This window comes from Chiloscyllium punctatum, chromosome 8 (genome assembly GCF_047496795.1).
Source record: "Chiloscyllium punctatum isolate Juve2018m chromosome 8, sChiPun1.3, whole genome shotgun sequence".
In the NCBI taxonomy this organism is placed as follows: domain Eukaryota; kingdom Metazoa; phylum Chordata; class Chondrichthyes; order Orectolobiformes; family Hemiscylliidae; genus Chiloscyllium; species Chiloscyllium punctatum.
The window spans coordinates 35,443,987-35,516,075 of NC_092746.1; the positions used below are offsets into that span (position 1 = coordinate 35,443,987).

The 72,089-nt window shown below is 40.9% G+C and overlaps 1 protein-coding gene across 1 annotated transcript; it reads right to left on the reverse strand.

The window, feature by feature from the left end:
• Positions 1-9,462: 9,462 nt before the first annotated feature.
• tspan13a (tetraspanin 13a) lies at positions 9,463-52,904 on the reverse strand. The gene is made up of 6 exons (XM_072575368.1): positions 52,580-52,904; positions 41,245-41,412; positions 21,336-21,416; positions 19,660-19,773; positions 17,045-17,155; positions 9,463-10,960 (listed from the first exon to the last, which is right to left on the reverse strand). Exons 1-6 carry the CDS (start codon positions 52,640-52,642, stop codon positions 10,886-10,888), a joined length of 612 nt encoding a protein of 203 aa, XP_072431469.1. The 5' UTR covers positions 52,643-52,904; the 3' UTR covers positions 9,463-10,885.
• Positions 52,905-72,089: the final 19,185 nt, after the last annotated feature.

Genomic DNA, 72,089 nt, shown 5'->3' on the forward strand with positions numbered 1-72,089 from the left:
AAAGCTGTGTTAACCACTACATCAGTGTTCGCCACTCATAACCAAGCAAGACCATTCAAAAAGGCTATTGATGCAAGTGATGTGGGTGTCAGTGCTGTACTCTTACAACAATATGATGAGAAGATAAAAAGACCCACTGGGTATATTTCCAGAAAGTTGAATATTCATCAGAATAAATATTCCACAATTGAGAAGGAGAACTTGGATTTGATGTTGGCATTGCTAAATTTCAACATTTATATTGTAAGTTTGCTCACTGAGCTGGTAGATTTGTTCTCAGATGTTCAGTCACCATGCTAAATAATAATATCAGTAAACCTCAGTTGAAGCACTGGTATTCTGTCCTGCTTTCTATTTGTGTGTGTTGGTCTAGCGTGTTGGTGATATCACTTCCAGTTCTTTGTTTTTGAGAGGTTGGTAAATGGGGTCCAAATCTATGTGTTTGTTGATGGAGTTCCAGTTTGAATGCCAGGCCTCTAGGAATTCCCATGCGCATCTCTGTTTAGCCTGTCTAAGGATGGATGTATTGTCCCAGGCAGACTGGTGTCCCATGTTGCCTGTGTGTTATTAGTGATAGTTGATCATGGCTCTTGGTGGCTTGTTGGTGTTTGTGTATCCTGGTGACTAGTTTTCTGCCAGTATGTCTGCTGTAATGCTGCAATAGTGTGGTGCTGGAAAAGCACAGTAGGTCAGGCGGCATCCAAGGAGCAGGAAAATCAACATTTTGGGCAAAAGCCCTTCATCAGGAATGAGGCTGAGAGATAAATGGGGGTGGAGAGATAAATGAGAGGGCATGGGGCTGGGGGGGAGGTAGCTGAGAGTACCCAGATCGTACACAACCTCTTCACCACAGGGGATCTCCTACCCACAGCTTCCAACCTCATAGTATGGGAATCCAGCACCGCCGATTCTACCCCCTACCTAAGGTCCACAAACATGAATACCCTGGCCGACATATCATCTCAGTCTGTTCCTGTACCAGCTAATTCATCTCCACATAAATCAATACAGTGGTATCATAACACTGACACTCTTATTCATTTGGTTGAACTGGTCCTCACCCTCAACAATTTATCCTTCGAATCCTCCCACTTCCTCCAGATGAAAGGGGTAGCCACGAGCACCCGTATGGGCCCCAGCTATGCCTGTCTCTTTGTCAGCTACGTGGAACAGTCTATCGTCCTCAGTTACACAAACACCACTCCCCACCTTTTCCTCCGCTACATTGATGACTCCATTGGTGCCACCTCATGCTCCCATATGGAGGGTGAACAGTTCACCAGCTTCACCAACACATTCCACCCTGACTTTAAATTCACCTGGACCATCTCTGACACCTGTCTCCTCTTCCCGTACCTCTCCACCTCCATCAATGGTGACCAACTCAACACTGACATTTTCTATAAACCCATCGAGATCCACAGCTACCTGGATTATACCTCCACCAACCCTGCCTTCTGCAAAAATGCTATCCCTTATTCCCAATTCCTCCACCTTCACCGCATCTGTTCCCAGGAGGACCACTTACACCACAGAACACACCAGATAGACTCCATCTTTAAAGACCGCAATTTCACCTCCCACGTGGTTGATGATGCCCTCCAATGCATCTCATCTACATTCCATACCTCTGTCCTTGAACCTCACCCCTCCAACTGCAACAAGGACAGAACCCCCCGGTCTTCACCTTCCACCCCACAAACCTTCGTATGCATTGCATCATCCTTCGCCATTTCCACCATCTACAAACAGACCCCACCACTAGAGATATATTCCCCCCCCTTGCCCTGACCCTATCCGCTTTCCCTCCACAACTACCTTGTCAGGTCCATGCCCTTAATAACCCACCCTCCCTTGCCACTGCAGGAATTGCAAAACCTGCATCCACACCTGCCCCCCCCCCCCCCCCCTCCACCTCCGTCCAAGGCCCCAAAGGAGCCTTCCATTGCTCCTGATGCAGTCTCCTCTACATTGGGGAGACAGAAGGCCTACTCTCAGACCACTTTAGAAAACATCTCCGGGACACTCGCACCAATCAACCCCACCGCCCCTTGACCAAACACTTTAACTCCCCGTCCCACTCTGCTGAGGACATGCAGGTCCTAGGCCTCCTCCACCACCATTCTCTCACCACCCGATGCCTGGAGGAAGAACACCTCATCTTCTGCCTCGGGATCCTCCAACCCCATGGCATCAATGTGGATTTCACCAGTTTCCTCATTTGCCCTCCGTTCACCTTACCCCCGTTCCAACCTTCCAGCTCAGCACTGTCCTCATGACCTGTCCTACCTGAATATCTCCCTTCCCACTTATCCACTCCACCCTCCCCTCTGACCTATCACCTTTACCCACACCTCCATTCACCTATTGCACTCTCAACTGCCTTCCTCCCAGCCCCACGCCCCTCCAATTTATCTCCACCCCTGAGGCTCCCAGCGACATTCCTGATGAAGGGTTTTTGCCTGAAACATCAATTTTCCTGCTCCTCGGATGCTGCCTGACCTTGCTGTGCTTTTGACTCTAAATCTCCAGCATCTGCAGTACTCACTTTCGCACTGATGTAACGTTTATTGCAGTCATTGCAGGATATTTTGTATCAGACAGACAGTAGCACCAACACTAAGCAGAAAGAAAGAATGGAACATCCTCAATTCAGAGGAAAGGAAAGCCCTGGAAGTACTTAGAAAGGACAGAAATATTGTCATCCTCTTGGCAGATAAAGGGCGCATGACCATCATCCTGAACAGAACACAATACATTGAAAAAGCAAATGCACTTCTTGCACATACTGACACCTACCAACAAATGGCGATGGACCTGACTCCACAGCTAGAAACCTGGATTACAACATACTGAAGAAACTCCACAAGATAGGTGAAATTAACAAGAGAGACCTCAAAAGAATGAAACTTGAAGGATCCAACATACCTCGTTTCAACGGATTACCAAAAGTACACAAGCCAGGGGCCTCCCTCAGACCCTTGGTCTCACTTCCCGGCACACTGACGTACAGACTAGCAAGGAACTGCAACACAAACTGAAACACCTAATAGAAGACTCACGCCAATCCATCAACTTCACCCAGGATTTCCTGAACAACATCCAGGACACCAAGGTAGACGACGCTGAGGTAATGGTTTCCTTCGACGTGAGATCCCTATTCACAACAATAAACATCATCCTGGCCAAAAAAACACTGATCGTACTACTAGACGAATCAAAGACACAAACACTAGACAGCACCAACCCCATCAGCAAGGACGGCATCCTAAAACTAGTAGACTTATTCCTCACAATCCACTTCACCTTCAACGACATGACCTACAAACAAATCAACGGGACACCCAGGGGATCACCAATATCAGGAATCTTGGCAGAAGCAGTAATGCAGAGATTCGAACGAACAACCCTTCCCACAATCCAACTCAAGCTTTGGATCTGCTATGTGGATGACACCTTTGTCATCACAAAATGGAACAAATTAGAAGAAACCCACAAACACAAACAACACCCTTACTGATATAAAGCTCACTAAAGAGGAAGAGAACAACAACAGACTCAACTTCCTCGGCATCACAGTAAAATGAAAAGCCAATGGAGAGTTGCAGACCAGCATCTACAGGAAATCCACATACACTGACCAGATACTCAACTACAAGAGCAATCATCCCTACACCCACATGTGGAACTGCATCAGGACGTTATTTAAATGAGCCACAACACACTGCAGCACCCAGGAACTACAAGTTGCTGAAGCAAAACACCTATACAACATATTCAGGAACAACGGGCATGTGATAAGTACAGTTTGCTGATTCTAACACAACAAACCTAAACAAGAAGACACAACACACACTCAGATCCTAGTCACATTACCATAAATTAAAGACAACCTGGAGATGATGACCAGACTACTCCGGTCCCTTTGCAATATGATAGTCCGCAAACCTACTGATACACTGAAACAGCCCCAATGAATCTAAAAGATCCTTTTGTAGAGTAGAATCCTTACAGTGTGGAAATAGGCCCTTCAGCCCAACAGGTCCACACCAACCCTACGAAGAGCAACCCACCTAGAGCCATTCCACACTCTATACTTACCACTGACCTAGCCTACACATCCCTGAACACTATGGGCAATTTAGCATGGCCAATCCACCTAAATTGCACATCTTTAGATTGTGGGAGGAAATTGGAGCACTCGGAGGAAACCCACACAGACACGGGGAGAATGTGCAAACTCCACACAGATTGTCACCTGAGGCTGGAATAGAACCCGGGTCCCGGACACTATGAGGCAGCAATGCTAACCACTGTGCCACCATGCCGTCCCAGACAACCAGCAGAAAGAACATCATATACAAAATACCTTGCAAGGATTGCAACAAACATTACATCAGATAGACTGGCCACCAAAAGACAAGACCAACTATCACCAGTATCCTTACACACAGATGATGAGGGACACCAGTTTGACTGGAACAATACATCCATCCTGGGACAAGTTAATCCAAGACATGCATGGGAGGCCTGGCATTCAAACCGGAACTCCATCAAACACATTGATTTGGACCCTATGTATCAATCTCTAAGAACTGGAAGTGATATAACCCACCACAAAAGACCAATAAACACAAATAGAAAGTAGGACAGAACACCAGCGCTTCATCTGAGGTTCACTGATGATGTTACCTAACATGGTGATGAAACATCTGAGAACATATCTTCCAGTTCAGCGAGCAAGCGCACAATCTGAACCACAACCTGAGCTATAAATCTTCACAAAAATTGTAATTTCAGCATTTATATTGCCAATAATGTGGCAGAGAGAATTGTACATACTGTTCATTTAACGTGCTTGGAAATAATTTAAAGATAAAAGTATCAGGGTGCTGAGATGGAACTTATTGTTACAGGAATGTAATTTGGAGGTTATACACATGGCAGGAAAAAGGAACGCAATTGTCAATGCATTGCCACAACTGATAAAGGAGGACAAATGTGTTCAGTAGCAGAAGAAACGTATTGAAGTAGTGTAGTGTACTAATAGTTTAAGACTACAGGTTCTTATAAATGAAAGCATCTTTGTATATCGATGGGTTTTGTTTTAAAGACAGGAGCTGTGATGGTACTATGGCTTTATGACGTATACTTTGTCCTGTTTTTGTTTGAAGAGCAGTTTTGAGATGAGGTGCTGGGTTGGCTCCTCCAAGCCAATAAAGTGAACCATTTGTGAGGTCTTGAGATTTTTTAAAATTGAAACAATAGAAGCAGCATGAATAGGTGGAGTCAGGCTCCCACAGAACCAGGGCTTCAGTTCAGCTTTCAGTAATTGGTAAAGTCTGAACTTAGCTGTGGAAGCTATTATATCTTTCTCAGCCACAACTAAAAAGCTTGTGTACGCAGTCTCACATGAGATTGTGGCAGAGAATCTATTTTACTAAATTTGCTCTTGCCAAGCGTGTGTTCAGAGGATGTGAAAATATTGGAACAGTTGTTGTTTAGTGGTTAAATAATCCAATACAGCTAAAGCTACAATTCTTCTTTCTTCTGATTGCATTTTAACTGTAGGTTAAGAATGGCATGCTTTGCTAAAAGCTGAATAGTTTAACCAATTGAATTATACCTGGAATTGAGCACTTTATACTTACCTTAAATGAAATAAAAGTTGGGGACTAGGCTTGGTATATTTAAAGTGAGAGACAGTAAGGTCTGCAGATGTTGGAGATCAGAGTTGAGTGCGTGTTGCTGGAAAAGCACAGCAGGTCAGGCAATATCCGAGGAGCAGAAGAATCAATGTTTCAGGCCAGAGGCCTTCATCAGGAATGAGGCTGGGAGCCTCGGGGGTGGAAAGATAAGTGGGACGGGGTTGGTGGTGGGAGGAAGGTAACTAAGAGCGCAATAGGTGATGAAGGTGGGGGTAAAGGTGATAGGTCAGAGAGGAGGGGGGAAGGAAGATTGACAGGTGGGACAGTTCATGAGGACAGTGCTGAACTGGAAGGTTAGAATTGGGGTAAGTGGAGGGAGGGGAAATGAGGAAACTGGTGAAGTCCACATTGATGCCCTGGGGTTGAAGGGTCCCAAAGCAGAAGATAAGGCGTTCTTCCTCCAGGCGTCGGGTGGTGAGAGAGTGGCGATGGAGGCGGCCCAGGACCTGCATGCCCTCTACAGAGCGAGAGGGGGAGTTGAAATGTTCGGCCATGGGGCAGTGGGGTTGATTGTTGCGGGTGTCCCAGAGATGTTCTCTAAAGTGCTCTGCGAGAAGGCATCCAGTCTACCCTTTGTAGAGGAGACCTCATCGGGAGCAACGGATACAGTAAATAACATTGGTGGATGTGCAGATGAAACTTGGATGGATATGGAACACTCCTTTGGGGCCTTGGATGGGGGTGAGGGGGGAGGGGTGAGCACAGGTTTTGTATATCCTGTGGTGGCAGGGGAATGTGGGCTGTTATAGGGGCATGGACCCGATGAGGGAGTCGCGAAGGGAATGGTATTCACGGAAAGCAGCTAGAGGTGGGGAGGGAAATATATCCCTGGTGGTGGGGTGCCTTTGTAGGTAGCAGAAATCTTGGCCAATGATGTAATTATGCAGAGGTTGGTGGGGTGGAAGGTGAGGACCAGGGGGATTCTGTCCTTGTTGTGGTTGGAGGGGTGGGGTTCGAGGGTGGAGGTATGGGACATGGATGAGATGCATTTGAGGGCACCTCCAACCATGTGGGAGGCGAAATTGCGGTCTTTAGAGGAGGCGGCCATCTGGTATGTTCTGTGGTGGAACTGGCCCTCCTGGGAGCAGATGCGGCAGAGGCGGAGGAATTGGGAATACAGGATAGCATTGTTGCAGGAATTAGGGTTGGAGGACATGTCATCCAGGTAGCTGTGGGAGTTGGTGGGTTTGTAAAAAATGTCAGTGTTGAGTCAGTCCTCATGGATGGAGATGGAGGGGTCTAGGAAGGGGAGGGAGGTTTCAGAGATGGTCCAGGTGAATTTAAGGTCAGGGTGGAATGTGTTGGTGAAGCTGATGAACTGTTCGAACTCCTCGCGGGAGTACAAGGTGGCGCCGATACAGTCATCAATGTAGCGAAGGAAGAGGTGGGGAGTGGTGCCAGTGTAACTCTGGAAGATGGACTGTTCTACACAGCCGACAAAGAGACAGGCATAGCTGGGGCCCATGTGGGTGCCCATGACTACCCCTTTCATCTGGAGGAGTGGGAGGATTGAAAGTAGAAGTTGTTGAGGGTGAGGACCAGTTCAGCCAAAGGAATAAGAGTCATTTTAAAGTGGGTTTTGTCTGGTTCATAACAATGACAAATCTTTTAGATGTCCAAAAGATGGCAGACTTGTCAAAAGCTGTTCTGTGTAAAACAGTTAAAATGCTGAACATAAAATATCCAACATACAATTAGTGGAAAGCAAACCAAGGATCTCTCTCAGTTAGGACTCGGCATATAAACCCAGTCATAAGGAAAGGAGTTCTCAGTTCAAAATCTTATGTATTTCTCCTTCCATAGATGCTGCCAAATCTGATTTTTTTTTCTCTTGGAACTATGATGCTATTACAGATTTTCTAGTTTCTGTAATACTTTGCTTTTATTCAAGGAATGGAACTATGATTACTTGGCTTTCTGTTGTAATGCTACTTCTGAATTTCTCCTTCCTGTTGTTGGAGTTACATCGGTTGAAGTATGCTCAGTTAAATGGTGGGAAAGCATTCACTGATTTTATGACAGTTTGTAATGCTAATGTTTTCATGTACCTGTAAGGCTAAGGGATTTAAAGTGCATGTTTGTCAGTGGTTTAATGACAAACCAGTGTCAATTCCTGGTGAATGGGCACACTTTCCTTTTTACATTTAATTGGTTTCAAGGTGACATGTTCAATCACAATAATTTGAAAATGGTATAACCCAGCTTGAGACTTGAATAGACTCAGTGTCCAGCACAGAAGCAGACCCTGCAATTCAACTTGTCCATACTGACCAGATATTCCAATCTGACCTCGTCCTACTTGCCAGCATTTGGCCCACGACCCTCTGAACTCTTCCTATTCATATTGCCATCAGGTGCCTTTTAAATATTGTGATTGTACCCACCTCCACTACTTCCTCTGGCAGTTCATTCCACTCATGCAAGACCCTCTTCACAAAAAAAGTTACCCCTCACATGCCTTTTAAGTCTTTCTTCTCTCACATTAAACCGATGCCCTCTGGGTGTGTACACTCCCACCTTAGGAAGGAGACTTGGCTATTCATGCATCCATGCCCCTCATGATTTTTCAACCTCTATTAAAAGGTCACCCTTCAGCCTCTGACCACCAGGGAAAAAAGCCCCAGCCTATTCAGCGTCTCCCTATAACTCAAACCCTCTAGTCCCAGCAATGTCCTTGTAAATCTTCTCTGCACCCTCTCAAATTTAACAACATCCTTCTATTAAAGGGGCGACCAGAATTCTACACAGCATTTTGAAAGTGGTCTTAGCAATGTCCCATATGACTTGATTAATGGTGGAATTTGGCTTTGATTCCAACCTACAGCATCTGGGGGAACTAGCCAATTCGATACAAAGTTGGCAAAGAACAAAGTAGTAGTGGAGAGTTGCTTTTCTGACTGGAGACATGCTACCATCTGTGGGCCACTGGGATTGGTGCTGAGTGCGCTGCTTTTTGTCATTTATATGAAATAATTTGGATGTGAATATAGGGAGCATGGTTAGTAATTTTACAGATGACACCAAAATAGGTGGTATTGTGGACAGTGAAGACTATTTCAGAGTGCAATGGGACCCTGATCGTAAGGGTCAATGAGCAGAAGAGTGGTACATGGTGTTTAGTTTAGATAAATGTGACATGCTGCATTTTGGTAAGGCAAACCCAGGGCAGAACTCCTATAACGGTAGGGCCCTGGGGAATGTTACTGAACAAAGAGACTTAGGGGTGCAGATTCATAGTTCTTTGGAAGTGGAATCACAGATGGACAGGGTGGTGATGGCAGCATGTGGCACATTTGCTTTCATTGGGCAGAACATGGAGTATAGGATTTGTGACATCATGTTTAATGCAGTTCCAGCAGGTTTTGACATGGATGAGTGATAGGTTAATATGACTGAATAAGGGCACGTGTATTAGCAGAGGCTGTAATTCCTCCTGCTAAACTCTGGGTAACAATGTAAACGACTGCTAAACCCTTAAATGTAGATGTATGTATAAAAACATAGGAATTAGCAGCAGGCCGTTTAAGCCTGTTCTGCTATTCACTAAGTTCTTGGCTGATCCTATTGTTAAAATGTGGAATTAGCCACATTAAACAGAAAGCAAAAAAATGATCATATCTGTTCATTATTTTGGTGCAAGTTTTTAAAAAAAAATTCATTTATGGGATGTGGGTGTTTCTGGCTTGTCAAACATTCTAACAATGGATAAGAATAAACTACAGTTAAACACAGAAATTAAAAGGAAAGCATTCACTTCATCCACCCACATAAATGAAACTTTAATGGCTGGAGTCCACAACTTATCCATATTCCCAAATTTTACAAATCCCATAAATACAGTAGCAATTTTCTCCACATTAGCATTTTTCCCGTGAGACATGTTAAATCACTGCTGTGTCTCTCCAGTGTTAGGAACAATTAATGGTTTGGCCTACATTCATAAACATACTAAGATACCAAGCTGTCAAATATACACAGGTCTGAACACAGTTATGTCATGAACAAAATTGCACAATAATCAATATCTTAAATATCCAAATAAAAGTAATTCCTCATTGTGTAGAGAAAAACAAACGTGTTGCAAACACAATTTACATGATTTGTTTCTAAATTAGCTATATTTCTAATGAACCACCTTTACTATACGCACTTGAAGCAAAACATATGTTTTTGTTTGAAATCAAAACAAAAACATTCTTTAAACAAGTATTAATAGATTAAAAGTATTACCACAAAAATGCAGAGCAAAAAAAAAATCACAGTGTATTACATTTATCAGTAATCAGGGTAGTGCGGTGCTACAACAAAACTTCACATTAAATCACACAGGCAATTGTAAGCAGTTCCAAATAAGCTAGGGAAATAAATCGGCCACTATTGACTGAACCATCAAGGAAATGAGCTTTCCACAAACATATGCACAAAACTTTGCAAATGCTTTTGAAGTCTGAAGATCATTAAGCAGCAAGAAATGCATTTCTTTCAGCTAGTATTGCTCACAATGGATCATGAGATCTATGCGTAAAACTAAACGTTTTAATTTTCAAAGACAGAAACAGATCTAGAGAAATACCTGAAAACTCAAATGCAACATGAACTTACAAAAACAAACGGCTCCACCAAGCTACTGCACAAAAAGAAAATGCATTTATACTATTTACAATTTCATTTGCTTAACATTAATTCTGATTATCATCCAATCAAACAAAACATCCTTACTATTAGTTAACTATGCACTAATGGAAAATGGAAAAATGAAAAACTAGAATATTACACTACTATATTTTTAAGGGACTGGAATATCAAATAACGTTGTGAGCCTTATTTCCTTTGGTGTTAATTTTCAATCTCATTAGTGTGGCGCTTTTCTAAGAATCGAGTTTTGAAAAGACAGCTTTTCTTGTGCTAACCAAATGCCTGTGACAAAGATTAGGCTCCAGACAACAATAAACAGCAGTGCATTCCTCAACTTTGAATGCTATTAGTGGTCAACAAAGATCAGTTATAAGTTTCATACAACAGAAAGCAATAACTGAATGAAAACGCTTATCCCAGGTGAAATACATGTCTTGCAAGCTGGTGGAGTTCTAGATATTGAAAGCCTCATCAACAAAAAAAAACACAGGAGGCTTCAGTAGTGCAGTGTTCCAGTGGTGTGATGTTTCTGAAGATCTCTCTTACAGGAAAGCACTTGGATTTGCTCGTGGATCTTTCTGGTTCCTATATCTATGTGTTAACCACACACCCAGGATCTGAAACAAACACATTTGTAAATTACCAAAGAGATAATGTGCATGAACAACTTGATTAAAAAGGTTAAAGTTGAAACTACAAGAAAAGTGGTAAACTTTTATATAATTACATGTATGACAGTGAAAATAATTAACAATTGTTGCCAAGTTTAAAACGGATGAAGTAGGGAAGCAACAGTGAAAAATAATTAAATGAAATGAAATAGTCAGGTAAGTCCTCATTAATCCCTTTTCTACTGAGCATAAAATCTGTGTTTACTCTTTGTGCTTCTCAAACGGTTTCCTCACTGTAGCCCCATTGCCATGCTTAATAATCGTTGTGACAGTGAGAACCAAGAGTAGGGGGCTGGCAAGAGCAGGAGCACAGCTGTTATAAACTGGTTAGAGCTCCACAGTGACCATTGCTGCCTCAGAGGTAGGCCTGTCTCCTCTGGTCGAAAAGCACTGACTGAGATTGTGTGTCTAAATTGTACCCATGTGTGCCCATGTTGTAAAATATACACCAACGGAGATTTCTCTTGGGTTTCATATAGCTCCAAAGTGACATGATAGAATTGCAATTCTCAAAGAGTGAAATATAGTCTAAAAGATACATATGAATATACAAACATATGAATTAGGAGCAGAAGCAGGCAACTTGAGCCTGCTCCAGCATTAAGAAAGATCATGGCTAATTCGATTACTCCATATTCCTACCTAGCCACAATAAATTTTCACCCATATACTCAACAAGAATCTACCTGGCACTGGTTTACAAAGAATCAAGGAATTTAAATTGCCTTTCAAAGAAGAGTGTTCCAAAGCCTCTCATTCCTGAGAGAAAACACTTTTCCTTTCCTGTCTTAAATGGGCGAACTTTAATTTTTGAACAGTATAAACTGACTCTAGAATTTCCCACAGGGGAAGCATTCTTTCCACATTCACCTTGTCATGGCATTGTTATGCTTCAATCACATGGCCTTTCATTCGTCTAAACTCCAGCCGATAAAAGCCTATCCTTTCCAACATAAGGCAACCCATCCACTCCAGATATTTGTCTAGTAATCTTTCTCCAAACCATGTCCAATAAATTTACATGCTTCCTTAAACAAGGAGAACAATACTGTACACAATAATCCATGATTTGGAGATGCCGGTGTTGGACTGGGGTGTACAAAGTTAAAAATGACACAACATCAGGTTATAATCCAACAGGTTTAATTGGAAGCACTAGCTTTCATCAGGTGGCTCCTTCATCACAACCACCTGATGAAGGAGCAGCGCTCCAAAAGTTAGTGCTTCCAGTTAAACCTGTTGGATTATAACCTGGTGTTGTGTGATTTTTAATTTTGTAACACAATAACCTAGATATGGTCTCACCAATTAACTGAAGCATCATCTCTCTAGTTTATATTCAATTCCTACATTGCACTCCAGTTGTCAGATCTTTACCTACCCAATTACCCTATCTACATCCCCTTGCAGCTTCCTTATGTCCTTTTCCAAATGTACATTTCTACCTAATCTTGTACCATCAGCAAATTTAACAAGCATACTTTTTATCATTTTATCCATGTCATTTATATACATTGTAAGTTAAATCCAAGCACTAAGTTTTGTGCCACATCACTTATTGTGTGTTGACAAACAGAAAATGACTTGTCTACTTTCTTTACCCATGCCATTCCATCATCCTCGACACCAATAATTTTGGGATGTGGCACTTTAGCAACTGCCTTGTGGAAACCTAAACAGTATATTTGCTGATAATATATGCTTTGGATAAAGAACTATTTCTTGGAAGTTCTCTTTCCCAAAACCATTGACTCTGCCTAATTATCTTCAGCTTCACTTAGGCACCTTGCTATAATATCTTTAATAACAGTTTCTAACATTTTCCCTACAAGAAACATTAAGCTAATTGGTTTACAGTTTCCATCTCCCTCTCTTGTTGAATGGAACAGTTACATTCACTACTTTCCAATCTAGTAGAATCTTTCTTGAATCAAGGCAACTTGGAAAATGAAAACCAATGCATCAACTATCTCACAAGCTAGTTCTTTTAAGACCTTATCAGGAGGTCCAGCAAGACCCGAGGACTAGTTAGCTGTAACAATTTGCTCTCCAACCACTTGCCTTATAACATTTTTGAAGGCTTCCTGCCCATTTCTGGATTTATGGTTATTCCTGGGATGTTAATCAGTTCCCCTGTAGTGAAGACCAATGCAAAATACCTATTCCACATCTCTTTAATTAGCATCTATTAATTCCCCAGATACAATTTCTATAGGGTTAATTGGGGATCATCACCACGGATTTGCAAAAGGAAAAAGAGACAAATTTAATTTTTTGTGAGGAGGTAACCAGGAGTGTTGATGAGAATAATGCAAATGGTGTGGCATTCATGGATTTATGCAAAGCTTCTGATTACGCCCCTCATGGCCCAGGCTAGTCAAAATAAAAGTAACAGCTCATGGCACATTGGATCAAAAACTGGCTGAGAAACAAGAAACAGAAGAGGATAGTAGAGAGATGTCCCTGTGATGAGAATTGTGTTATCTGTGGGGCTCCACAGTGTCCTTACAGCTTGTGGTGCACACGTTTAATTTGGGTATAAATGTTGGGTGTACAATCAAGAAATTTGTGGATTACACAAATAAGTGCAGTGTGGTAAATAATGAGGATGATATCAACCAGCTGATCAGTCAAACAAGGCAGTGGCAAATGGAATTCAATCCTGAAAAGTGATAGATAGTGCACTCTGAGATGACTAACAAGGCAAAGGATTACATGACCCTAAAAGCACTGAAGATCAAAGGGACCTTGATATGCATATCCACAGGTTCTTGATGGTAATAGGTAGATAAGGTGATTAAGAAGGACACTTGCAGAGGCACAGAATATAAGAACAGGGAATTATGGTGGAACTGTATAAAGCTCTAGTTGGCCACAACAGAGGAGAACTGCATAGCATTCCAGACACCACAATATAGGAAGGATGCTATTGCACTAGAGACTGTGCAGAGGAGCTTTTCCACAACCCTGCCTGGGTAGAAGGGTCTGAGTGAGAAGGAAAGGTTGGACAGATTGGAGTGGTTTTCCTTGGAGCAGCGAAGTTGTGAGAGGAATGGAGCTTTAAGGGGAAGGCACGTTTTTCCATTTTTCAGATGCATCAATAACCAGGGCACAGATTTAAGGTGAGAGATCGAGGGCTAAGAGAGGAGTTAAACGTAATACTTTCTCCCAGAAAGTGCTGCAAGATTGGAATTTACTGCCTTAAAGAGTGGTTGAATCAGAAACTTTAGTAATGTTCGAGCATTGCCATAGCGTCCAGGGCTTTGGGCCAAGAGCTGGAAAATATTAGTGTAGTCAGACCCTTGTTGACTGGTATGGAAACAATGGCTCCAATTTATGAGTCTACAAGCAGCTCACTAGGGGACTCCTGGTGCGATAATATAGTTTGTGATGTGAGGGGTTTTCGGAGGGGGAAAAGCAGCATGAAAATGTATCAGCTTGCTTTTGATTTACCAGAATCCCGAAGTGACTTTTGCTTAGGAAAATGCATAGATCGGAAAGCTTTTGTGTCAGTGAAAAGACGACCAATGGATGACCAGTTTCTCCTGGGGAAAGCATTATTTAGGAAATGGATTACCTCGGCGGAAGGGTTTTAGGTTGAAAATTCCAGACCACATGTGCTTATTTTGGAAGCTGGAAGGGGTTATTTGAAACTATGAATGCTTAACCTCAGTTGAGGGAATAATTGTGGAAGAGGGTATCAAACTCCTAAGGCCAGGAATTGAAACAAATTGTTAAGTCAAACCAATAGATGTGATGGAGAACAGAACTCTCTCTGGTATTTGTGTGCTGTGAAGTGAGGGTTTTGGGATAGATGGGGTTTTTCTCTGCCATGAGTATCAAAAATGTGTCAAATTTTGTTCTAATGAAATAGCTTGGTTTGTTCCATTCTATATTCAAATCATTTGGGTAATAAAATTGTTTTATTGTTAAAGACAAACCTGCAGCATTGTGTGTGCTTGTAATTCAGTGTATAAAATATGATCAATGAAGCGAGGTTTCAATCTGAGATCAGACTTGGCCAGTTGTAACACTAGCTTTTATCAGAAATATGACATCAATGAAGTGCAGTTCAGATCAGTAGCACAGTACAATGCTCAATCCCAAACTGATGCAACTTCAAAAAAGATTTATAAATTACAGAATGTGTTCTTTAGGCATTTCGAATCTTGGTTATTTTGGAGCTGCAGAATGTTACATACATTTATTATATTCCTGGGCTGAAATTCCAAAGGGAATTAGTTGAAGAGTAACCATGTTAGAAAGAAAAACAAATTCTGCTTCATGTTAGACAATGGCTGAAACAATATTAGGTATCAGCTAGAGTTTGTGTTTTGCAGTTTTGGGCGTTACACTATACAAAGGATATGATTACATTAAGTGGAAATGTCGACGAGTTTTAAAAGAATGGCTCCCGCGATGAGAAACTTCAGTTACGAGGAAAGATTAAGGACTTTAGGACTATTCAAGTTGGGAAGAAGCCCAAGAGGAGGTCAAGGAGTAAAATTTTCAAATTCACGAAGAGTCAGGGTAGAGTAGAAAGTGAGAAACTGTTCTCATTTGTAAAAGGATCAAGCTTGATGGGGCTCAGAAGAAGCACACAAAAACACAGACTGCAGGTCTGGCACTATCTGTGGAGAGAAAACAGATTTAATATTTCTTCAGAACTGAGAAAAGATGGAATTTATACTGATAACGTGGAGGTGGGGGTAGGGAGGTGAGAATGGATAGGTGAAAAGGGAATCCAGTGAGACAGACAGAGAGAAAACAAAAGGTTAGGCAGACAAAAAGGATGGAAATGGTAAGCCAGGAAAGAATAGAACCAACGAGTTATAAATGGGTGAAAATGGTTTGACTACCAAAAGTAACCCATGTCAACACAGGATCTGTTGTGTGGAGGTCAGTAGGAGACCTAGACTGTGGTATTCATATTCTAACAGTATTAAACTCAGTATTGAGTCCTGAAGGCTATAATATCCCCAAGCAGAAGATGAGGTGTTCCTCTTGCATTGAGTCTAGGTAGAACTGCAGCTATCTTTTTCTCCCTCTCCATTCACTAACACCAAAGCATCAGCAGCAAAAATACTACCTTTTCCAAAAGGCTATCAGTTCTGAATAAAGGCCACTGGAGTCGAAACAACAACTCTACATTTGTCCCACAGACCTGCTGAATTCCTCCACAAATTTCTGTTTTATATTTCTGTAGTTCTTTGCTTTATACAAAAGAAGCAGTTGTGATGGGAGGGAAAAAACGATTTTCATACAAGTGGTCTGAATTTGGAATGCAATGCCTTCAAGAATGGTAAAAGCAGGCTCAACCGTGGTATTAGAGGGGAATAAATGATTATTTAAATTGGAACAGTGTGCAAGGGCATGGGGAAAAGGCAGGAGAATGGCACTAAGCCATGATGCTCACTTGGTGAGCTAATACAAACAGCTGGCCTGAAAATCTTCCTTTGGCACTGTCCCAGTTCTGTGATTCTACAATAAATATAAGATTCATTTTGTTTTTCTGCTGTCACCTCTCAAGTCATGCAGCTGTAGTGCAACAACTTCTCCATCACTGAACATACCTCCACTCAAAAATAAAACACAAAAAACAAAAGCACAAATGGTCCAATTTGCAGAAAATATCACAATTGTTACATCACAAACAACTTTTGAAATCAGTAGAATAGGAGCAAAACAGAAATGCTGGTAACGACCTTACTCATCAAATAAACTTGTCAAAATAGGAGCATTAGAAATATTGAAGTTATTGAGAATAGACCCCATGACACTGCATATACCTTGTTGTCTACTGCAACATTCACATGCCATACTAAACAGCTCATGACTACTTTTGAAAATTCTCCTGAATATGCATACTATATAAATTGGAACTCTAACAATGGAAATATGAACTTTGTATTGATCTCATTGTAGAAGGTACAAAAACTATTTTAATTTTGCAAAACTTGAATGTGAAAACCACTTTTAATGTTAACAGAAGTACTTAAGTGCTTTAAAGAAAATAAGAACTTTGCCGACCTCAGTGAAACTGAAGAAAAGACCTACACCACCGACAAATCTCAGCACTTCACCAGCGTAGGTTTTTAAGATCGGTCCACATAGATGACATTCATTAGCAGCAGCACAATGCTGGAACGAGAGAACAATGGCAGTGATTGTATTTTTTTTTACAATTCGTGTTATTTTCAACGACAAAATTTGCACTTTTGATTTCTTTGGTGGACTCCAAGAGTTTCCATTCAATAATTCAAAGTTGTCATATGCAAACAGAAGAAATGTAAAATTAGTACAATGTTCATTTTTCCTTCTTGTTTGCCCCCAACTTTCCAAGACATAATGGCAACTCTTGGTGTAACAAGGGAAAAGTGCACAATACTGGAATCAAAGACCTTGTAGCACAAGAGAAGACCACAGAACTCATTTTGTTAATGAGTTCCAGCTCTTTATGTATTTATTACAAAAATAGTCAGGTACGTATTATCTGAAGGCAATATACGTTATTTTTAAGGACCTAACACATGCAATTGGGGCATTTTTGAACATCCTAAAAAACCAACACAAAAACAAAAACGTTGGATAGAAATGTATTAACAATAGCCTTAAATTTCCAATATACACTATTTGTCTTCAAATCAAAGCCTTCAGTAAAAGTATCTGACAAAAAATAACAGATTCAAAACAGCTCAAATTTCAAACAGTGACAATGATTTATAAAATCTATATATTCATATTTATACAAATCATTCCCACCACACTGCAAGTCATATGCCATACCAAACAGCAAACCACTTTGGAAATGCTGCTGTATATAGACAGGAACCTTGATTATCCAAAGGACACGGGTGGAGAGTATTTTGTTTGGATAATCGAATGCCGGATAACACAGTTTAGACAAGAATCAGGACCTTGTGATCTTGTTTGGATAATCCAAAACTCAAATTTCAAACACAGTGACATTGATTTATAAAATCTTTATATTCATATTTACATCAATTACCAATATCTTATCAGTTTGACTAAGGTTTTTATCTGGTCTACAGATTACAGAGTGCTCACAGATTAAGAACTTTCCCAATTTCCTGTCAATAAGTTTAATTTTAAAAAACACAATGCTGGAACAAAAGAAAAGATGGCCTCCAGGTTCCTGCAAGCAGCAGAGTCCAATTTAGATACCAGAGGACCCCTGGTGATGGGCAGAGGACCCTCATTCCTGGTGGGCCTGGAGATCCTCCCTGACTGAGTACTTCAGCAGACACTGGTCATTCTCTAGGAGAAAGTGAGGACTGCAGATGCTGAAGATCAGACTACAGAGTGTGATGCTGGAAATGCACAGCAGCTCAATCAGCTTCCGACATTTCGGGCATAAGCCCTTCATCAGGAATGACCCTTGTGGGCCAGGGTCTGAGAGATAAATGGGAAAGGGTGGGATGGGGGGGGGGGCTATGGGATGTCTGAAATGGTGGAGAATAAGCATTTGTTGAGTGTGTGAATCCTTCTGAGGAGGTAAAGCAACAGAGGTCCTTTGCTGGTCTGGGATAGTGTGGCCCTAAGCTATGGCAGAGCTGACTGCAGGGAAAGTAGGTGGCGGCTCATGGCTCCGAGTGTGGAGCTGAGGATCCAGAAAGAGCCCCACTCCACTCTCCCATTTATCTCTCAGCCCCGCTCCACAAGCCTCATTTCTGATGAAAGGCTTATGCCCAAAATGTCGATTCTCCTGCTCCTTGGATGCTACCTGACCGGCTGTGCTTTTTCAGCAACACACTCTTGACATTGTCCGTTCTCTGGATGATTATATTTCCCATTCCACTCCTCTCCACCGACTGCAGCAGTCTGGCTACAAAAGCCATTTTTCTTTTAAATTTAAGATACAAGGAATGTAGAGGGTGCCTTAATGTTAATGCATTGTCTCTCTAACTTCCATTCCAGCCTGCAGTTTATTTTAAGCTGGAAGGGCTCTGACTGGCCATGAAATGTCAAGAACTCTCTCGTCATTCTTATCCAGCAAACAAGTAACCAGAACAATCAAGTGAAAGTTGCAGAGAGGAACCAAATTCTGCACAAGGACCAAACTCAGCAACCATAAATAGTGTTGCTGTCTGTTTCCCAACCCCAGAAGGAAACTTCCTTTGCAAATAGCTGTCAGTCTACATTTAGAGTTCACTCTCCAATGGCACCACCTCTACCAATCAGAGTCCATTTGCCATTCAATCAACATTCTCATAGAGAAATAGTGCTGCTTTGCTCCTTGAATTTGGTATTCTTGCAAATTGTCTTATTGAATGCAAGATGAAAAGCTTCAACGACGTGTCTCTTTTCACAGGAATGAGCTTAAGTGCATTTCTTGCAAAGTGGAAGCTTCCCAGTTGGCAGAACTATAATTTGAACCTAGTGTAAACGGGTACAAATTCATCTTAGCAGAGTACTGTAATGTGGGGCTTTAATGTTATATTACTGAGTCACATTGATGTACAGCTAGTAAAGCTTTGCACTCATCCAAATGTCAGCAGAATTTTGCACTGAATTATTCTGGACAAAAACGAAACTTTTTTTTGGCTCAAAGATTTACTCTGAAAGGACAACTGGTAAGATTGCCATTTTGCTTCCATGTTCTAATTTACATTTTGCACACTTACAGCTTTGCAGGTTTCATTTAGGTTCACTTCATTAAAGCCACAACAGTTCAAGTATACTTCCACATCTCCTCTGGTTTCCACGGATTTGTTCCATCCCACTTCCAGAAAATGATTCTGAAAGAAAACCATAACATTACCTTGCATTTTAATCGAGCAATTCCTCAATGGAAGAACTTGTGTTTACACAGCCTTGGGACATTACATGGAAATTTCAGAAATTAATGATAAAACAGGTAGTCAGAACCTCAATATAATGTACTAACCAAAAGACAGCTCCTCTAATATCATCTTACTCCAATCCTATCTTTACTTCTTGGCCATAAACAGAGGGCGTAGATAAAAGTGCAATTGTATCCAAAGTTAAAGTCCGATGAACAGTGGTGCAATAAAATTGTAGGCAGGATGCAGATAGCTTGAGGCATTAATGAACCAAGTCTGCAGTCTGTTGTGGGCAATAACTTAATCAAGACTGAGCATCAGTGGGTGCAGCGCTGGAGGCTATCCAGTGGGAAATAGAAGGCTAACAGTTAATTGAAAAAGAACTATGAACCAACAATCATGACTCAAGGGTCCAGCAGAGGTGCATATTCACCTCGGTGATTGTAGCAGTGTGCACTAGTAATGCCATTATAACTGAGGAGGGCTGAGAGCAGGGAGATTAAAACATATGAATCAAGGAATGAAACATTCAGGGACAAATGGAGAGAGAAAGCTATATCCAAAGAATCAGTACTGGAAAAGAAGCTGGTTCCAGGAAATGTAACAGGAAACAGAATGTAAAACCAGTAGTGGTTGATGTTTGGCACAGTGTCGTCCAGGGAAGGGTGACTGAAGAGTCAGTAACCAGTAGGCTGCAGGCAGAAAGCATTAGCGGTCATGCTGCAACATGGAAGCATAATCCAGGATAGGATATGAACCATCAGAAACAGTTTCCCAGTTGGACACTTATGTGATGCATTTGCACATAGGCTTAAGAAATTGATGCATTCATTGCAACTGTTTTTGCATAAAATTCGAATGAAAGAGAAGGGGGTAATCTTAGAGACTGCCAAACTCTGTTGCATTCTCATGGCCACACCCTAACTAATCAGCTGTCTGATCTGAGAATTAAGATTGGCAATTAACTGTTCTTGTTGCATCTCCAAGCTAATGTTGGCTGAACCAGTTAGTACCCTCTTTCCATAACACGGTGTCTCATTTTATCAAGTCTGTTATTTACATTCTAATCCTGATGAATGCACATCAAATGGCTTCAACTTCTCAACTCCTTTTAGCAAAATTCGATACAGACATCTCTGATATACTACTCCTAATGCGTTCTTAAAAAAAAAATCACTGATTAAGAAAACACACTTTTCCATAGGGAACAAAATAAAAACATGAGGGCCAAAACTGTTGGGTCAAAAGTGTGGCCCTTCCTACCCATTACCTTGTCCAATGTTAGCTGATTTGACCTATTCCACGATTCTAGCCGTGGCTATTACTGAAGTTATAAATCTTTCAGTGGATGTGATTTATATTCACAACTGAAGGTCAACCACAGAAAATGCTTGTTAGTAAATCCAATGCATCAAATCAACAATTAAGCTGAAGGAAAATTAGGCTTGTTCAAATCAAGTCAAAGGAGAAATGGAGAAGCGTTTCTGAATTTACAAAATAATGGAGAACTGTCTCACCTGTTGATTCTCATTCAGTGCGAGGCTTGCACAGGAGATGGAGAACTGGACCACAAACACCAAAAACAAAATGATCATATACTATCAACCAATAGTCAAGGAAAAAAAAACATTAATCATTTGCGGATCTTATGGCATATGACAATGCGCAATCGCCAGATTAGAATATTTTTCACTTTCTCAAAAATCAACCAACTTGTTAAGTTTCATAGAACCCCTACAGCGTGTAAACAGGTCCATTTGGCCCAACAAGTCCACACCAAACCTCCAAAGAGTAACCCACGCAGATCCCATTCCCCTACTACTCTACATTTACCCCTGACAAATGCTCCTAAACCTACACGTCCCTGAACAGAATGGACAATTTAGCATGGCCAATTCACCAAACCTGCATATCTTTGGATTGAGGGGGGAAATTGGAGCACCCGAAGGAAAGCCACACAGACGCAGAGAGAATATGCAAACTCCACAGACAGTTGCCTGAGGCTGGAATTGAACCTGGGTCCCTAGCACTGTGAGGCAGCAGTGCTAACCACTAAGCTACCATGCCATTTAATCAATAATTTTGAAAATGAAATTACTTTTATGCGGTGAGTTGTTAGGATTGGAAATGTGTTTCAATTTTTAATTGTGCTTACAAAAGATAAGCACCTACAGATAAAAATTTTACAAAGTTTATGGGTGCATAGGGAGGACAATGAGACTAACTACATTGTTCTCACAAACAACTAATGCAGACACAACAGGCAAAATGGCCTCCTGCACTATAATCAAACTATGATTATTTTAGGAAAGCATAAAAATTATATATCTAATTTCGATAATGTCATTCACATATCAAATTCCTACTGGAGGATTAGAAACAGCATTGATTTTCATTTAATCCCTGAGCAATTAGAAAACACTCTGCACCTATTATTTGGAAATAACTTTAACTTCCATTTCTATGTGAACAGGTCAGTGTTAGGAAAGCTGATAGCTTGGGAAAAGGGAAGGAAAAAGCAGCGAGAACATTGAGAAGGCAGCAATGTTTTCTTGCCAACAGAAAGCTGGGAATGTTATTGCGGAGGTCAAAAAAGAACTGAAAGACAGAATATGCCCAATTTAAGAGGGAGCTAGTTAATGTTGTTGACTACCACATGGTTACAGATAATGTTAACAGAGCAGGTTTGATTCCCTTACAGTCTGAGGTAGATTTGGGATCTGCCTCCTCACCTACCCCTGCTAGTGGTGGACATTGGCAATCCACCACTGAAAACTGTCAAAGAAACAGCTCAAGCAAAGAACTTACCTTCAAGCAGAGCGCACGTGAATAAATTAATCATATTTAAGCCAAACAGATTGTCCTGCTGGTGTGGGAAACATAAGAGCTCTTTGTTACACAATTTTGTGAAGACAAGTTCCACCACTTAAACAAAGGAAGTTGGATACTTAAGCTGCCCTGTAATTCCATTATTTCAGTTTTGCAATTCACATTTAGCCTCATGGTTAAATTCCCAAACTGGCTTGTATTACTCTGAAGATCCCTCTTTCTCAACTTCTCCCCTCACTTGATGCATGGTGACCCTCAAGTTAAACCATCACCATCATCTCTCTCTAGTGATGAGAGAATGGACTATAGTCCTATAGAGACTTACCTTTTACCTTGTATCGCTGAAAACATTTGCTTAGTCAAAAGAGAATTAAATAACTCATGCAAAAACAATGTATTTCATAAAATGGCAGTGTTAAACTGGTAGATACAGGGCTTAAGATCACTGGAAGAGTATTCAACACCAACAAACTCAAGGCAGTAATAATGATAAACCTGATTTTGTATCACTTATTTTCAAGCAAAGTAAAGAACTGCAACAAATGATTATTTGTACAGAAGTCATGACTCTTCAATTCTTTGTCTTTCTGTGCAGTGCACAATTATAACCATATCACCAAGATTTTAATTTTCTATATTTTGAATCATTCAAATTTAATTCAATGTTGTAGTGAAGTAGTACAAACTATAATCTCAAATCAACTAATTCTTGTTTCTCTTGTTCAAACAAAACAAAACAAAAAATTGGCAGTTTCAAATCTTAAGCAAAAGTCCTAGTTGGCAGTATTTCAGGTTTGGGTATTATGTTGAGTAGTTGAAGTAATACATATTATATTTCATAAAACTGTTTAATTTCATATCTGAAGAATACTCAATGGTGAAGGAACTTTACTTTTTAAATACAAAAATATATATTTAAAATCAATTTTACTTTAAATTGCCTTCACTTCAATCGTTAAAAATAGTACTGTAGAAAGATTAACCAATTTGTAAACTATTTCCAAACTGCAGCTGTCATCTGCAGCTAATCAAGGCAATATTAAATTATGCAAGCAATGCGTTATGTTCCCTGCAGATACTTGCTCAAGCTTGCGTATCAATGACTAATTATTTACAGTCTTCCTCATACTATTGTTTGCCTATGGACTTTGTGAAAATAATGCAAATTTCACAATCTCATGGCATATTACAGGCCTCAATCTAACAGTTCAAGAAGAGAACAGGAATCACTTATTTGTTCAAAGTTAGAAATGTATTCCATCTCATGTGCAGAAACATCTTGACCTTTTTTTATTCCCTCATGGGATGTGGACGTCACTGGCTGGGCTAGCATTTATTGCCACCCCATCCCTAGTTGCCGTTGAGCTGCCTTCTTGAACCGCTGCAGTCCACGTGCAGTGGGTTTACCATCAATGCCATTAGGGAGGGAATTTCAGGATTTTGACCCAGTGACAGTGAAGGAATGACAATATATTTTCAAGTCAGGATTATGATAGTGTGGAGGGGAATCTACTGCCCCTGTCCTTCCAGGTGGAAGTGGTTATGGGTTTGGAAGATGCTATCTAAGATCTTTGGTTAACTTCTGCAGTGCATCTTGTGGATAGAACTCACTGCTGTGACTGAGCATTAGTGGTGGAGGGATGTGATGCCAATCTAGTAGGTTAATTTGGATGGTGTCAACTTCTAGAATGGTTTTTGGAGCTGCAGTCATTAAGGCAAGTGGGGTGCATTCCATCACATTTCTGACTTGGGCTTTGTAGATACTGGACAGGTTTTTGGGAGCCAGTTGGTGAGCTATTCACTGCAGTATTCCAAACTTCAGACCTGCTCTTGCAGCCACTGTATTTACATGGTGAGTCCAGTTGTCTTTCTGCTCAATGGTAACCCCCAGGATGTTGATAGCAGGGTATTCAGTGATGGTATTCAGCATTAAAATGTCAAGGGGTGATGGCTAGACTCTGTCTTACTGGATATGGTCATTGCCTCCTATTTGTGTGACGCAAATGTTACTTGCCACTTGTTAGTCTGAGCTGGATATTGTCCAGAGCTTCTTTGAATTTGAATATAAACCGCCTCAGTATCTGAGGAGTTGTGAATGGCGCTGAACATTATGCAATCATCCCCACTTCTGATGTTATGATGGAGGGAAAATCACTGAAGAAGCAGTTGGGGACAATACCCTAAGGAGCTCTTGCAGTGATGTCCTGGAGCTGAGATCACTGACCTCCAATAATGACATCTTCCTATGTACCAGGTAGGACTCCAACCAGCAGAGAGTTTGCCTCTTGATACCCATTGACTCCAGTTTTGCTAGGACTCCTTAATGCACACTTGGTCAAATGCAGCCTTGATGTCAAGGGTGGTCATCCTCACCTGACCTCTGGAATTCAGCTCTTTTGTCCATGTTTGACCCAAGGCTCTAATGAAGTCAGGAGTTGAGTGGCCCTCGCAGAATCCAAACTGGGTGTCACTCAGCAGGTTATTGCTGAGCGAGTGCTGCTTGATAGCACTATTGATGACATTTTTCATCACTTTACTGATAATAGAGTGTAGATTAATGGGGTGATAATTGACTGATTGGAATTTTCCTGATTTTTATACACAGGATATACCTGGGCAATTTTCCATATTGTTGGGTAGATGCCCACATTGTAGCTGCACTGGAACATCTTGGCTGGCTCGGGAAATGACACGTTCTGGAGCACAAGTGTTGAGTACTATTGTCAGAAGGTTTTCAAGGTCAATAGCCTTTGCAGCATCCAGTGTCTCTTGAAATCATGTGGAGTAAATGAAATTGGTTGAAGACAGGCATCTGTAATGGTGGGCACCAGTGGAGAAGACTGCAACGGATCATCTACCTGGCACTCCTGGCTGAAGGTCGCTGCCTCAGCCTTATCTTTTGCACTGATATGTTGGGCTCTTCCATCATTGAGAATGGGGAAATTTGTAGAGCCTCCTCTTCCAGTGAGTCATTTAATTGCCCACCACCTTCAAGACTGGATGGAGAAGGACTGCAGAGCTTAGCTCTGATCTGTTGGCTATGGACTTATTTAGATCTGTTGATCACTTGCTGCTTATGCTGTTTGGCATACAGGTAGACGTGCTTGATAGCTCAACCAGGTTGACATCTCATTTTTAGATATGCTTGATGCTGCTCCTGACATGCCCTCCTGCACTTTTCATTGAACCAGGGTGGTTTCCTTGGCTTGATGGGAAAGAATGGACTGGAAATACGCTAGGTCATGAAGTTACAGGTTGTGCTGAAATACAATTCTGATGGTGATGGCCCACAACACCTCATGGATGCTCAATCTTGAGTTGCTAGATCTGTCCAAAGTCTGTCCCATTTAGCACGCCGATAGTGCCACATAACACTTCTCAATGTGAAGATGGGACATTGTCTCTACACAGACTGTGCAATGGTCACTCTTATCAATACCATCATGTATCTGCCAGATTGAAGAAGATGAGGTCGAGTATGTATTCCCTTTTGTTGGTTCCCTCACTGCCTGCCGCAGACCCTGTCTAGTAGCTATGAATGTAGGACCCAACCAGCTCGATTGGTGGTGCTGCTGCTGAGCCAGAATTGGTGGTAGGCAATGAAATCTTCCACCCAGAGTACATTGTGGCCTTGCCATCCTTAGTGCTTTCTCCAAGAGTTGTTTGACATGGAGGACTATTGATTCATCAACTAAGGGAGGACAATGCATAGTAGACAGCAGGTTTCCTTGCCCATGTGAAGCCATGAGACTTAGTCGAGTCCAGAGTCAACGTTGAAGACTTCCAGAGCAATTCCATCCTAACTGTATCCAACTGTGTTGCCAGCTCTGCTGGGTCTGTCCTGCTGGTGGGACAAGACATATCCAGAGATGGTGACGGTAATGTCTAGAACATTGTAAGGCATGATTCAATGAGTATGAGGTGACATTTGACTCCTCATTTGACATTTGAGATTTAGTTCCCTTTCCAGACTATTTTGCAGTCAGTTGAGAGGTTCAGTGGTCCTACTGGTATATAAAGGAAACAAAATGCTGATCATTTTCTGAATTTTACCAACCTAACAGAGGTTCAGTTAACAGGTATCAGCTAAGCAGCTGGCTACGATTTGGTCATTCTGATAAATCTGCAAACTAATTTCTTTTAAATTCCAAGTAGCTTAAAGAGGTCTACTTTGTCAAAAAAAAAAGCCAACCTTTCAAAGTAAATGCTTCAATTCCAATTTCAAGTCAACAATTGTAGTTAAAATAATGTTTTTATCAAATGAAGGAACGAAAGCTGAAAATCTTCAGATATTGTTGTTATCTACAGCACTAATATATAGTAAAAGGCAAACAAATCTCAATGTGGGAATTTAAATAGCACATTAAAACTTTATTGGGCATAACTAAAAGAAAACACTGATTTTTTTTTCTCCTTTCTGCGATGCATATAGCATCCCACTGGCATAGAGTACCCGCTGAGGAGTACAGGCACATGCCAACTTTTAACACCTCCTTACACACAATTGTTCTGATTTTCAAATCACTGTCATGGCAAATTTTTTTCCCCACTTTTTAAAAACTATTTAGAATTTTGCAGCACGGAATCAGGCTATTCAACTAAATAAAATCACTCTACAGGAGCTTCCTCTCACCTTACTTTGTCTCATCCTATCAACATGTAATCTGATACAATTTTGTCTTGATTCTGAATAATGGGCAGCTAAATTGTAGACCTCAGGCAATATCAGAACCCTATGGAAGAGGGTAATATTCTTCAGTTAGAATTCTAAGTAGCAAGAAAGCTAGCTACGTCTGGTGACATGTTGGATCATTTTGGCTAGTCATAACAGATTTCAATCATGAGGGAAACGACATGGGCTACGACAAGAAACAAACTAGATGCCGAAAATTCTTGACGTAGAAGTCAGAGCAGTTCTGATGACTCCGGCTCGTCATTTGCTCCAAAAGAACTTTGTGGCAATGGCATCGAAAATGTGCCAGCCTCCTTTGTGACATGTCTCTGACACATTCACTTCTGCACTTCAATAGTGCAGTGGCAATTTATCATTGTAGTAATGAAGCAAGGACACTTTGCACTCAAGGACATGCATCCAGCTCATGGACTGTACCAAGATGTGTTGCCAACCTGTATGATTGCTCTCTTAGCACTCACTCACTTGGTGCCTTGCCTTTTTGCACATTTCCCCTCAGCCAAAGATACTCACAGGTACTGCTTTGATGCCTTGCAGTTTAGTACATACACAAGCCAGGAAGCTTATCAAACGTTGTCAGCAGTGCTCAGTCAAGTTAAGGGAAATAGCCATTGGTCAGGGTGTCAAATTGGCACAGTAAGTCATGGGCAGCCTCTGATGCCTCTCCAGGGGCTTGGACACTGCTTGAGGACAGTGATCATCAGGATTCAATTCACATAAAAGGACAAGGAGCTGACTTTTGGGCAGTCCAACAGCAGTTTCCCTCCTGGAATGAGGAAAGATTAAAGGATCTTAAAAACTGTATGACACAGCTGTTACTTTTGGTGCAAGTGGGCAAATGTCCCATGTGAGGAAGCAGGCTGTACTGAGGGAATGCTGGGTTAGTAGCTTCAGGAAAGTTGGTGGCAGCAAGTGAGGGCAGACATTACAGGAAATAGGGAGAGTGACAAGTCATGGAGTCTTAATGGGAGGTGGGTAAAGTAGAAGAAATAGAGTACGTGTGAGGTCCGAGAGAAAAGGTGATGGCACTTATGCTGGCAGAGTGAGGAGGTCATTGCTGTGCATGCGTCCAGGTGGCTGACACAGATGGCAATCTAGGCTGTATAAGTGTCATGGCCTCCTCTGATGGTCCTGAGTGTAGAGGATATCCCATCTCTGCACCACTCAGTCCACCCAGGACCTTCAGGTGCCTGCCCACAAAGCAAGATACCAATTTTCCCGTCTCTGCCCTGTCTGGGTCAAATATCAGGAAGCACGCAGGGCATTTTCGGACTGATGGTGCCTGCCCAGATAGACATTGGCCTTTTAAAGATGGCGCCAGTGCCAGGCATACCACCCTATTCCAACATCTCTCAGCATCAACAAGTTGTTTCTGTTACACCAAGTGGTAGAATGTTTCCTGGGGCAAGTGTTGGAAGACACGGAGATCGTGCTAGGGCTCATTGAAAGAACTCCTCCACAACCAAACTAACGTTTAGCCAAAATGTTAAAATAAAAGTAAGATTCAGTCCAAAACTCAGGAGGTTGTCAAATAACTTCAACTGGGAGCAATGTCACCATAGCAAGGTGTGAAGCAGTCTGGCAACCTTCCAGTTCTCACAGATGGCCAACCTGCTCTAAGGCAAATGATAAGTAACTGTAACTTAGACATACTGCTTCTGCCAGATTAGGCATGTTTGAAATCAGATCCACTAGGATTACTCTCAGCCAAAACTACTCCAGCATTGTATATTCCTGAGCGCTCACATGCAGTAAGAAGTGAACTGAAACGGACTCGGCTCTACCAAATTTTGTTTAAAGTTATGGAAATCTTATACTAATGGAAAAGGCTGCAAACAAAATATGGGATCAAAAATGGACAGAAGGGGCAAACTTTGTACTACAAGATCGATACTCAAACAGAAAACACAATAGAATTAGACAAATTTAACTTGGATTTATAAAAGGGAAATCATGTTGAACAAACTTAACAGGATTTGTTTTTTGGAAAACATTACCAGTAGAATAGATGAGGGAAAACAAGTGGCTATGTTGCATTTCGACTTTCATAGAGCTTTTAATAAAGTCCCACAGAAGAGATTTGTGAGCAAAATCAAAGCACATGGGATTGGGTATTATAGTAGCAAGGATTGAGGACCAGAAAGCAGCCAGGAAACAGAGAGTAGAAATAAATGAATCATTTCCGAGGAGAAGGTTAGTGGTTCATGAAATATGACAGAGATTGATTCTTGAGCCTCAGGTATTCACAATATGCAGTACAATGTGGTTAAGGTTTCGGGGTAGTCCAAGATGGAGGACAGGAAAAATTTCTGGCTGTAACTTCCTGCTCCTTTTTGAGGTAATTTCCTTAAATTCCAGGAGCAGCAATTACTGCTTTATATGCTGTTGCATTGTTTTCGAACTTTGGAGAAAAAAGGCAAAACAACAGCAATTGTAAAGGGCGAGGAACAAAGGTCAGGTCAATGAGGAGAGAGAGAGAGAGAGAGAGAGAGAGAGAGAGAAACCCATATTGCTAACTGACACAGCAGTGAACCTACGCAGTTACTGCCTTTGCTGTTTGAATTCATGTATTGTTAGACATCGAAGTGTGTCTGGGAAAGTTAACAAAGTGAAGTTCACAACTGATCTTGGAGGAACCTGTTAGGGAGAGGTCACAGTACAGAGACAGATAGGTGGATGGTTTTAAGTGTGGCCTTGCTATAAGTCTGTAGTATTGAGTAGAGTGGGTTCTTTCTTGATTGTATGTTTTATTGAGCTATGTCTCTTGATTAAACTTAAAAATATAAGCCATACGTATTATGTTAGCCTGGAGCAGGGTTTTGTAGAGGAATAGGATGGTGCTATTTTCCGGGTCTGCAGACTAGAAAATTGGAAGACTGCAAAAATGGCCCTTAGTAGAGTGATATGCTCTTCTTGTCGAATGTGAGGGTTTAGGGAGAGTTTACGTGTTACTTAGGATTTTATCTGCAATAAATGCTGTTGGTTGCAAATCCTATCAGATTGAATGCATCGGTTGGAGCGACGATTTGAGGCAATGAGGAACTCATAAGAGCATGGGGGTGTGATGGAAGGCAGTTATAGGAAGGGAAAAAAGTTGCAGGCACAGTCACATAGATGGGTTAATTCCAGGAAAGGGAGGAGAAGTAGGCAGGATGTGCAGGAGTCTTCTGTGACTATCCCCATTTCAAACAAGTGTGCTGCTTTGAAAAATGTAGGGGGTTATGGATTCTCAGGGGAATATAGCAAGTTTCTGGCATTGAGACCGGCTCTAATGCAATGAAGTGTATGTCAAGTCCCAATAGATCGATTGTGTTAGGGTAATCTCTAGACCGAGGCACAGACAGACGTTTCTGTGGCCAGCAGCGAAAAATCAGAATGGCCCGTTGCCTCCCTAGTTCCAGGATCAAGGATGTCTCACAGAGGGTGCAGAATATTCTCAAGGGGGAAGAGGGGCCAGCAAGAGGTCATTGTCCACATTGGAACAAATGACATAGGAAGGGAAAAGGATGAGATTCTGAAAAGAGAATAGAGAGAGTTAGGCAATCATTTAAAAAGGAAGTTCTTGAGAGTAGGGATATTCTGAGCTAGTGAGGCTCAGAATAGGAGGATAAAACAGATGAGTACATGGCTGAGGAGCTGGTATATGGAAGAAGGATTCATATTTTTGGATCATTGAAATCTCTTCTGAGGTACAAGTGATCTGAACAAGGAGGACAGATTGCACCTAAATTGGAAGGAAACAAATATGTGAGCAGAGAGATTTGCTAGAGCTGCTCGAGGATTTAAACTACTGAGGGGGGATTGGGGGGGGTTGGCAGCGATGGGACCCAGGGAGATAGTGAGGAAAGAGATCAAGCTGAGACTGGTACAGTTGAGAAAAGAAGCCAGTCAAACAAACAGTCAGGGCAGGCAAGGGACAAAGCAGAGAACAAGGTAGGACTGATAAATTAAACTGCATTTACTTAAAGGCAAGAGGCCTAACAGGGAAGGCAGATGAACTCAGAGCATAGAATAATAGGGTAGTTATGGTAGCGGATTTTAACTTTCCAAACATAGACTGGGACTGCCATTGTGTTAAGGATTTAGATGTAAAGGGATTTATTAAGCACATAAAAGAAAATTTTCTGATTTAGTATGTGGATGTGCCTACTAGAGAAGGTGCAAAACTTGACCTACTCTCAGGAAATAAGGTAGGGCAGGTGACGGAGGTGTCAGTGGGGGAGCACTTTGGGGCCAGCGACCATAATTCTAGTAGTTTACAAATAGTGATGGAAAAGGATAGATCAGATCTAAAAGTTGAAGTTCTAAATTGGAGAAAGGCCAATTTTGATGATATTAGGAAAGAACCTTCAAAAGCTGATTAGGGGCAGATGTTCGCAGGTAAAGAGATGGCTGGAAAATAGGAAGCCTTCAGAAATGAGATAACAAGATTCCAGAGACAGTATATTCCTGTCAGGGTGAAAGGAAAGGCTGGTAGGTATAGGGAATGCTGGATGACTAAATAAATTGAGGGTTTGTTTAAGAAAAAGGAGGAAGCATATGTCAGGTATTGACAGGATAGATCAAATGAATCCTTAGAAGAGTATAAAAGCAGTAGGAGTACACTTAAGAGGGAAATCAGGAGGGCAAAAAGGAGACATGAGATAGCTTTGACAAATACAGTTAAGGAGTATCCAAAGGGTCTTTATAAATACATTAAGGACAAAAGGGCAACTAGGGAGAAAATACATCCCCTCAAAGATCAGTAAGGCGACCTTTGTGTGGAGCCACAGGAGATGGGGCAGATATTAAACGAATATTTTGGATCAGTGTTTACTGTGGAGAAGGACATGGAGGATACAGAATGTGGGGAAATAAATGGTGACATCTTGCAAAATGTCCATATTACAGAGGAGGAAGTGCTGGATGTCTTGAAATGGATAAAAGTGGATAAATCCCCAGGACCTGATCAGGTGTACCCTAGACCTCTGTCGAAAGCTAGGGAAGTGATTGCTGGGCCTCTTGCTGAGATATTTGTATCATCGATAGTCACAGGTGAGGTGCCGGAAGACAGGAGGTTGGCTAACGTGGTGCCACTGTTTAAGAAAGGTGGTAAGGACAAGCCAGGGAATTATAGACCAGTGGAGTCTGACATCAGTGGTAGGCAAGTTGTTGGAGGGAATCCTGAGGGACAGGATATAGATGCATTTGGAAAGGAAAGGACTGATTAGGGATAGTCAACGGGGCTTTATGCGTGGGAAATCATGCCTCACAAATTTGATTGTTACTTTTTCAAAAAATTCAAAGAGGATCTATATGGATTTCAGTCAGGCGTTCGACACGGTTCCCCATGGCAGACTGGTTAACAAGGTTGGAACTCATGGAATACAGGGAGGACTAGCCATTTGGATATCGAACTGGCTCAAAGGTAGAAGACAGAGGGTGGTGGTGGAGGGTTGTTTTTCACACTGGAGGCCTGTGACCAGTGGAGTGCCACAAGGATCGGTGCTGGGTCCACTACTTTTCATCATTTATATAAATGATTTGGATGTGATCATAAGAGGTACAGTTAGTAGGTTTGCAGATAAAATTGGTGGTGCAGTGGACAGCGAGGAAGATTACTTAGATTGTACAACAGGATCTTGATCAGATGGGCCAGTGGGCTGTGGAGTGTCAGATGGAGTTTAATTAAGGTAAATGCATGGTACTGCATTTTGGGAAAGCAAATCTTAGCAGGACTTATACACTTAGTGGTAAGGTCCTGGGAGTGTTGCTGAGCAAAGAGACCTTGGAGTGCAGGTTCATAGCTCCTTGAAAGTAGAGTTGCAGGTAGATAGGATAGTGAAGAAGGTGTTTGGTATGCTTTCCTTTATTGGTCAGAGTATTGAGTACAGGAGTTGGGAGGTCATGTTGCGGCTGTACAGGACATTGGTTAGGCGGCTTTTGAAATATTGTGCACAATTCTGGTCTCCTTCCTATCGGAAAGATGTTGAAAGTATTCAGAAAAGATTTACAAGGATGATGCCAGGATTGGGGGATTTGAGCTATAGGGAGAGGCTGAACAGGCTGGGGCTGATTTCCCCGGAGTGTCGGAGACTGAGGGGTGACCTTACAGAGGTTTGTAAAATCATGAGGGTAAACAGACAAGGTTTTTCCTTTGGGGTGGGGGAGTCGAGAACTTGAGGGCATACGTTGAGGATGAAAGGGGAAAGATATAAAAGATACCTAAGGGGCAACTTTTTCACACAGAGGGTGATGCGTGTGTGGAATGGACTGTCAGAGGAAGTGGTGGAGGCTGGTACAATTGCAATATTTAAGAGGCATCTGGATGGGTTTATGAATAGGAGGGGTTTGGAGAGATATGGGCCAGGTACTGGCAGGTGGGACTAGATTGGGCTGGGACATCTGGTCGGCATGGACGAGTTGGACCGAAGAGTCTATTTCTGCGCTGTACATCTCTATGACTCTCAATGCAAAGTTATAAGAAAAACAAAGTGGCAGATTATAATTTAAATGATAATAGATTGGGGTATGTTGATTATTTTCAAAAAGAAAAGGACCCTGGTGTCATTTTACCCCAGTCACTGGAGGCAAACAAGCAGTTGCAGCAAACAGTTTGAGAAGCAAATGGTACATTAGACTTCATTGATGTATTCAAACCCTCTTGCAAAGATGTCTAATTGCAGCTGTGCATAGCCTTGGTGAGACCACACATTAAACTGTGCATACAGTTTTGGTCTCTCTACCCAACAGAGGACATCCATGCCATACAGGAAGTGCAGTAAAGAATTCCCAAACTGATTTTTAAATGGCAGGATTTCATTTCAGGTAATACTGGGGCAACTTCTGTGTTCACTTGAGTTTAGAAAGATAATAGGGACTCTCACTGAAACAAAATTCTGACAGGTTTGGACAGACAAGATAAAGGAATGATGTTTTCCATGGTTGGGGGAGGAATATAGTGTGAGGGGTTATGGTCTTAGTGAATGGGATAGGCCATTTCAGGTGGAAATAAAGTTAAATTTCTTCACAGAAAACGGTGAACCTGTAAAATGCTCTCCCACAGAAGGCCAAGTAACTGAATATATTTAAGAGGTAGATTTCTTGATACTAAAGTGACAGTGGAGGAAGCATGAATTTTTTTGTTCTGTTTAGTACTGGGAGATGGGTGTTGCTGTCTGGACCAGCATTAGTTGCCTATCCCTAATTGCCCTTGCTGGGCCATTTCAGGAGGCAGTTAACGTCAACCACATTACTGTAGGTCTGGAGTTACATACAGGTCAGACCTGGTAGAGATCACATATTTCCTTCGCGAAAGGACATTGGTGAACCAGATAATTTGTTTGATAATTGGCAATTGTTACTTGGTCACCATTAGGCCAGCTTTTACTTCCAGACTTTTACAGAATTCAAGGTTCTCTTTAATGGTGGAATTCCAATCCGGGGTTACTAGCCCAAGGACAGTACCACCATGCCACTACCTCCCCAGCACTGAGAGACTTGATGGGCTGAATGGCTTACATTTGCTCCTATTTTCTACATTTCAAGAGAGTCTAGTGAGAACATAGGAAGTCTAATCAAAGCATTCCCACTGTTGGAACTAATATAACCTCATATTTTATTTACTGACACAGGGTGTACACGTTGCAAAACAGCAGCTTGACCTCAATAGGTTGCCATACAATCCATACTGGAAGGACTTGCAGCATAAGTGAGTTTGCATGTCTAGTTTTGGCTTGGTAGGATTTTCTTTACATTAATTACACTTGAGTAGTTTGAAAGAGATAAGTAATTTAATTCCATGTTCCATTTTAGATGGAAATGTAGGAGGGGAATCAGTCATAACCAAAGCATTTACTGTACAAACATCTCATCCCTCCAGTAACTACAGTATTATGCTTCTGGGCATACGTCATTTATTGTGTAGGGTAGCCAATTAATTTTTAATCAATTATTTAAAATCAAATACTGCTGGGAAATATGCACAATATATGCCAAAGTTGAGTTCTGTGAAATTGACAGAATCTGTTTTGAAAGAGTTAAGCCAGACCAGCTCAATTTCTGCAGTACTGAGAGATGCAAGTAAATCAAATATGTTAAATTCAAAATGATATTAGTTTCATAGAAATTGCAGTATTTAGATTCCCCCCAATGACTGATTAGCACTTTATTGTAAATATTGCATTACATGTCCATCTTTTCTCAATCAATTGGCTCGATCATTTAAGCATAAAATGTGCCATGCAATGTTCCTATTGAAGAGGAGAAAACAATATGGATGTACAGATAATTCCATTTATAAAAATAAGTCAAACATATTTATGTTTAAAATTACAACACCAGGTTATAATCCAACAGGTTTATTTGGTAGCACGAGCTTTTGGAACGCTGCTTCTTCATCAGGTGGTTCATCAGGGTGACACCCACCTGATTAAGGAGCGGTGCTCCAAAAGCTAGTGTGCTACCAAATAAACCTGTTGAACCATAACCTGGTGATGTGTGATTTTTAACTTTGTCCACCCGAATCCAACACTGGCTCCTCCAAATCATACTTATATTTGTTACCCTGAGTGCATGACAAAGGTTTGCCTGCATATCAAGGCTCTGAAGATACCTCGCAAGTTACAGCCTTCAAATATTTCAAATTAATCCAAAATATTTTATGTGGACAGTGAAATACTGCTGGATTCAAAATGGAATTCAACTACAAAATGGTCAGTCTATGTCTGTTGGATAAGAACTGGCACATGCAAGTTTACCCAAAGGGAAACTAGCAACTATGGATAACGTAGCTGTTGGGAAGATGCATTGTTACTTAAGGACTATTTGGAAAGATTGGAAGATATAGAATGGTTTCAAAGCTTTCTGGGATTAACAGAGTTGCATCAAAGGAGTGAGATCAACTGTTGAGTGTGTATTTATAGACACCCTCTGTTTATCTGAAAAAAATCAATTGACTTTGGTGAAAACAGTAAAGCTAAGATTTCAGAGATGAGATGGGGTTTGTGGCCTTGGTTACTAGGAAACCTGACTTTAAAAAAAAATATGTTATCTTGCCTCTATGCTAATAGAAGAACAGCAATCCTCTCTGAACTTAGAATTCTGTTTTACAGACAAAGGGAGGCAGTAAGGAATGCACCTGGAAATCGAAGTCACTCATGAAATGCTCTTCTTAGAATTCATTCCTGGGAACCTGATTCAGATTACAGGTATTTATGACTATCTTGTAAAACTTGAATAGCTAGACTGTGACCCGTATTCTAAAAACAGTCAAATATATTTTGCTTATACAGAGGCGAAATTCTACCATGAGTCTATAGCTGTCTGCAATTCAGTTTTATTGATATGAAATCTAGGATTGTTTTTAACTTGACCTTGTCAAATGAGGCTGAATCTTATCATTTTTTGCCAAATTATCTGTTTTATCAATTATCATGGAGGTCCAGCAAGTTCTCTTGCTACATTTTAAACAAATTCATTAATTACCTGCCCCACCTCTAATGGCATCCTTTTCATCTGAGCCTCATTCTACTACTCACATATCCAGAACAAATTTGTCACTACCATGTTATCCCGGAATAGACTCTCATCCTAGGCACCAGCACTATCTTTAAGAGGTCATTGTGCTCCCGGACATGCATTGTTAGTCCAGAGCTGCCCTGCACCATTCAGGAGACTTGTCCCAGATATGGCAGACAAGGGAAAATTGGTGCCAAGAGACAAGTACCAGGAGATCTGGGTGGACAAGCTGGTACAGATGCTTCAGGATCAGAGGCAGCCAGGTTGCCAGACCATTCTAGCCTGATCCAAAGTTGCCATCCAGGTGAGTGAAGTCTCAGATATCTGGAGGGATACACAGCCAAATATGAAGGTCAATGTTCTTCTCCACTCAATCAGCGCAAAGAACATATTGGTTGGTCTACAACATGGAGATTTTCTAGAGCAAGCAGCAAGCTGGCATTGGCTCGAACTTTCGTGTTCAGAATTGTCAACTCTAGTTTTCTCGTGATGTGTTGTAGAATAGGAAACTACATATTAACAAGGTGAGATTTGCAGTTAATACGTCATTAATTAAGGGCTGCATGGTGGCTCAGTGGTTAGCACTGCTGTCTCACAACGCAATGGACACAGGTTCAATTACAGCATTGGTTTCCTCCTACAGTCCAAAGTTGTGAAGGTTAGGTGAATTGGGCCTGCTAAAGAAAAATTGCCCATAATGTTCAGGGATGTGTAGGTTAGGTGTATTAGTCAGAGGAAATGTAGAGTAATAAAGTAGCAGAATGGGTTTGGGTGGGATACACTTCAGAGGGATGGTGTGAACCTGTTGGGCCAAATGGCCTGTTCGTACACTGGAGGGATTCGATGACTGACAAGCAATAATCCCCCTTAATATACAACTCACTTTTGCCTAGTGAGGAACTAGTTTTGATGTCCACAACCTAGTTAAAAACACAATAAGTGGTCCCACATCTAGAAAGGCCTTGCAATTCTACAGCTATCTCACCATAGCCACATGATTGAAGTCCCTGTAAGATTCAGCCCAGCTGGTTCACTTTTGTCTTTTGCCAAACCACTCTCTCTGCAGAGACATGCCCATTTGCGCGCACACAACTAGATAAATGATTTTATTTCCGGATCATGGTGTTAACTAGTGTTGGCTTCTTGCTTTAAGGATAAGCTTTGTTTATGTTAAACTGATTATTTTGAGCTCATTAAAGGAGGCTGGCAAACATCTCTTTTATCCTGAATATCAGTACATAAGAGAAGCAACTGACCACTTTAATAAATAAACCAAAACACATTTATACTAATTGTGTGATTGGTGGAGTAGTGGGATAGGATTCCAATGTCTTCAAGAAACCCACTGATGCAGTTTGTTCCTGGACATGCATATCCTTCTATATGAAATGATTTACTCCAATTCCAACCTCATCAGCCTCGTCAGCAGTGCACTGTGAATTCAATTGTGATTTATAAATTCACGGAATGTGGGCAAGGCTGGCTGGATTAGCACTTATTAGTCATACCCACATGGCCTGAAGTGGTAGTGAGCTGCCTTCTTGAACTACTGAAGTACAAGTTGTATCAGCACAGCCCAAGTGCTTTTAGGGAAGGAGCTCAGTGACACTGAAAGAATGGAGATATTGTTCCAAGACAGGTTGTTGGGTGGATTGGAGGGGAACTTGTAAATGGTGATGTTCCAATGTATCTGCTGCCCTTGTTGTCAAGATCATGAAATCGCAAAGTAGGTGATTCGGTGAGTTGTCACAATGCATCTTGGAGATGGTACATGTTCTGTTACTGTGCACTGATGGTGGAGAGAGTGAAGGTGCTAGCTAGGGTGCCAATCATGAGAACTGCTTTGTTCTAGATGGTATTGAGCTTCAAGTATCATTGGAGCTACTCTGACATCAGCAAGTAGACACAAACCCAACATGTTTAAATAGTGGTGCTGGAAAAGCACAGCAGGTCAGGCAGCATCCGAGGAACAGGACAATTAACACTTCAGGCAAGAGCCCTTCATCAGGAATGAGGCTTGTGAGCTGAGGGGGTGGAGTGATAAATAGGAGGGGTGTGGGTCCGGGGGTAAGGTAGCTGAGAGTGCAATAGGACAGGTCATGAGGGTGCTGATTTGGAAGGTTGGAACTGGGATAAGGTCTTTTTTGGGGGGGGGGGGGTGGAGAGGTAATTAGGAAACTGGTGAAATCCACATTGATACCATGTGGTTGGAGGCGGAAGATGAGGTGTTCTTCCTCCAGACATCAGGTGGTTAAGGTGTTGCAATTGAGGCAGCTCAGGACCTGCATGTCCTTGGTGGAGTGAAAGGGGGAGTTTAAGTGTTTGGCCAAAAGGCAGTAGGGTTGGTTGTTGTGGGTGTCCAGGAGATGTTCTCTGAAGGACTCTACAAGTAGGCATCCTGTCTCCCCAATGTATGGGAAACCGCATTGGGAGCAATTGAAACAGTAAATGACATGTGTGGAAGTGGAGGTAAAACTCTTATGGATATGGAAGGCTCCTTTGGGTCCTTGGACCTTTGACTGAGGTGGGGGGGGGGGGTGGTGAGGGGCATAAGTTTTGCAATTCCTATGGTGGCAGGGGAAGATGCTGGGAGGGGAGGGTGGGTTGATGTAGGACATGGTCCTGACAAGACAGTCAATCTGTCAATCTTCCTTCCCACCTACCCACTCCACCCTCTTCTCCAACCTATCACCATTACCCCCACCTCCATCAACCTATCACACTCTCAGCTACCTTGCCCCCTCCCAATTATCTCTCCACCCCCTCGACTCACAAGCCTCATTCCTGATGAAGGACTCTTGCCCGAAACGTCGATTCCCCTGCTCTTCGGATGCTGCCTGACCTGCTGTGCTTTTCCAGGACCACACTCTCGACTCTAATCTCCAGCATCTGCAGTCCTCACTTTCTCCTACAAATCTAACATATGACAAAAGATGCTTTGGACAGAAAATTATAGAGCTGCACTTAATAACTTTTTATTTAGAGGAATTCATTTAAAGCATGTAAATAAAGGTTTTTAAGGAGTTGAAAAGCCTTACTTACAATTAAGGAGCAGGCTGATTCATAAGCTGTGTATGCGCAGATAACACATCCCAGAAATATTCAAGACCAATCTCCAGTGAGTGCAGATTATTCCATCATGTTCCTGATTTGTGTCTTGTAGATGAATCACAAGCTTTGTGAAGTCAGGAAGTGAGGTGGTCACTGCAAAATTCATAACATTTGACCTGACCTTGTAGCTATGGTATTTATACGGCATGCCTATTGCTGATTGTAATCGTGGCATGGGGGAAACCTTTGGACTTACTTCACCTTGTAGACAATGTCAATCTCAGGATGTTGATAACGGGGAGTTCAGTGATGGTAACATCAAGGGGTGATGGTTAGGTTCTCTCTTGGTGTAGATGGTCATTGCCTTATGTACCACGAATGTTACTTGCCATTTATCAGCCCAAGCCTGAAGGTTGTCAGGTCATACTGCATATGTACATGGGCTGCTTCAATTTCTGTTGAATAGCAAATGGTTCTGAACATGTTGTACAACAATTGGCAAACATTCCCACTTCTGACCTTATGATGGATGGAAGGTCAGTGATAAAGCAGCTGCTGATGGTTAAGCCTGTGGTACCAATCTGGGGACGTTCTGCTGTGATGTTCTGTGGCCTGTGGATTATCAGATAGATAACTCTGTGGTTTATAAGAAAAAAATGCTTTATCATGTGCTTTAAACAAATATTACTACCTGCATATTAAGCTAATGTGGAGTATCTCTGGATTATGGCTATCGCACACACACCAAGAAATTGCTTACTCCAAGTAAGGCTCTTCAATTCCTTTGCACCATAACACTCCCCCTTCAAATGTTCTAAATAAAACTCTGTACATAAAAAGTTATCAATACAGTATTTTGTCAAAGTATCTAGCACCTCTCTCTTTAAATGCTCATTCTAGACTGGAAGCTTCTTGTTTCCCTGATGTCAGGCCATGTGATCATCAAGATTCTCAAAATGCGAAGAAAGAATGCCAGTCAGGTGAACTTCTGAACTGTGGGTCCCAGTTAGGAGCAGGATTAAATCTTTACAAACTCAATATATGAAATAATCCTACATCCAGAATAGGTTCAACCTATTGACTTCAGTTATATACTTGAACATAGGTACCAAAGATTAAAAAAAAGTATCTAACTCCACACACCATTCAATGACCCAACATATCAACATTAAGTCCTGTTAGCTCATGCTTTCACAACCATTTTTTGCACGTAATCATTACACAAATTGAATGATGTATTTTAAGGTGTTCATTTCTATTTATATTCTACTTAATAAATATTTATTTCAATCATTTTTGAATCAAGTCTAAATATCAGAATAAATATTAAATAATTATTTTCTGTTAAAGGATACGAAAAATAGTAAGACTTGGTGATGCTTAATGGCTCCCAATAATCCAATCAAAGCGATGAAGAAAAGAAAGATTCCAACTCCAATCACTCCTGCGACAACAGAGAAGCTTGTAACAAGTCCAAAGGTTTTGCCCCATGCTGCAATTCCAATCAGCAATAGGCTCACCAGCTGTAAAAATAATTTCAGAATTACAGAGAGAAACTTTTACCGCATTAAGCTAAAGTTATATGGTTATAAATTAACAGTGGGGGCTCTTGTACTTCAGTGGTAGCATCCCACCTCTGGGTCAGAATGCCCAAGTTATGTTTCATCTGCTCCAAAGTGTGTTGTAACACAGATAGATTTTTAAATCTATCTATAAGTTAATAATAAAGGAGATTTTTTACAACCCATTACACCTATGTTGAATCAATCCAATACTAATCTCACTTCCCAACATTAAATTTGGATTCAAATATTATTCCAAATGTCCCCTCAAATAATACAACTATTTTGGCTTCAACCTATTTGCAGGACAAAGCATTCTCTGGTTTCTAATAACACTCTAAATAAATATTCTATTCCCTCCCCTTCCTATCAGCATTTCGCCCAACTACCAACAGGAGAAAACGTTCTTTTCCTAGTCACTATTAAAGCTTCTCAAAAATGTCTAAAGGTCTGTATTAAATTTTGTCTTAATCTGTTCCAATGGAAATAGTACTGTATCGAAAGTCTCGTTCCCAACTAATTTCCCTCTTGGAAATTCTATATGGAATAGTCTTAATCATTTTAATATCATTTCCTGCACAGTGCACTGCACATTAACCAATAATTTGTATATAATCACTTTTACTTCCTTTACTCTTATATATTTAAATTTAGAAGATTTAAATTATACTGGCCTTTATCTGCATCTGCAGGCTCTATTAGCATTTGCAATTTCAGAGAATTATGTATTTGAACCCATCAATCTGTTTATCCATACCTTTTAGTATTTTTCATTAAGTATATAAATCATGTTTGCAGCTTTTCTTTCTATTATGCATTCCCTCAAACATATTTACATTGCCTTCCATATTTCAAGAACATTCTACTAACTTGTGCACAAATGTTTTACTTTCATAGCATACAATCTTAAGTTGCTGATGGTAATATTTCTATACATTAACAGCAAAGGAGGATCCAATTTAAGACATGTCCAAACCTCCTTCAATCCAAGCAACACAATTCACTTCAACTGTTTCCTTCATATCAACTCAGTTTGTATCTATCAAGCTACACTTTTTCTTATATCACACTCTTGACTTTTCTAACAAGACATTTTATAATCATTTATGATTTTTCAAATTATATACACACATTGTAGTGCACACATTCTCAATACTATCCAAATGGCAATTTCTTCAATGTTGATTTATCAAACAGAAGCTGGCTTTAAAAATGTGTACTAACTGTTCTGAATTACAATAACCATTTCCAATTCCTTACAGGGTCTTCTTAAATTATGGTTTAAATTACACTTCTTTAAAACTATGCAAGAAATCAGGGAAAACTTAATTCCAAGGCTAATGTTGAAATTCAAGATACAACCTCATTCCTATTCATTTAATCAACTTCACATGTACATGAATATTAAATGTGCATACATGATTATGACTTTTAATAATATATTTTAACTGATACATAGCCTTACTTGCTACCAACTAATCCAAACATTTCAGGAATGGATCAGTATCATTGCTTCTAATGGAATGAATGGCAAATAAATATTTCAAATTCTCGAATGAGGAGTCATTATTTAGAAATAACATGGAAAAAGAAACTTAATATCAAAGCAGAATTTTAGTGGAAGGTTTTAACAGAGAAAAAAAAATCCCCATTCCCACTGTTGCAGAAATAATCATTGTTTCCTTCACAAAGCATTACTAATACTATTTACAGCAATCTTGCTTTGACACAATAAAAAGAGGTCATTGTTAGCTTGTTTGCTACGGGAGATGAAGTACAAAAGTACCAAGCAACATGATGTTATAATTTATCCACAGACTGAGGGCTCAAATAACAATGTAGGGCTTAGTACTATATAGTAACTTGCCAAGAATTATAATGTATAATTACTGTTTTACACTGTTTTGGTAAAAATTCATTACACTATGTTTATAGGGGGGATAAAAAGGTCGATAAATTCAACATATTAGTATATTCTTTTAGAAAAAGAAATCCAAAAAGAAGTTATCGGTCTCATCTACGATCATAACAAAATTCACAGTCACTCTTTGCTGCATTTGTGACAGCAGTGTCTTCAACTATTTTGCATTCACCCTCTGGAATTTGTCTCAAACTACTAATACTTGCTTTCATGACATTCCTCACAATCCATGCTTTTGATAAGGCCTCAGAATATTTCCAATAGATTTTTCATTGGTCTGATGTCCCTTTCTTTCATTTTGCTCCTTGAAGTGCTGCAGAATGTATTTTCATGCTAAAGGCAATTGTCTAAAAGTAGGTTTTGCTCTGTCTCTATGCTTTTGTACATATTATTCTCAACTATTAAATGTTCCTCAGACTTATCCATATTTCTTTTCTACCTGACCATAAGGAATATTTAATACACCTTTAAACACTTGTTCCCATTTTGCATATGGGCTTTCAATGCAAACTTTCCCTTATGCCCTTTTCTGGCGCATACTAATCAATTTTTCCCACGCTTACCAAATAATTGTTTTTAATCTTATTTAATCTGTTAATTTTAAACTTTCGCCTCTGTTCCAATATGATGAAAAGACTGTGCTCTATTTGATAAAAGTTCAGAACACTATCATAACAAAATTGTCTTTAAATTGTCTATTTCTTTTTCTTAGCAGTTAGTGTCTACATATTAAATCTCAACTGTGGCTGATAGAAATGTATAGTCAACTGTTCACATCACACCTTCTCGTTCCCCATGACAAAGATATGACATTGCACTCTGTGTTCAATAGATTTAGAAGCTTTTCTACGTGCCTTTATAAGCTCGTCTAAATAAGCCCAGTGGTTAGATTGGAATTTAATTTTAAAAATAATTGACTTAATTTATTGCACATTCCATTGCTTAATTATTGGTTAAACTGTATTTCATCATTCCTGCCCATGACTGGATTCAGTGCAGTCGTGCCAAATGTGTCGCAAATCTGACCATTTTTAATTATGTGCAAACAGGATGCTTCCATCAATTAGTAGTCTTGTCCAAACAATTTCACTTTTCAAAACTGAAGCTTAAATCATGCAATTTCAACTAGGCATGTTACCTATAGATGAGGAGGAATAGAAGGATGCTTGTGGACAGAGAGGTGATTGCACATGGATAATTAAAGAAGCCTTTCTGAAGATGCACTGATAATAACCAAATAAATAGGAGTGAAAGTAACCAAGAACACTTCCAAGAAACTAGATGATGGAAGAGTACTGTCAAAAATGCACAGCACTCAAAATAGATGGAGAACAGAGCAAAGAAGCATCATCATAGTCACAAAAAATACCATTCATTGCTGCTTAGAGAGATTACACTGCTGTGGGAAAGACAAAAACCTAACTGGGGGAGAAACATGAGAGAGTAGTAGAAAAGCTGATCATTGAAGGCAGTTAGAGGTGGGCATTAAATGCTACCCCAGCCAGAAACATTCATGATCCATGTACCAGGAATCACCACATCTCCTTGGGCCTGTATCTTTATCTTTTCATTATTTAAAATCCCATTCTATTCTTTTTTAGGTCTAATCTGGATTTGTCAACACTGAAATGCAGTCACACAATCTACCAACATTTCTACAGAAATTATTTGATCTACATTGTTTGTAATGATGGCTATTATGTCAGTGGCAAATCTGAATATGAGTGTTTCATTGTAATCATCTAAGTCCTTGATGAATACAATGAATAACTGGGGCCCCAAAGATCCTTGCAAGCAACACTAATGAATTCCTGCTATTCCTTGCTCATTATCCCTACATTCCATCTCTTTCTGCTGTGTTTGCTTTAGAACAATTATCTATATTAACTTTCCCATCAGAGGCCTTCCCTCTACTTCCTAAAGTCCTTGTGACTGCCTACATGAAAATTTACCATTAGGACCTTAGTCCCAATTCTGTCAAGTTAATATATCCCAAAAGTACAGATCCTTTATCTTCCAGTATTGTTGCTTGTGTTCACTGAAGTGGAACCACTACTTCTCACATTCCTTCAGGCATGCTCCTAATCAATTTATCTCTGTGTTAATTTGCACATGGCTCAGGTAATAACTAACAGATTATGACCCTCACTGTCCTATTCTTTAACACAACTCCAATTTCTTGGCATTCTCCAAACAGGATCTTTCCTGTTCCCACATTGACCTCACCAGTACTCTTACAAATTAGTTCCTTGCTTCTAGTGTGCAACCAAATCATTCTTACTTGAAGTCTCAAGTCTGCACCAAATGGGCCACTCCCAGTCAGGACAAGAGTAAACAAAAAACAATGGGCCTGAAAGGTCTGAAGTTCTTTCTAATCTAGCTGCACAATTGTAGTCAAATAATTATTTGAAATGATTTCTCTCCCTCTTCCTGAAATGTTATCCCTGGTGTCACCCAAGGATCAACCTTTACTTCCTCTTACTGATATGATCCAAAGCCAGACCACTAGTTTCCAAACGCATGCTAATAACAACCAGCTCATCACTGCCTTTCTCAACTGCTCCATTATTGCAAAATTATCAGACAGCTTCTCTGATATCCAATATGGTTGAGCAGAAATCTCCTCCAAATAAATAGTGTAAAGAGTAAAACCACTGTTTTCAGTCCATGCTCCAAATTCTAGTCCCCAACTACCAACTCTATCATTCCCCCTGACAACAGGTTGAGATAAGCCAGTCTCTTTACAATCTTGGTGTCATATTTGATCCTGAAATAAACCTACAACTTCACTTTATTCCATTCCCTAAGACTGTCCATTTCTATCTGTATAACATTGGTCAGCTTCACCCAGCACAGCTCAACCACTGTTGAAACCATCATCCAAATCTTGCTCACCTCCAGACTTGACTACTCCAACTTGTACATGGCAGTCTTCCAACTTTCTACTTTGCGAACTTGCTGTCATCTAGAACTCAGTTGCCCATGCCTGAACTCTTAGCAAGTCCTATTCCCTATCAGTCCCATGTACACTGATCCACAGTGGTTCCTAGTCAAGCAACATCCTGATTTAAATTCTCATTCTTTTATTTAAATCCATTTGTGTCTTCCTGCTCCACAATCTTTGGAGATATCTCCTGTGAAGCAACTTGGGCATTTCATTTGGGCATTCAAGGCACCATATAAATAAAAGATATTGTTGTTAAGTTGTGAGATGAAACATTGCCAAACTTCTCACTTTACATCACCATCCAGCAATTCTTGCAGAAGCTGCACACCTGGACATTAGTGATAAGTCTCAACAAGCTACTAACCAATGTTCCCGCATGAATCATGTTTGAGATGAGTCACTGCTTTCAGGACAGAGGAGTAAACCAGGGATAAAAGAAAAGTAGAAGTAATTTCCTCTTTCAATTTTTATTTTCCAATGTATCCTACTGCAAACATGTTTATAACTCAGCACATTTTGTACTTGAAACATATTTTTTAAAGTTGATGTACATTCATTCAAATGAAGCTATTATTTTTTGCCATACTGAGTGAGTGTACTGTGCTTCAGGTTTCCAGGCCCCACTACTGAGCACCACACCATGAGACACATTGCGCACTCAATGTGTTTTCTGCTCCAGAATGCATTCTAACTGCATCGTTGCTGTGTAAAATATGTGCAGTAAATATGCATAGAACTGGCTATGCCTTCCTTATCATGAATAAGCTGAGTTTTCAATAATGTAGCTGAAATTACTACACAGCCTTTTGATTACTGCAAACGGATGTTGCCAGGGTTGATTTGAACTATAGGGAGAGGCTGAACTGGCTGGGGCTGTTTTCCCTGGAGCGTTGGAGGCTGAGGGGTGACCTTATAGAGGTTTACAAAATCATGAGGGGCATGGATAGGGTAAATAGGCAAAGTCTTTTCCCTGGGGATGGGGAGTCCAGAACTAGAGGGCATAGGTTTAGGGTGGGAGGGGAAAGAGACCTCCAGAGGATGGTACGTGTATGGAATGAGCTGTCAGAGAGAAAGTGTTGGCGGCTGGTACAATTGCAACATTTAAGAGGCATTTGGATGGGTATATGAATAGGAAGGGTTTGGAGGGATATGGGCCGGGTGCTGGCAGGTGGAACTAGATTGGGTTGGGATATCTGGTCGGCATAGACAGGTTGGACCGAAGGATCTGTTTCCATGCTGTACATCTCTATGACTCTATACAGTTTGATTTCTTTCTCTGGTTAGCCATGACTTTCTAACAGAACCACCTTTTAGGATACAGTTGTTGACTGTAGCAGTTGGTGGGGACAACTTAAGCAATAAAGAAATCTTACTTTAAACCATGGATACACTGTACATTTTATAGCTCATTGTGAACATTAGCACAGCAATGTATTTTTCAGGACGAGGTTTCAAATTATGGTTGAATTTACTATTGATTATATTGGCAGAGGGTCTTTTGCTGCTAAGCATTGTATTCCACAATATCATTTGCACCTCCATCAAAAATAATTGATCCACAACTTAGATTTTTAAAAATGTCAATCTGTGAATCACTTGTCTCAATTGCAAGACTGAAATTTCAAGTTTCACTCCAGTGTGTGAGCACCAAAATCAAAGCTGATACTCGATTACAGCTTTATAAAACCTAAGAGGCATCTTCACAGGAGGCTTCTTACACTGAGGTCCCACTTAACTGCTCAGGCGGACTCAAAATCTCATAACACGTTTGTGAGGAAGAGCAGGAGAGTTTTCCCTGGTGATCAACCCAATGTTATCTTTCAATCACCATCACACTAATAAGATGATCTTGATATTATCACATTGCTGTCTGTCAGATAACTGAGCGTAAATTAACTGCCATGTTTCCTACATTATGGCAGTAACCAACCTCTCAAAATTACTACATCAGCTGTAAAGGACTTAGAGATGTCAGAAAAAAAAAAGCAAGCTTTTCATTGTTTTAGTCAATGAGCCAGAATCCCTCTACAAACTGTACAAAAATCTACCTCACACAATATCAGCACTACATAAGCAGAAATGATGTTCGCAACCTTTTGTATGCATACGTTACCTTTAAGGAAGTTCACCTTTAAGAATTCATTATGCTAAATGTACGCAATGTTGTAACTCTACCTGGGACATAGTCAGTCATTCTCAGAAACTGATTATTAAATCATTATTAACATGACATGCCTCACTTCATTCCTTATTTATAGCCATCTAAACCTGGCAATTGTATCATTAAAAAGGCACTCAAAGTAAGCTGCCTTGGAATTAGGAACATTTCAAGACCTCTAAGGATTTTTTAAAAATGACGTACACTTATTCCTTATCGCAACGCAAACATTTGTGGAGATAACAAGGGGCTCCGTGGTGCAGCAGTAGTATCCCAAGTTCAAGTCCCACTTGTCCAGAGATATGTAATAACATCTCTCAACAGGTTGATTGGAAAACTAGGTTAAAAAAATGAAAATAATAAGGGGGTCTCTGGCACAGTGATAGTGTCCCTGGTCTCTGGCTAAGGTTCAAGTCCCACCTGCTCCAGCAATGTGTAATAATATCTCTGAACAGGTTGATTGAGAAAAATAGAAACAATATAACTTCTTTGTCACTTTTTCTAAGTTATGAAAGCAATCATTATAGCTTGTAAATGTGTCTATAATCTGTAGTCAATAATTTACAGTATAATCTTAAAACATATTCCTATGCTAATCCTTACAATGAACTAATTACACTGTATTCAAATTATGAAATACAATTTCTTTGTTGCCTTAAAATGTCTCACTCCAATTATATAAGCTCTATATTTTGATTGCTAAAACTGCCCTGCATCATTATTTATTAAAACATTAAAATATATTAAATTGCAAAGCCTTGGTGTTTAGCATATTGTGGTAAAATATAATTAGTTACAAGATAAACACTGGGCTGCAAGATGATTTTTTGAAATAAGCACAACCCTTTAGGTGTTGAGAGAAACAGAAATCAGGTCGACTGTGCACGTGACTTGTATCACATGCACCACCACCTGACTGAGCAGGAAAATAAAACATCAGCAAGAATTCTCAGTCTAGAGGCCTAACTCAGTGACCCATGCTGGAAGTCATTATTAAGGAAATGATATACTTCATACAGTAAAACAACGCCCGGAATGCTACTTTTAACCTTGAACATGTCTTTTTCTTTTCTTTTAGTGCTTATACCTTATTTATTCACAACCTTCCTAATGTACTTATATTTTTTGCCAAACAACTTCACATGTACCTTCCATTCTGCAGTAATTACATCACAACACCTCGAAGATTGTCCACACCAACAAGTGTATTGCAGTGAAACAAATATTTCACAGAAATGCAGATTATAGCAGAGCTATTATATATAGCTGTTTTGTATCAGTCTATACTCCTGTAAATGATGCTTATGTTCCTTCAGGAACTCGAAGTGCAGCATGTCACAAAAGGTTCCATGCTTCACTTGGTGTATTTCGAGCTCAGCCTCATTATCAAGCCTGTTTTCTGATGACCCTTTCACTATTATGGAAGAGAATTTTTTTTTAAGTTTAAAAAAACTGTTATGCTTAGTTTCAATGTTTTTTTTAATTGCAGACTTGTCTTTTGATTTGAAATAAATGCTGTTCCTCTTTCCACACATGCTGTTCGACCTTCTGAGCATTTCTAGTATGTTCTACTTCAGATTTCCACCATCCAAAGTACTTTGTATTTAATATTCTCCTGTTTATAAGACTGATTATTTAAACGTTAGTGCTTCCATTACAGTTTATCTTTTGTACTTTACTTATCTCTCTCTCTCTCTCTATATTATATATATTTTTTAAAAAGTATGTCAGGATAACTGAGGTATTCTTGAAAACAAATGATTATGCTCATGTCCTGCCAAGCTTTACTCACCTAAATTTTCCCTGTGAACTTTTCTTATTTCCTAAACATGGAATTATGCCAGCCACAACATGTTTGTATTGCCCAGTGCTGTGAACTATTCCTCATATGTGGTGTTATATGCCACTACTTTATTTCTCCCCATGTCATTTAACTTCGCATGAATAATTGCTAATCAGTTCCTATCTGTCCCTTTCAATATATTCCTAATCTTTCCTCAGTATTTACTATTGTAGCTCAAGGTTGACAAATCATTCCATATATTGTACTTACAATATACTGCCCTACTCATTTTCCTGAGCAGCAATTCCCTTCGACTTGAATTTGAGACATATTAAGATTTCTTTGCCCAGATTGCCTTCCCTGGTTTTCTCATCATTTTCTGGGGAATTTTCTTTTCAATTTTGGATAGTGTTTGAAATCTGTTGGAGGGTAATTATCTGGGGCATTTACCAGCCTTGATTGTTTTACCAATGTCAATACACTCAGTGCCTCTAATTACTCAGCTTCCTTCATTATTTGTCCTTCTGCCATGACAACACTATTCCTTTTTGTACTGGTCTCCAGCGCTAATGCACGACTGTTCACTGATGCTCTGAACTAGCCATAATAATTCACTGAGATGACTCTCAATGAATTTATTACAAGCTCTCATGGTTACTGTCTCTCCCTTTTGAATTTACTACAAATGTTCACTTCTGTCTACCCTGAAAGGCCCTGTATCTTGCTTTTTAAGACTATTAATTTTGTACCTTTATCAGAATTGCCATCTACACCCTAAACATGTCGTACCATGTTTGTATGAATTTGGCTGCAAATCAGTTAATTGATTTAATTTTGCCATTTCAAAAATTCAATAATAGTTGGCATGCTCCCATTTTTCAATCATCATTCTTTTTCCCACGGAATAGCTGTGTGCACTGTCTCTATGACAACTTTAAAACCAGTTGCTTTCAGGTGTGGGGATTTTACTCAATGACAGAGGGGAAACAAAACAGAAATCTGTGAGCAAGCTGCTGACAAAGGAGGAAGTCAAGAGGTTATGTACTTTCCAAAGCCCAATTTCCTATTTTTTTTTTCAGAATTACAGTAACCCAAGCCTTTGCGTGAATTGCACAATTAACTGAAGAACAACCCTTTCCTGAAGAAAAATTATGTAAACATCAATTCAGATGTTAATCTTTTACTTTAGAAGTCATTTTAGATATTCACATAAACAGATAAATATGCAGCCTGAACAATTTTCTTACACAATTTTCAGTACGTTATGGATTAACATTGTAGTTTAGCATGCTTCTAATGACGTGATAGAAAATGATTGCCAACTGACATTAATTACAAATTAATTTTTTTTTGCAAAAGTTCAAACCTAGGTGAAGAAATAAAGCCATATACCGAGCAAAGGGCTTCTTAGCGAGCAACTGGAAATTCTGTTCTCTCTAAATAATTAACTCTGGTATGAATATCACCTACTGAAACCAAGGCATGTAATGACCGTGCTTGCAGAGAGAAACAAAACTAATTTCTTTCCATATACAATCATGACAATATACCAGATTTCATATAGAAATTTCAAGATTGTAATGAGCTAAAGGTTTCACAGACATTTACATGCTATGCCTGAACCATGGTGACATTTGGCTGAATGTTCTGGACGAGGGAAAAATAAAATGTAGGTCACTCAGATCATTGAGGATGTGCTGCAAAATCAGGGAGATACAATTTTCCATCGCATTATTCATAAAATTCATTAATTGATGGTGAGAGATATGGCACTACCTCGGTTCTCTCGGAGTAACATCTTGACAGCTGTGTGAAATGAATTGCACCCTATTTCCTCAGCACACTGAAAACAAAATGAGCTTAAATGTTGCTGGTACACAACCAGCCAGTGCTGAATGATACGTGTACACGCCCAAACTCATAGCTTCCTTAATATTTGACTGTTCATGCAAAAGCACTACCAGGAACCGAACACATCCTGCACCTTCACTGCTTTGGGGGGGGGGGGAAATAATGCACATATTTTTCGAAAGCCATATGGACAACAAAGTAAAAAAATATATATAAATCGTCCAGTAGACTGGGTACTGAAAGACTGATGGCGCCCAGGCTAGTGAAAGCACGATCACCTAAACAATATCTATCCCCTGGAGGACACACAAAAGCGGCCGGAAGGAAATCGGCGCTTCAATATGTCATTGAAAAGGTGCAGAGAAAGAATTAAACTTCAGGAGAGAAATGGTATTCTCACTCGTTTCGCTCGAAACCCAGCGAGAACGCTGCCATATGTCTCTGTCTGACAGTGCCCCGGTTACTCACAATGTACAGCAGGTTCAGGACACACAGCGAGTTCTTGGAACAGGTGAAACCGCCGCAAACCATCTTCAAACGATGAAGCCCCAAGCAGTTGATCAGCCCCGAGGAGGAGACGGAGGTGGGAGACAAAGTCGCCGGGTTGCTCGCCTGCCCCGGTGTATTTTTTTCTCTCTTCTTCTTGCCGAGGCAAATCCCCCGCCCCCACTATTGGCTTGAAAATGCCGCAAAGCCGGCAGCTCGCACTGTCAGAATGCAGGATCTCAGACACACAGAGAGAGAGAAAGAGAGAGCAGCAACTCCGCTCAATACGCAAGCGCTGCCTCCTGCAATCAGCTGACGCTTGGGTTCGGCCTGAACCTCCCAGCTGTTGCCAGTCAGAGGGAGAGACTGAGACAGAGAGACAGAGAGAGAGAGAGGACAAGAGAAGAAGAGGAGACCACACATCCCCTACCCCCTGAGGACAGGCACTCAGCAGTGCCAAGGAAATGTCAGCACTTACCTGGCAATGTCAGGAGGGAAAGCCATTGGACACCTACAGCGGCTTATGTTATTTATATTTGCACACGTATCAGAATATGTTTCAGCCAGAAAGCTGATTTACCGCCCACTGCCTGAATTGGTTATTATTTTTGCATGAATACCAGGAGCAGGTTTTAAGGGAGGCTTAGACCCTCAAAGAGTGGGCACCATCACGAGTGTGAGCTGACAAACATTTATGAATCGTTCACACTATGCATAGGGGCATAGTTGATGTGGACGCCATTAGAATATTCCTCCATCAGGTCCTAGTCCCATGGGATCTGACATAACTGATATTGCGGTCTAATGTGGATATTAATCCAGGGTACACCTTCCCCAACTATTTCATCCTAGTCTGTAAATGGTCTACATTATATGACAAATTCCCTCCACTAAATTCATTGACCCCCATTTCTGAGTCTTAAGAGATCGATTCTAAGATCATTGCCTGATCATGGTCTCACCTCCTTTGGAAGACACCGAGGATCAGTGTATTCCTGGAGATCCATTCTTTTGTTTGGTCAGTCTGAGTTCCCAGTCATCTGGATAATTGATCCTGTCCTATAAAGGTCTTCTGCTGGTATGTACAGATTTCCTTCTCCTGAGAAACCCCTGATCAGTCTGCACAAGGTAAGAAGACTGGATGAATTCATTGGCTTTCTAATATTGGTTCTGGACTCATTGACTTTCCTGGCTGAGGTTTTGGCAGGTCGTCTGCCCTAAATTAAAATTGGCATTCACATTTTACCAATTTAATTGTTCTTTAATATAATGTGCAAAAACAGACATCTGTCGGCATACTACTCTTGGATTTCCAGAAGGTATATGTATGATTAGATTAGATTCCCTACAGTGTGGGAACAGGCCCTTCGGCCCAACAAGTCCACACTGACCCACTGAAGAGCAACTCATCCAGCTCCATTCCCCTACATTTACCCCCGACTAATGCACCTAACACTATGGGCAATTTAGCATAGCCAATTCACCTAATCTGGACATCTTTGGACTGTGGGAGGAAGCCAAAGCACCTGGAGGAAACCCATGCAGACACTGGGAGAATGTGCAAACTCCACACAGACAGTTTGCCTGAGGTGGGAATTGAACCTGGGTCCCTGATGCTGTGAGGCAGCAGTGCTAACCACTGAGCCACCGTGCATAGTACCACAAAGCTTATTGCAGGAAATAGAAGCACATTGTTTAGGGGGTATCATATAAACATGGTTAGAAAATTACTGTCTGTCAACAAAAAAAGAGAAAATATGTACAAATGGGTGTTTTCTAATCGGCAGAATGTGACAAATGGAGTCCTAAAGGAACCTGTATTGCGGTTTTACAATTTTTACAATTTACATCAATGACATAGATGAGGGGAGTAAAGCCAAATTGGAAGGTGAAACCAAGATAGGGAGAATGATATTTTGTAAAAAAGACAGAAGGAATTGGATATGGATATGCAATTGTATATGGATAGGTTGAGTGAGTGCACAAAAATCTGGTGGATGGCTTATAATGTGGGAAAATATCACTCCATTTACAAGTTTGCTGATGACACAACTATTCTAATTTGGATCTCAAAAACACAACACAACAGAATTTGTTGTTGTTGTATCATCAGTCTTACCAGACTACAGAAGCTGCTCTCTCATTAGAGAGTGAAGCGACCGATGGTGATTTAACCTGACTGCCACCAGACCTCAGGTGAGGTAAGAGGTTGAGAAGGAGAGTCCTTCACGGTAACTTCAAATCGATGATGGGAATTAAACCCATGCTGTTAGCATTACAGAGCTGCTGTAAACCAACAGTCCAACAACTGAGCTGAACCGACTCCCCACAACAGAATACAGGAAAGAGATTGAGTGTTTAGTGGCAAAGGTAACAATCTATCCATCAATGTCAGCAAAATGAAGGAGCTGGTCATTGACTTCTGTTACAACATGGGGTAAACTCTCCTGCTTAATTTAAAACCAGCAACACAGAAAAGATTTATCCCGTGCAGTAATCTGTAAAAATCGAGTGGCCAAGGATTGTTTAAAGTAAAAATTAACAACTTTATTTCTTAAAGTATAACAGAGAATAATTAACTAACCACTATTTTCAATTTCTTTCTCTAACCTATCTTTTACCTTCCCTTCTATAATACTAGCCTGATAAAACTCCTAATTAAAATTTACAAAACAACACTTTTTATCTCAAAACCAGGCAGCTGTAGGTTCTTGTCTTTGGATTTTCCTGTGTCTTCTTTTCGCCTTGTTAGGAATTTCTGCACTACAGGTTATTGATTGAAAAGGGACTTTTAAGAGATATATTTTTTCAAGCCGTCTCTTACATGCTAGGAGTTGGCAGATCTCTTCTCAACTGTTCAATCTTCCCCCAGCCTTATACCACAGAGCATCAAATTGTGTCATTGGCTTTTAAGATTGTCAATACACTCAATCCAAACTTGATTGGAAATTGGTATTTTTATCGGGGTATAATTTAAGCTGATTGGCTGGATTCAAATTTGTTTTTGTCTCCAGGCAACAAACTACTTGAGTTGTTCAACCCAGTGTTACATACATTGTTGCCATATTGAGAACACTTAGTGCTGTCCGGTAGTTCTGCTGCTTTTAACTCTCTTAAAGGTACACCCACATCTTCGTAACACTTCAGGAAACAGAGTAGAGTGTTCTCCCCTATCTGCATCAATGGTGCTGAGGTGGAGATGGAAGAGAGCGTCAAGTTCCTGGGGGTTGATGATCACTAACAATCTGTCCTGATCCACCCCTGTCGATGTGACACTCAAGAAAGCACAACAATGTCTCTACTTCCTCAGGAGTTAAGGAAATTCAGCATGTCCACAAGGACTCTTTCCAATTTTAATAGACAAACCATAAAAAACATCCTATCTGGATACAGCACAAAGTGGTATGGCAACTGCTGTTCCCAAGACCAGAAGAAACTACAGCGCACTCCATCATGCAAACCAGCCTTCCATTCATTGACTCCATCTATCCTTCCTGCTGTCTTGGGAAAGGAACCAACATTATCAAAGACATCTTCTATCCTCATTATACTCTCTTCCACACTCTTCCATTGGGCAGAATATATAAAAGTTTGAATACACATGCCAACAGTTCAAGGACAGCTTCTTCCTTGCTGTTATCAGACCTTTGAATAGATCTGTCAAATGTTAATTCTGATCTCTGTCTCTGCACTGTAACATTATATTCTGCACTCTGTTCTGCTATCCTGATGTCCTTCATATGGTATGATCTGCCTTAATAGCTAGCAGAACATTTTTCACCGTTTCTCAGTACATGTGACAACAACAAAACAAACTTGCATTGGAGGTGTTCAGAGAAGACTTAGTAGATTGTTACTTGGAGTGAGTGTGCTGTCTTATGAGGATAGGTTGAACAGGCTGGGCTTCTTTCCATTACTTTGTTTTACCTCACATTCCACCTACGGTCTGGGAATTTAACTCACAGGAGATGATTCAGGTTTTTGTGTTGTATCTCATAGAATCCGTAGATCATAGAATCCCTTCAGTGTGGAAGCAGGCCATTCAGCCTATCGAGTCCACACCAACACTTTGAAGAGCATCCCTCCCTGACCGACCCATGCCCTATCCCTGTAACTTTGCATGTCCCACGTCTAACCCACAAAACCTGCACATCCCCAGACACTAAAAGCAATTTAGAAAGGCCAATTCACCTAACCTGCGCATCTTTTGACTGTGGGTAGAAACCAGAGCATCTGGAGGAAACCCACGCAGCCACTGGGAGAATGTGCAAACTCCACACAGGCAGTCACCCGAGGCTAGAATCAAATTTGGGTTCCTGGTACTGTGAGGCAGCGATGCTAATCACTGAGCCACTGTGCCACTCCAGTTCCTTACATATGTTTCTACATCCTGGCAATCTTCCAGGGAGAACATTCATGCTCTCTCTGAAAATTGAGTATATTCCCCACTACAAAGTTTCCAGACAGCCACTGAATTGCCTTCACAGGCACATCAGGCTTGTATGTCCTTCTTTAAGATCCATTCTGTTGGTTGGTCAGTCTGAGTTCCCAGTCATCTGGACAATTGGCCCTATCCTATAAAAGGTCCTTTACAAGAGTCTGTTTTGCTTAAATATTTAATATATCCATAAATTATTCAGGGCTATGATCTATTGTCATGACATATAGTACCAATCCTCTTTTTCTTACACCCTTTATGGCATCATTGATTTAAGATATTCCTTCATTTGCAATAATTGATTTGATCAAAATTTCAAGCAAGTGGAAAAGCTTTACATTTACACAGGACGAGCTGAATCTTAACTTCCAAAAAAGATGGAATAATGGGAATGTGTCAGATTATGAAAGTCAAGAACAGAAATGGACCTAGCACGAAGCTACCCTCTTCCAATTTTAAGAGATAATGGATGAAGGGCAGGAAACAAATCCACTCATGGAAAGCAGGTTTGTCCTTTAAATGTTATAATTGGTCTGTGTGCCTTGATGTATCCAGCCTGTTTTGTACACAGGTAGCTTTGGGAATTCAACAACTGGAAGGATGTCAGTACAGCTGAACCTCTATTGCCTACCGTCTCAGCAAGCAGCAAACCCAATAAAGTTTATATCGTTGTTTCAGTGCTTGATTGTCTGTGAGATTCCTTCCTAAGTAGCCGAATTAAATGTAGCTTGTGCTTATTTAGCCATGATAACATACTTTTCCCAACTTGGTTTAAATATTTCCCAGTCGCATCAGGAAAACATTGTGCAAGGAACTCAACTAAATTCTGTTCAGCTGCAGCCCTCTCAGCCTTTACAAATCCCTTCTCCCCCAGAGCTTATTTCAATATCCCAACGATTAGTTATTCCACTATTGGAATACTGCATGCAATTCTAGTCTCCTTGCTATAGGAAGGATGTTGTGAAACTTGAAAGGATTCGAAAAAGGTTAACAAGGATGTCGCCAGGGTTGGAGGGTTTGAGCTAGAGGGAAAGGCTGGGACTGTTTTCCCTGTAGTGTCAGAGGCTGAGGGGTGACCTTATTAAATCATTAGGGGCATTGATAGGTTAAATAGACAAGGTCTTTTCCCTTGGATGGGGCCAGAGGGCATAGGTTTAAGGTGAGAGGGGAAAGATTTAAAAGGGACCTAATGGGCAACTTTTTCTCACAGAGAATGGTATGTGTATGGAATGAGTTGGCAGAGGAAGTGTTGGAGGCTGGTACAGTTGCAGCATTTAAAATATGCCTGAATGGTACATCAATAGGAAGTGTTTAGACGGATATGGGCCAAATGCTGGCAAATCGAACTACATTTATCTAGGATACTTGGTTGGCATGGATGAGTTGGACTGAAGATTCTGTTTGCGTGCTGTGTATCTCCACATCTCTATGACTTAATCGAATATCCTTTCTCCTGCACAACTTTCTAACAATTTAGTAATCTGCTATATCCTCCTGTTACTGTACTTGTTTGCACATGGTACTGGGAATAATCTAGAACTGACTATTTTTGAAGTCCTCGCTATCTTCCTATCTCGCTGCCAGAACTCTGACTGCAGGACCACATCCCTGTTTCAATGTGGACCATAATTGCTGGCTGTTCACCATGTTGTGGCATAATTTAAATCAACACTCAACACAGGTTCTGATCAATATCCCAAGCAGACTTTATTGCACTGGTGGGGAAGACAATCTTACCAGGGACACCAAGAAACTTCTCCAATGAAGCAAAGGATACAAGTGCTTTATATACATTTATTAATGTTACATCACTTCTAATGTGAGCCAATCAAATCACGTTACTATCATATCACATGGTCACATTGTCAATTTAAAAGTCAAAGCCATGGCCTAGTCACAGCTACATTTATATAAGTAACAGGATATCTGTGGTATGCAAGTAACGTCTGTTATCTTGAGATTTGTGAACTCTGTTCTTGCCTTTATCTTATATTGGCACCTGCTATACGTGATTCTGATCATCAAAAGACCCATTTGTGCTTTTTCCCTTATCACTAACTGTTTGTTACATTTCCATTATCTCACTGTTAACCTTTTCACCACCAGATACATCCTTCAATTCTACCCCCTTCACACTGTTAAAATGGTCTGCAGCCACCAGTGATATTCTCAACTCTGGTACTCAAGAATCATCATAGGTTCACTTCTGTGGCTGCAGAAGATCCTAACTGTTCCCTTAACTCTCGGTTCACCTATCATTATTGCTGATCCAAACTTTCTTGTACCCACCTGAATAACTGACCCACCCGAGGCACCATGGACGGAATTCTGGCTACACTTTGCACATAATCCACCACTTTCAACAAATATAGTGCTGGTAGTTTTCAGCTAACACGTGTTCTGGCACAGGATTTGCTTATAACTTCATTTGAGGGATTAAGGAACGTTATTTTCAAGATCACTTACCTTTGTTCGCAATAGCGTGATTCCAGCAATGATCGTTTCATGCGCTTTGTTCTGCCCATGCATGATGTCAGTGCTGGTCTTCGTACCATGTTGCATGTGCGCGATGTCAGTGCTGGTCTTCCTGCCATGCTGCGTGTGCGCAATGTCAGTGCCAGTCTTTGTGCCATGCTGCAAGTGCGTGATATCAGTGCTGGTCTTCGTACAATGCTGCATGTGCGCGATGTCAGTGCTGGTCTTCATGCCATGTTGCGTGTGCACGATGTCAGTGCTGGTATTCGTGCATGTGTGCGATGTCAGTGCTGGTCTTTGTGCCATGTTGCATGTGCACGATGTCAGTGCTGGTCTTCATGCCATGTTGCATGTGTGCGATGTCAGTGCTGGTCTTCATGCCATGCTGCGTGTGCATGATGTCAGTGCAGGTCTTTGTGCCATGCTGCGTGTATGCGATGTCAGTGCTGGTCTTTGTGCAATGTTGCATGTGCACGATGTCAGTGCTGGTCTTCATGCCATGCTGCGTGTGCATGATGTCAGTGCAGGTCTTTGTGCCATGTTGCGTGTGCGCGATGTCAGTGCTTGTCTTTGTGCCATGTTGCATGTGCGCAATGTTAGTGCTGGTCTTCATACCATGCTGCGTGTGCATGATGTCAGTGCAGGTCTTTGTGCCATGTTGCGTGTGCGCGATGTCAGTGCTTGTCTTTGTGCCATGTTGCATGTGCGCAATGTTAGTGCTGGTCTTCATGCCATGCTGCGTGTGCATGATGTCAGTGCAGGTCTTTGTGCCATGCTGCGTGTGCGCGATGTCAGTGCTGGTCTTTGTGCCATGTTGCATGTGCGCGATGTCAGTGCTGGTCTTCGTACAATGCTGCATGTGCGCGATGTCAGTGCTGGTCTTCATGCCATGCTGCGTGTGCATGATGTCAGTGCAGGTCTTTGTGCCATGTTGCGTGTGCGCGATGTCAGTGCTTGTCTTTGTGCCATGTTGCATGTGCGCAATGTTAGTGCTGGTCTTCATGCCATGCTGCGTGTGCACGATGTCAGTGCTGGTATTCGTGCATGTGTGCGATGTCAGTGCTGGTCTTTGTGCCATGTTGCGTGTGCACGATGTCAGTGCTGGTCTTCATGCCATGTTGCATGTGTGCGATGTCAGTGCTGGTCTTCATGCCATGCTGCGTGTGCATGATGTCAGTGCAGGTCTTTGTGCCATGTTGCGTGTGCGCGATGTCAGTGCTTGTCTTTGTGCCATGTTGCATGTGCGCAATGTTAGTGCTGGTCTTCATGCCATGCTGCGTGTGCACGATGTCAGTGCAGGTCTTTGTGCCATGCTGCGTGTGCGCGATGTCAGTGCTGGTCTTTGTGCCATGTTGCATGTGCATGATGTCAGTGCTGGTCTTCGTACAATGCTGCATGTGCGCGATGTCAGTGCTGGTCTTCATGCCATGTTGCGTGTGCACGATGTCAGTGCTGGTATTCGTGCATGTGTGCGATGTCAGTGCTGGTCTTTGTGCCATGTTGCGTGTGCACGATGTCAGTGCTGGTCTTCATGCCATGTTGCATGTGTGCGATGTCAGTGCTGGTCTTCATGCCATGCTGCGTGTGCATGATGTCAGTGCAGGTCTTTGTGCCATGCTGCGTGTATGCGATGTCAGTGCTGGTCTTTGTGCAATGTTGCATGTGCACGATGTCAGTGCTGGTCTTCATGCCATGTTGCGTGTGCGCAATGTTAGTGCTGGTCTTCATGCCATGCTGCGTGTGCATGATGTCAGTGCAGGTCTTTGTGCCATGTTGCGTGTGCGCGATGTCAGTGCTTGTCTTTGTGCCATGTTGCATGTGCGCAATGTTAGTGCTGGTCTTCATGCCATGCTGCGTGTGCATGATGTCAGTGCTGGTCTTCATACCATGCTGCGTGTGCGCGATGTCAGTGCTGGTCTTCATACCATGTTGCGTGCACGCAATGTTAGTGCTGGTCTTCATGCCATGCTGCGTGTGCATGATGTCAGTGCAGGTCTTTGTGCCATGCTGCGTGTGCGCGATGTCAGTGCTGGCCTTTGTGCTATGCTGCGTGTGCGTGATGTCAGTGCAGGTCTTTGTGCCATGCTGCGTGTGCGTGATGTCAGTGCTAGTTTTCGTGCCATGCTGCGTGTGCGTCATGTCAATGCCAGTTTTCGTGCCATGCTGCACATGCGCTAATGCCGACAGGTCAGCTTTCTGTGAGAGCTACTGTACAGAGTGCAGCTTTCTGAGAGAGATACATTGAGCAGCTTCCTGTGAAAGGTACACTACTCCAAGATTATCCCTTTCTTGAAAAAAAAATGGAGGGGCATAATGTTATGTACCAGGTCAGACCCCTTCAAAATAAATTAAGAAGGTAAACCCTAACTTTTTATTATTTTAAAGGCAGATTTGAAGAGGATGTTCTATGTGTGATACAGCTGGTCAAACCATACGGCTTTAGGCCTCACAGAATTTATTTAGACACTACAGTTGAAATATGAACAAAAGAAAACAGAATGTAAAGAGCTAACTATTGGAAAATTTAACCAACCCAGTACAGCAACTTAATTAAGGAACTGTTCTAATTCAGTAACATCCCATTGTGACGACACTGCTCCTTTAACACGATTATTCTGTCCTTGTTTTTTTCACAAGAGGTTGTAAAGGCAGAGGTTCTGATTTATCTTGAAATATCTACTTGAGAAGGCTTTTAAGCCTTTCTTTTAAAACACATGTACAATGAAAGGGGAGTGGCCGGTGTTCCCAGTTCAGAGTTGGGTTTGGTCTGGTTTTAACAAGCAGTCTGTTTGAGGATGCTGATCTAGGAAACAGCTCCGTGCTGATCCTGACCCTCTGTGGCACCTCTCCTGGAAGAACCTGTGTCTGCTGTTACCTTTTTTGCCAAGAGAGTGTTTATGGGATGCTACAAGTATTTGGAACCACATCATTAAGTTGCAATAGAGTCGACTGGGTTTTCAGTTAGGTTAAGTTGTTCTGAGTTCAGTTCTCTTTTGTTCATATTTCATTCAGTAATCTGTTTTATTTAAAACTGAGTGGTTGGGCCAGCTGCATCACTCCTGGAATACCCACTATACACCTGCTTAAAACAACTTGGAAAGGTAGGGAGTGGGCTGCCTTCTTGAAATATTTTGAGGGGGTCTGGTCTGGTCCATAAAACCCAAAAACACACCCTTTGGCAAAAAGATAAATTGAAACTCATATTCTTGTATGCAGGGGGATTCAACATCCAGAGAGATTTTAGAGAGAAAGTCAGCCAGGAATCGTACACTGAAGCTTGCAACCTTTCCTGGAATCCAGCATCTTGTGACTGCCACAGCTAAACCAAACTAGAAAAAACTTGAACTGGGAAAACTGGCCACTCCCCTGCCATTGTGAAACTAGGCTCTTTCTAGACCCCTTGCCATCTCTGCCTTTATGACCTCTCTTTAAAAAAATCCAAGAACAAAGTGACAGCAACTTCACAATAGTGACAAGAATGTTAACACGCAGTGTCCTGGTGATAAAATTGCAGATGATGAAAGCAAAAGAAAAGTTATAATTCTGGAAGAGAAGCTAAATGTTGTAAAGCAGTTTGAGCGTAAGGAAAGAATATGTGATATAGCTCACTTAACATGAATGAGGGACTCTACGCATCATGATAACCCTCTGTCTCTGCATGAACAATATTTTTAAAATATACTATGATAAATTTACTTTTTGTTTCATTGATAAATACAATTTATACCTTCGTTCAGGGTGTAGTATACTTTATGTTAGACTTTTGGGTGATTTTTGAGTGATCATGAGGGATATTTTTTGCTGATCTGCCCCTACCCGCTTTTCCCAAAGACCCCATTATTTATATTAAGCAATTTTCTGTTAAGCGAGGTTTCCCTGGAACGCAACTACGGCATTATAGGAGAACTACCTGTACTAGATACTGGTTGGAGATTGAAATGTATTCAGGGGATTCCTGCACGTTCTACTTATTCCTGTCTTCCTGTCTGACTCTGCTGATCATTCATGCATGCTCTGCAAGCATATCCTTAAGCTGCAGAGTGAATGTTTTGAAAATTCATTCACAGGATGTGGACTTCACTGGCTGAGCCAGCAGTTATTGTTGGTCCCTAGTTGTCCTTGAGAAGGTGATTGTCAGCTGCTCTCTTGAACCACTGGAGTCCATTTGCTGTAGACCCACAGTGCCTTTAGGGGGGCAGCTCCTTTTATGGATTTTGATTCAGCAACACCGAAGCAATGGCGATATATTTCCAAGTCAGGGTGGTGAGTGTCTTGGGGGGGGGATCTTGCAACTGGTGGTGTTCCCTACATTTTTCCCATGGCGTGTCGTTCTATCCAAAATTAATCATTAGTTTGGAAGGTGCTATCTAAGGAGCCTGGGCAAACTTCTGCATTGCATCTTGGAAATGATGAACATTATTGTTACTTAGCATTGGTGGTGGAGGGAATGTATGCTTATGGACGTGATGCCAATCATGTGGGCTGCTTTATCTTGGGTGGTTATCAAGCTTCTTGAGTGTTGTTTGAGTTGTACGTTACATCTGGGGGTTATTCCATCATATTACTGACTTGTGCCTAGTAGCTGGTGGATAGGCTTTGGGGAGTCAGGAGATGAGTCACTTGCTGCAGGATTCCTAGCTTCAATGTCTATTGTCCCAATCAAGTATTCTTATCTCAGACAAGATGACAATACCACATCAGTGTTAATGTCCAATACCCAATCTCTGATTAGGTAATGATGAATTCCATGGATTAGTTTACTTAAAATAATAAAGCCTGATATTAGTTATTCAGCATACATTATACCAACTGATTTCTGTATGTGAAACTTGCTGGCCTGCAGCAGATGAACTGCTAGACAAAGTTGCTATTCGATATATGCGGGATAATATTCTCTGTGTAAAGATTACATCTTTTCAAGGAAAGGCACACAAATAGTATTGTTCTTCTTTTCAACAAAAATTTAACTATTTACAACAAAAATGAACCGATGAATCTAAATGACATTTAGCTAATTTGTTGATACATTCAGACCTCATGATGGCAACTTTATTAATCATTAATAATCCACCGTTGTTCAGTGATATTGTTTGTCATTCCTATTTGTTTTTAGAATGTTGCACTGTATACAATAGAGGGAGCCAGTTGGGGAGCTGGAACAGACCCAAGATGTCCTTGATTCCTCCACACTGTTGTGCAGTTATGTGTATGGTCCTCATAGGATCTCAGTCCTGAGCACATTCTGAGCATCTTGCCTGGTTGTTATATACCTTCTGTCAAGTCCTGAATGGAAACTTACTGTTCCATTTGTACTTTTGACAGTCTCCTATTTGCATTTTTATCATACCCATTAGTCATTTTCTCTTGCAGGTTTATAAGCTATTCGAATCTCAAAAGGAGTTCTTTTAGTACGAATGTGAAAACTGGTGCATACTGATCTGCTTGTGATGGAATTATTTCACTTATGCTGTATTCCTCTATGACTCTTAAGTGTCATTTTCAAATGTAGCATTGCAATGTATAGACATTGATTGTTCTGTCTATGCTTAAGATTTAGATTTTTGAGACTGCCAAGCATGATTTCAATGAGACTGTTAGACCTAGGATAATGTGGGGAAGAGGTTATATGATGACTATTTCATCTTTCACGCATGTTCTAGAATGGCCTACCAATTTCAGCCATTGTCTGTAATGATGTGTTCACTGTGTATGTTCAATATTGAGCTTAGGCTGTGTATTTGGCAGTTACATTTGATGTTTTATGTAATTGATGAATGATTGATGCTTGGAAGTCAACAGCAACAAAATAGTCATTGAGAAGGATACGAGAAAGGTCAGATGTGAATTTTGACCAAGGTTGGGCAGACACCTCATAAGGTATTATTTCCACTTAACATATGTTGTTAACATGCATCACAGCTCTTAATAAAGGTTTCATTGCCACGGCTGATACCTGGCTATTATACTGACTCTCTTGTGAGCCTTCACATTCATCTAATCGATGCCCATGTTTAAGTGATGAAGATGTTGAAGCATACCAGTTTGCAAAGATTCTGGTATGCTGGCCTGCCTGCCTTTAAAAATGACTCCTCAGGAGATGTCACGCTAATCCCAAAGAGGCCAATTTGGTGTCACATGTTTGTGGTCATTATGACATGAAATTAATCAGGCCATCCCTGATGTTTTTCATTATTCTTGGGCAGATTACGAAGTGCGTCTGATATGACCATCAGGAAATCTTGGCAGTGCACTAGCCAATCACTTTTGCCAAATCATATTCAATCATTTATAGTCATTCTCCACTGCAAATCTTCTACTGAATAGACAGGTAGGAAAACTCATGACTCCAAAAGTTAAAGCTATTGGTTCCCATTGAATGTTTGAGCAGTTAGTCTGCACTACAGACAAAGTTATTGAAGCAAATACAATCTGTTTATCCTTTTGTAGTATGCCTGCTCCCAGAACTTTCTGTGAAGCAATATTTCCAAGATGTTGTCTCTCTGAGATCATAGTTTGGTGCTTCAAAGAGACGTTGATGGTCCTTATTCTAGTTCACTTGAGTTGGGAAATATACCCACAGTGGAATAAATAGAACCAACAAAGTATAACTGCAACATGCTGATGTGACATTTTTGGGTAATCCTTTGTTTTGTGTCATTTGCATTAGTAAATGCAGATTGTAATTATACTCTTGCTTTGCTTTTACTGGGAATGTTAGTGGTGATACATGCATCCTGGTACACTGTAGACCAGATTGATTTCTGGGCTGGCAGGACTAACGTAGAGAAGAGATTGAAATGCTTGGGATCATATTCACTGGAGTTCAGAAAAATGAGGAGTTTTCAGAGAAACCTATAAAATTTTGATAGGACTAAACAGAGTGAATGCAGGAAGGATGGTCCCGTTGATGGGGAAATCCAGATGCAGGGGTCACAGACTAAGGACATGCGGTAAACCATTTAGGACCGGGAATGAGCAGAAATATCCTCACCCAAAGAGTGATAAGTCTGAGGAATTCTCTACCAGTCCAGAACACGGTATGATTTCAGGAAGGAGTTGGGTATGTCACATGGGGCCATAGGAATCAAAGGGTATGGGTGAAAAGCGGAAACAGGCTTTTGAATTGAATGATCAGCCATGATCATAATGAATGAAGGAGCAAGCTTAAAGGTCTGAATGGGATACTTCCACTCCTACTTTCTATGTTTCTGTGTATTGCAATTTGCGAGGTTGAAAGAAATCCTAGCTATCACATACCCCAAAGGGGAGTCATTGAAAAACAATGTTGTTTGAATAGAGTGTGGAATGTAACACACATTTGGGACTCCTCCACAAGATGTTCTGACCAGTAATGATACTTGTCATCAAGCACTGCCAAGGTTTCCTGATGGTCACATCAGATGCATTTAGTAATCTGCCCAGGAATAATGGAAAGACATCAGGGATGGTCTGATTCAATTCATGTCAGCATGTCCACTCAGATTTAGCTCTTTAAAGTGGTATTACATAAGGGTATATTTTCAAAGAAGTATTAATGTGTAATAGATCAAGACATACAGTCAAATATGATCCATGTTTTTGAGCTATGCTGGTCACCGTGATCCTGTAATCTTTTAATGATTCCATCTCACTCCATTTGTCTAACTCCTATTTCAATAGTTTCACTTTTAAATGGACACAACTTATATGCTAGTTCAATGGGTGGACTTACGGTTGTTTTCATTTACAATGCTCCCTTGAAAGTTTTATCAAAATATTACGGATATTTCAATGTTAAGCCTATGGATTCTGTAGACTTTTATCTAAATTACATGAATTCTAGTTAATGCTTATGAAAGTTTAATCTGACTCATGAATTGGTCTTCAAATATAGTCCATATCTTCAGGGATCTTTTACCTTTTTGGCTGTTAATTCAGTTGTGTCAGTTCTGTGTAAATCTTCATTCCTAGCTATTAAACAAATCTTAATGTCTTGCTTTTCTACACTGGAATTTAAAAAAAAAGATAGCTCTGAACTCTATAAACATTTTGTATTTTCTGAGGTGGTCTACTGAGTTTTAACTTGAACTAGGGAATTTTGTGGACATTCTGATAATATACTTTTGACATTCCATTCTTTGCTACTAATCAGCACACACCCTGATCACTTGCTGAAGTAAGTTAAGCTGCCCCTCTTAACACGGGTTAGTCTACTTACCAGCACGTTGTTGTGATGAAGCTTCGAAAGAGAAACCTCATGGGTATTTAGTTTTCTGATTTGTGAAGGTGATTTTCTTTTAATGATCAGAAATACTTTAATTTTTTTAAAAACAGCTTTTAAGAAATCACATAAATTTCATTACGCTAAATGACTAGACATGCTACCTGCTGAGATAATTGCGGAAGCTAGTTATGAGGTTAAACTTTAACAACACAGAAAGAGATTGGTGGAGTGGGCAAAGTCCAGAAAGGGGTTCAGTTGAGAAGAAAAGATGCATAACACCAGATGTGCTGTTCAGCCTCATCATAGTCTAACTAATTGTGGATAAAAAGACCTGAGCTTTTCCTTAGAGTTGTGAGAGAAGTCAATAAGTTATCCAGTGTCTCTTACAAAAGGAAAGCCTCTAATCTATCAAGCCAGTTTTCACTCTGGAATCTGACTTGTCCAGTATTAGCATCAGCTGGGATCATATCACTATCTTTTCAACAATTTACAATACTGTAACAAACAAATACATTGACGACTGTCTAATTCACCTCAGCATATTTTCTAACTGTTTTCAATAGGTTTCACCTCTACATTAACTTGCTTGTTGACTGTGCACGCAAGATCAGTGCAATGTTCTCCACCTCTGTTTTCCAGGTCACTTTTTAAAGATTTATTCATTTTTGTGGGATGTGGGCGTCGCCGACTGGGCAGCACTTATTGCCCATCCCTAGTTGAGAAGGTGGTGGTGAGCTTCCTTCTTGAGCCACCGCAGTCCACCTTCTGTGGGTTGACCCACAATGCCATTAGGGAGGGAATTCCAGGATTTTGACCCAGTGACAGTGAAGGAACAATAATATATTTCCAAGCGAAGATAGTGAGTAGCTCGGAGGGGAACTTGAAGGTGGTGGTTTTTCTATATATCTACTCCCCTTGTCCTTCCAGATGGAAGTGGTCATGAGTTTGGAAGGTGCTGTCTAAGGATCTTTGGTGAATTTCTGCAGTGCATCTTGTAGATAGAACTCACTGATGCTCAGAAGGTGGAGGAAGTGGATTCTTGTGGATACAGTGCTAATCAAGTGGATTACTTTGTCCTAGATGGTGTCAAGCTTCTTGAGTGTTGTTGGGGCTGCACTCGTCCAGACAAGTGGGAAGTATTCTATCACATTTTTTACTCGTGCCTTGTAGATGATGGACAGGCTTTTGGGAGTCAGAAGGTGAGTTACTCACAGCAGTATTCCTAGCCTCCTGGGCAATTTTCCACATTTTTGGTTAGATGTCAGTGCTGTAACTGTACTGGAACAACTTGACTAGGGGAGTGGCAAGTTTGGGAGCATAAGTCTTCAATACTATTGCTGGAAAGTTATCAGGGCCAATAGCTTTTGCAGTATCCAGTGCCTCTAAAGGGTTTCTCGATATCACGTGAAGCAAGTCGAATTGGCTGGAGTCTAGTATCTGTAATGCTGGAGACCATTGGAGGAGGCCAAGTTGGATCATCCGCTCGGCACTTCTGGCTGAAGAGCGCTGCGAAAGCTTCAGCCTTACCTTTTGCACTGATGTGTTTGTCTCTTCCATCATTGAGGATGTGGATACAGGCAGCATCCGAGTGAATTGTTTAATCATCCCCCGCCATTCATTGTCTGAATGTGGCAGGACTGCTGAGCTTAGACCTGATTCATTAGTTAAGGATTGCTCAGCTCTGTCTATCACTTGCTGCTTATTCTGTTTCACGTGTTTGGTGGCTTCATTAAGTTGATACTACATCTTCAGTAATGCCTGGTGCTGCTCCTGACATGCCCTTCTGCAATCTCCATTGAACCAGGATTGATCCTCTGGCTTAATTGTAATGGTTCAGTGGGGGATAAGCGAGGCCATGAGGATACAGATTGTGCTGGAGTACAATTCTGCTGCTGTGCCTCATGGATGCCCAGTCTTGAGTTGCTAGATCTGTTCGAACCCTGTCCCATTTAGCATGGTGATAGTGCCACATAACACGATGGAGGGTATTCTCAGTGTGAAGATTGGACTATGCGGTGGTCACTCTTACTGATACTGTCATGGACAGATGCATCAGCAGCTATGTCCTTTAGGACCTAACTGGATCAATCTGTAGTACTGCTGCTGAGCCACTCTTAGTGGCAAATATTGAAATCCCTCACCCAGAGTACATTTTGTGCCATTGCCATCCTCAGTGCTTCCTCTGAGTGTCGTTCAACATGGAAGAGCAGCATTCCATCAGCTGAGGGAGGACGGTATATGGTAATCAGCAGGAGGTTTCCTTGCCCATGTTTAATCTGGAGCCACGAGACTTTATGGGGTTCAGAAAGAATGTTGAAGACTCCAAGGGCAACTCCCTCCACACTGTGTACGAATGTGCCAACATCTTTGCTGGGTCTGTCCTGCTGGTGAGACAGGACATAAGCAGGGATGGTAATAGTCATGTCTGCGACATTGACTGTAAGGTATGATTCTGTTGAGTATGACTGTGCCAGGCTGTTACTTGAATAGTCGGTGAGACATCTCTCCCAATTTTGATACTTGTTCGTGAGGAGGACTTTGCAGGTTGACAGAGGTGTTTTCTGTTATGTTTTCTGATGCCTGGATCAATGCCAGGTGATCCATCTGGTATCATTTCATTGAGACTTTGTAATGATTGGTACAACTATATGGCTTGCAAGGCTATTTTAGAGGGCAATTTGAGAGTCAACCACATTGCTGTGGGTCTTGAGTCACATGTAGGCCTGACCAGGTGATGATGGCAGAATTCCTTCCCTGAAGGACTTTAGTGAACAAGATAGGTTTTACCCAAAATCGACAATGGTCATCATTAGACCCTTAATTCCAGATTTTTATCGAATTGAAATTCCACCATCTGCCATGGCGGGATTACAACCCAGGTCCCCAGAACATTATCTGGCTCTCTGGATTAATAGTCTAGTGATAATACCACTAGGTCATTGCCTTCCCCTCATGTAATGATAATGATTTAATAACTGATCATCAAAAATTGATTAACTCAGGAGTTAGTTTATTAAAACATTAAAACATATTAGTGGGTATGAAGCAGACAGTACAGCAACCAAATGATTTTGATATGCAAAACCTGCAGACCTGCAGCAGACTAACTGCTAGATAAAGTTGCAACATTGTACATTCAGAGAAGTCGCTTCTTTAAAGGTGAACTCTCTGAAAGCAAGGTACATATACAATAGGATAGAGTATGCTCCAGTTAGCTATAACATCCCCAGGATAAAAAGCAGAAACATCACCCAGGGTTTCTGCTCCTGATATTGGTCTGGGACAGGTTTCAGCTTGTTTATAACGTTTTTTCCCTCCTTGTCAAATAATGTACTAATATTCATTATCAAAATCCATACATAAATAGCAAATACCTAATGCTAGAATACATACCCTAGTAATAGTCATTTCCACTAGAAAATGTTGGGTGAAAAATACAAAAGGAATAAATGACTGAGATTGCATTTCACTTTAAAAAACAGAAAATGCAAAGTAAATTGTCAGAGCAAAAGAGAGGAAAGAATTAACTGCAAATGCTGGAAATCTTCAATAAAAGACACCAAAGCTAAGTAAAGCCCAGCATACTTAAAATTGGCAGAATTTGTACCTGGTTTAAAAGGTACCTAAGGGGCAACTTTTTCACATATACGGTGGCGCATGGAATAAGTTACCGGGGGAGGTGGTGGAGGCTGGTACAATTGCAACATTTTAAAAGACATCTGGATGGATATCTGAATAGGAAGGGTTTAGAGGGAGATGGGCCAAATGCTGGCAAATGGAATTCGATTTATCTGGTCAGCTTGGATGAGTTGGACCAAAGGGACTGTTTCCATGCTGGGCATTTCTACATCTCTATGGTGAAGACACTCATCAGAGCCAAATGGGAGCATAAACCACTGCACTGACCAGGAAATATCTTGGAGCTGCTTAAGTTGGTGCTACAATAATTACAGATGTGAGCTGAACTGCCTGTTTATGGGTTTAGAAGAGATTTCTGATGCACCTCTGGTTACAGGCGTGAAGGAGGAAAAGCGTCAGGGAAACGTAGTTCCAATATCTCTGGGCATTCAGAAGTGTTATAAGTGTGCATTCATTGCAGGACTAATGTGTGGTGCTCTGATTAATCTTAGAATCATAGAGTCATAGAGATGTACAGCATGGAAACAGACCCTTCAGTCCAACCCATCCATGCCGACCAAATATCCCAACCCAATCTAGTCCCACCTGCCAGCACCTATTCCTATTCATATACCCATCCAAATGCCTCTTAATTGTTGCAATTGTACCAGTCTCCACCACTTCCCCTGGCAGCTTATTCCACACATGTACCACGCTCTGTGTGAAAAAGTTGCCCCATAGATCTCTTATATCTTTCC

Bases quoted from the DNA above. Each gene is read 5' to 3' on its own strand.
- tspan13a (XM_072575368.1), bottom strand. From the start codon at position 52,642: ATGGTTTGCGGCGGTTTCACCTGTTCCAAGAACTCGCTGTGTGTCCTG. The intron at 19,774-21,335 runs GTGAGACAGTTC...GTTTTCTTTCAG, and splicing joins CACTGAATGAGAATCAACAG to AATCATTTTCTGGAAGTGGG. The intron at 17,156-19,659 runs GTAAGTGTGCAA...CTCTCGTTCCAG, and splicing joins TAAATGAAACCTGCAAAGCT to CATTGTGCTGCTGCTAATGA.